This window comes from Arachis ipaensis, chromosome B4, assembly GCF_059453495.1.
Source record: "Arachis ipaensis isolate K30076 ecotype BB chromosome B4, ASM5945349v1, whole genome shotgun sequence".
Classification (NCBI taxonomy): Eukaryota; Viridiplantae; Streptophyta; class Magnoliopsida; order Fabales; family Fabaceae; genus Arachis; species Arachis ipaensis.
In genome coordinates this window covers 72,556,824-72,628,912 of record NC_142439.1, presented here as the reverse complement: position 1 = coordinate 72,628,912, position 72,089 = coordinate 72,556,824, and the positions used below count along the sequence as shown (strand labels likewise).

The following is a 72,089-nucleotide window of genomic DNA, read 5'->3' as shown; positions in this document are numbered from 1 at the left end:
CACAAGAAGAATAGTGAGGAAGCACAAATAATATAAACAAAATACAAACACTTAATTGAGGAGCTTTACAAAATAGTGTGGTTTATCAAAAGGCTATCTGTGCATTCTAAGTGTGCGCGCGATTAGAACACACCATTGGCCGGGAGAAATGACAACCATACAATTAAAACTTTTTAAAGCTCAAAACTTCTCAATCAAGAGGCTTAAGTTGCAATTCAAAAGATAGACCAAAATTGAAATACAAGCAATCTTAAGCAGCATAAGGTAACTTAATTAGATTCCTTGAGGAAATAGGTATTGAAGTTGTGGAAATGAAAGCCAAATGCTATGAAAGTTGCACAACAATAATAACCAATTCAATCAAAGAGAGTTATCAATTGTTCATCCGAAAAAATTGAGAAGCACATACACAAGGTGCTTGAGTTAAACAAAAGATGTTTGATTAACACATTAAGGAATGAGCACTTTGCTATGTGGTTACTCTAAAGCAAACATGATGATGAACAATGGGAAATTCAATCCAATTAAGTTCAATGCATTCATAAACAAGTCACCCTTTATCAACAAAGCAAAGTCATGTAACACATGGGTATTTGAAACTTCAATCTTAACAATCCAAGAAATGCATTGGTAAATTTAAGTTTAACATCATCAAGAATCATCTATGACATTGCACAGTTTATGGAATATGACAAACAAGAAAGAGGTTGAATACATATGATGGCCATTACATATTGATGCCAGGGCATCTTAAGCTATTTTTACTAGCCTTTTTCTTTGTTTTTAATAGGTTTTATGTACTTTCTTGAGTTATAAGTAAGCAATTGGGGTAGAAAATTATGCATGCCTGGATTCATCCAACCATAGTTAATTTGATGTAATTGTATGAGAATTATCCTATAATTACTTGTGTGCTAAGAATGATGAGAATTCTCATGACTTATGCCAAGGCTTTGATGAGTTTGTTTGGTTGATGATAGGAAGAAAGAAGCAGAAAAAGAGCAAGGAAGAAGAGAAGGAGAGGCCATCGTTGGAGCCAACGTTGGACCATCAACGTTGAAGGCAACGTTCTGGAAGAAGAAAACATAGGTGCCAATGTTGGAGGGAACGTTGGTAAACCAACGTTACATCCAACGTCATTGAAAATGTTCAATTCTGGAGCTAAAGGATTTTTGAGCGACGCGTACGCGTCTATGACGCGTACGCGTTAAAGAGGAAAATTTCTATATCCACGCACAAGCGTGAATCATGCGCACGTGTGGGTCACGCGTACGCCTCACCTAACGAACGTTGGAGGCCCAACGTTGCCTCAAATGTTGCCTCCAACGTGCGCGATGAGAAGCCCAGAATTTGAAATTGAGAAACTTGAATGGATGCGCACGCGTTAGTGACGCGCGCGCGTGGATGGGAAAAAGGCAATGCACGTGTAAGCGTGGTGTACGCGCACGCATGAACAAGCAAAATCACAGCCTTCACGCGTACGCGTGTTGCACGCGTACGCGTGGGTAGCAGAATGTTGGTCCTCCAACATTGAGTCAAACGCCAATGACAGCAGGTATATCTGGTTTTTAAGAAAGGCGTTTGAGTCAACGTTGGCCATCAAATGTTGACTCCAACTTGAGCACCAGAACTTTGCAATTCAAATAGATCTCTTCTCAACAGCAAGAGAAACGAATTTGAGCAACTTTAACCTAATTCCATCAAGGCCAAAAGGCCAATTCAGAGATTGAAGATCAATGGAAGAAAGTGTATAAATAGTTTAGAATTTAAGTTAGAAAAGGGGGGACGGGACTTGTACCTCACTATTTACTCTTCAGCTCATTTTAATTTTCGGCACTTCTTTGATTTTAGCAATGTATCTTTCAATTCAATTTTCTATTTTGAGAGCTATGAACAACTAAACCCCTTTCATTGGGTTAGGGAGCTCTATTGTAATTCAATGGATCAATAGTAGTTTTCATCTTCTTCTTCTTTCTTTTCTCTTGATTTTTGTTAGAAAGCTTTCGATCTTAATTCAATTGGCTAGTTGTCTTGACAGAGAAGCTATCCATAATTGGAATTCTTCAGATCCTTGAGAGAGGGATGAAGAATTCATGCTAGAATTGCTTTCTCACATTGGACTAGATTGAGGGTTGGATGGATATTGTGACATTTAATCCTACCAATACTTTGATCTATGAATTTGTGTGGTATAGTTAGTGACCGAACTTCAACTCTTCCCATGAGCAATTAAATCAAGACATTGGGATCAAGTTATCTAAGATTGCCAAGCAATGTCAACGAATGCATTGATTGAGGAAGAGACGAAAATGATTTGATCCGGAGAATTCAATATCTCCTGAAACCCAATGAATCCCCATCTCTGATCTACCCATTTTATTTACTTTTTGCTCTCTAATTTCATGCTTAATCCCCATTCCCATTTAATTTCATGCAATTTAAGCTTCTCTCATTTAATTTCTTGCACTTTAATTTTGGTCATTTAATTTCTTGCAATTTAAGTTTCCCGCTAAATTTTACTTTCTGCAATCCCAATTCACTTCTGATTTTGCTCAACTAGAACAATTCTTGAATTAACATTGATCAACCAAGCAATCCCTATGGGATTCGACCTCACTCTACAGTGAGTTTTTACTTGTCGACAATCTGGTGAACTTGCCAGAGGAAAATTGTTGAGAGACAGTTTTCAAGTGAATCAAGTTTATGGTGCCGTTGCCGGGGAGTGGTTTTGTATTGACACTTAGTGTGCATTGTGCAAAATCATCAAATTCAAGCTTAAATTTAAGCAATAATCAACCTAATAATCTAGAAATCAAACACTTGCAATACCAGATAACTAAACAAAGCATTAAACTTAACCTAATTCATTAAACTGAAATTAAACAAGCTAAAAATCAAACAAGCAAACAAAGAACATAAAAAGAAATAAAACTTGAAAAATGAAAGGTTGAAGAATGTAGGAAGAGAAGATGAAATAGTGGCACTAGTAATAGCCACTGCGATGTCACGACGGTGGTCTTCGCCGGAGATAGCACCGGAGCTCCACAGAAAAGGAAGAAGTTCACCGGCAAAAGAGAAGAAAAGAGTGGAAAAGAAGAAGAAGAAAGAAGAAAGAGGAAGGGGTAGTGGTGGTTGCACGGCAGGCGAGGCATCAGCGACAGTGTCGCCGAAAGAGGGCTGGGCGGGGCTGATGCAGCAGCAGCGAAGAAGAAGAAGAAGATTGAAGTTGGGCTGGCGTGATAGGGTTTTCTTCTTGAATATCGCCCAGTTCGACGTCTGTGCGTAAGCACACAGGTTCATGTGTACGCACAAGAAGCATAAACAAAGGAGACGGGGATGCACAATGGCGTGCGAGCACTCCCAACAGAGGGGCTGCAAGCTGCTGTGCACACGCACGAGGGGGTGCACACGCATAGACAGAGAATTTCTTCATTCTCTCTCTTTTTTTATAACTTGGAAAAGGATCATATGTTCGTGCGCACACTGGTGTGCCTACGCACAAAGCGTAAAAAAGGGCTGAGGTGCACACTCACAGAGGGATGCGAGCACTCCTGGCAGAAGGGCTGCAAATGAGTTGGCATACGCACATATGGGTGCGTACGCACATGGTAGCATGAAAAAGGGTTAATGTGAGTACGCACAAGTGATTGCGCATTGGGCACGCAACTCTCGGGTCGAACATACCAAGAATGGCATTCAGACCAACCGACGTGTACATGTCATGTGCGCGTACGCATGGACAGTGTTGGGGGCAAGGGACGTGCGGGCGTGCTTCACGCGTACGCGTGGGTAGGTCCCTGCGCATTTCGCACATTGATTGCGCATTGGGCGTGCAACTCTCGGGTCGAATGCCCAGACTTGCAAAAATGCAAGGGACGCGTGCGCGTCATGCACGCTTACGCGTGCATCCCCCCCTTTTTTTTTCATATACAACATAGAGAGAGCTATTCTAACACTTTCTTGGCATGTATTTAAGCTAGATAGGCAAGAAAACACTCACAAATTCATGCAATATTCAAAACAAAACATTTTCTCTAACTTCAACAATTCATCCACACCAATAGTAATGAAACCTATATGAGTATCCTAACAATTCAACAAAATCAACAAAGCTAGCATTCCTAAGCATTCAACAACACCAAGAATCACAAAATTCACAAGAATCGAAAGCTAGAAGCAAGACGATATACACAAGGAAGATCTTACCACGGTGGGGTGTCTCCCACCAAGCACTTTTCTTTAACGTCCTTAAGTTGGACGGTCAGTTGCTTAAGCTTTTCCTCCTCTAGGTGCATCCTCAAGTAGGAGCACTTCCACTTCCCTTGTTGACTTGTAGCCATGGTACTTCTTCACTCTATGTCCATTCACCTTGAAAGTTGTGTCACTTTGAAGGTCAAACAACTCCACCACTCTATTGGGCTTTATCTCTTTCACCTTGAAGGGTCCTTCCCATCTAGAACGGAGCTTGCCAGGCAAGAATCTAAGCCTCGAGTTGTAGAAGAGAACTTTGTCACCTTCTTGAAAATCCTTCCTTCGGATATGGTGATCATGAAATGCCTTAGTCTTTTCCTTGTAGATCCGGGCATTCTCATATGCATCCATCCTGAGACACTCAAGTTCCTCTAGCTTCAATTTTCTAGCTACACCCGCCTTGGTGAAATCCATGTTACACTGCTTTACCGTCCAATAGGCTTTATGCTCAATTTCCATCGGAAGGTGGCATGCCTTACCAAAGACGATCCGGAAGGGACTCATCCCCAATGGAGTCTTGTAGACGGTCCTATACGCCCATAGTGCATCTCCCAACCGGAAGCTCCAATCCTTCCTTTGTGGATTCACCACTTTCTCCAAAATTCGCTTAATCTCACGGTTGGACACCTCCGCTTTTCCGTTGGTTTGGGGGTGATAAGCAGTTGCAATCTTATGTAATACCCCATAGCGCTTGAGCAGTGCCTCTACTTTCTTGTTGCAAAATTAGGAACTTTGGTCGCTCACGATTGCTCGTGGCGACCCATAGCGGCATACAATGTTATTTCTAATGAAAGAAATCACGGTATTTGCATCATCAAGGCGGGTAGGTATTGCTTCTACCCACTTTGATACGTAGTCAACCACCAAGAGAATATATAGATACCCACTTGAGTTGGAAAATAGTCCCATAAAGTCTATGCCTCATACATCAAATATCTCATAGAACAACATCGGTTGTTGAGGTATTTCATCCCTTTGGGATGCATTTCCCGACTTCTGACATTGGTTACACGACACACAGAATCGGTTAGCATCCTTGAATAAGGTTGGCCACCAGAATCCACAATCTAAAACCTTTTTAGCCGTCTGTTGTGGGCCAAAGTGGCCGCCACACTCAGATGAATGGCAAGCTTCAAGAATGGGTTGAATTTTGGATTCCAGGACAATATCAAAAAGAATGCATTGGATGGATGCCCGGGCACATCTTCGAATTACTTGGTCTACTCCCCTCTTCCACAAGTGAGGGTCATCCCAAATGTAATATTTGGAATCACTCCTCAACTTATTCCTTTGATGTTTAGAAAAGTTAGGAGGGAAGATTTTAGTAACCAAGTAGTTCGCCATTGGTGCAAACCAAGGAAAGCTATCCGAAACAGCATGCAAACTATCCAAAGGGAATGAATCATCAATCAGAAATGGGTCGTATTTAAGATTTTCAAGGCGGCTTAAATGATCCGCAACCAAATTTTGAGACCCACTTCAATCCCTAATCTCAATGTTGAACTCTTGCAAGAGCAAGATCCAACGTATGAGCCTAGGTTTCGACTCATTCTTTGTCAGCAAATACTTTAAAGCTGCATGATCTGTGTATACCACTATTTTGGACTCTAAAAAATAAGATCTGAATTTATCTAAGGCATGAACAATAGCTAGGAGTTCTTTTTCTGTAGTGGTATAGTTGGATTGTGCTGCATCCAATGTTTTTGAAGAATAAGCAATGACATAAGGGAGTTTACCATCGCGCTGTGCAAGCGCGGCACCTACAGCATGGTTTGACGCATCGCACATTATCTTTAATGGCTGCGTTCAGTTGGGGCCTCGCACAATTGGTGCCGTGGTAAGAACTCTCCTTAATTCCTCAAACGCACTCACACATGCACTGTCATACTTAAAGTCCACCTCTTTTTGGAGTAGGTGCGACAATGGCAAAGCAATCTTGCTGAAATCCTTAATAAAGCGCTTGTAAAATCCTGCATGCCCCAAAAAGGAACGGTCCTCCCTCACAGATGAGGGGTGAGGTAAATTGGTGATAACATCAACCTTGGCTGGGTCTACAGAAATACCTTCATTAGATACTACATGTCCTAACACTATACCTTGTCTTACCATGAAGTGACATTTTTCAAGATTCAAGACAAGGTTAGTGTCAACACATCTAGCTAAGACTTTGGCCATGTTCTCTAAGCATAAATCAAATGAGGTCCCATAAACACTGAAGTCATCCATAAAGACTTCCAGACAATTCTCCATCAGATCAGAAAAGACAATTGTCATACACCACTGAAAAGTAGCAAGTGCATTGCATAGTCCAAATGGCATCCTTTTATAAGCAAAGGTTCCAAAAGGACAAGTGAATGTGGTCTTTTCTTGATCCTCAGGAGCAATGTGAATCTGAAAGTAACCAGTAAAGCCATCAAGAAAGCAGTAATGGGATTTACCTGCCAATCGGTCCAACATCTGGTCAATAAAGGGCAAAGGGTATTGGTCCTTCCTTGTAGCGGCGTTTAACCTTCTATAATCGATGCACACTCACCAAGCGTTTTACACTCCCTTGGTGACCACTTCACCATCATCCTTTTTAACCGCAGTGATGCCCAATTTCTTGGGAACAACCTGGACCGGGCTCACCCACTCACTGTCAGAAATTGGATATATGATACCCGCATCAAGTAGCCTAGTGACCTCCTTCTTTACCACATCGAGGATGGTGGAGTTGAGCCTTCTTTGCAGTTGCCTAACCGGCCGAGCTCCCTCTTAGAGAAAAATATGATGCATGCAATTACGGGGGTCAATCTCCACAATATCGGCCAGGCTCCAACCAATTGCTTTCTTGTGCTTTCTTAGAACATTTAGGAGATTTCCTTCTTCACTCGAAAGCTCACTAGCAATAATGATCGAAAACCTTTGGTTGTCCTCTAAGAAAGCATACTTCAAATGAGATGGAAGAGACTTTAATTCACTCTTTGCCTCAAGTTGAGGTTCCTTTTCATCAAGCTCCTGGAGCTCATTCTCAACAACTTTCTCTTGTTCACCCTCTTGGTCATTCGTCTCTTCAACAATAGGGTAGCACAACTTGTTGTGGTCTTCTCTTTGTACCTCCGCTACTACCTCATCGATTATATCACATTGGAGAATGGAATGCTCTTCGGGAGGGTGTTTCATGGCTTCTTCTAAATTGAACTTGATAGTCTTGTCTCCGACCTTAAAGAAAAATGTGCCGGTGAAGGCATTTAGCTTGAATTTAGAGGTCTTAAGGAAGGGTCTACCAAGTAAAATGGAGGAGGCGCTTCTATTCTCTGTTGGGGGCATTTCAAGAATGTAAAAGTCAAGTCCTTGATTGCCACAAGTACATCTTCTGCTATTCCCATCACAGTAATCACACTCTTATTGGCTAAGGCAAATTTCACTGCCGACTTCTTCAATTGAGCTAAATTCAACCGCACAAAGATGAAAAGCGGCATAATGCTTACGCAAGCCCCTAGGTCATACATACAGTCATGAAAAGTACGTCCACCAATACGACAAGACACTAAACACAGTCCAGGGTCACCATATTTTTCTAGAATAGGCTTCATTAAGGAAGAAATTGAACTACTCAAGGATAATGTCTCCAATTCTCCTATCCTATCATTGTGTGTACACAAGTCCTTCAAAATTTCGCATACTTCGGAATTTGTTGAATAGCATCAAGAAGGGGTATGGTTACCTCGACCTTCTTGAACACTTGAAGCATATTTAAATCAAACTTTGGAGTCTTCTTTGCCTTCTTCACCATGGAAGGGAATGGGATAGGAATGGATTCGTCCACTATAGCTTTCCTCTTGGGTTCCTTAAGACTTGCTTCTTCTTCCTCATGCCTTTTGTCTACCTCCTCTTCTTCATATGGAACCTCAACAACCACTTCTTCCTCATGAATGTCTTCCATGACCCTAGGAGGTATCTCCTCCAATGTAGTCCCCGACCGTAGAGTGATGGCGTTGAGACCACCCTTTGGATTTGGTATGGGTTGGGATGGAAGATTGGAAGAGCTTGAGGGTTGGTCAGTGTTGTTGTTTGAGGAGGACATGGCCAACTTAGAAATCATATCGGTGAGATTGGCCGTTTGAGCATCCATGGCATCAAATTGAGCCTTGTTGCTCTCGTCCCGTTTCTCCATAGCGGCTCTAAGTTCATCAACTTGGTTGGTGGAAGAGGAGGAGGATTGTTGGATTGTTGTCTTTGATGTGGTGCTTGGTACTTGGTGTAGTTGTTTTGGTTTTGATGGGAAGCTTGGTTGTGGTAATTTTGGATAGCTTGGTGGTTGTTGTTGTTATGGTGGTATTGGGATGAAGATTGGTTGTTGTTGTAGTGAGAAGAAGAGTTGTTCCATCTTTGATTTTGATTGCTCCCTTGTGCAATATCCCTCCACCCTTGATTGTGATTATTGCCATGAGAGTAGTTGTTTTGGCCTTGAGAGGGATAGGGTGGACGGTTGTTGTAGTTCACATTGGCCACGGGAAGGGCATACTCCTCTTGAATTTGGTGGCATAATGAGAGAACTTTTGCGTGGTCTAGAAATTTGCGGATAAATCCTCGTTGCAAGTATAGTTTCTAAACCTTCAAAAGTCCTTTCATACAAATGTTTTGGTTGTCACAAGTAACAAACCCCTTTGAAATTGATAACCAAGTATTCAAACCTCGGGTCGTCTTCTCAAGGAATTGCAGGGAGGTATGTTCTTATTATTGGTTATGAGTTGGTAAATTGGGGTTTTGGAAGTAAGGAGGGAATATATTATATGACAAGTAAAATAAAATAATAATAATAATAAAATCTCTTGGCAAGGTATAAGAATTGGAATTTCTATCCTAGTTATCCTTATCAAGTGTGAAGAGAATTGGGTTTTAATCCCACTTGGTCAGCCTTTATTAAACAAAGGAAGGTTAAGTGGACTGATTAGCTTGATTCTCAAGTCCTAGTCAACTCCTGTGGGGAGACTAGTGTTAGAGCAATCCTAGCTAAAGCAAAATCTGCCAATTTCAACCACTTGCTGAGTTTGATAACTCAAGTACTACCAATCACTTGACCAAAGCTAAAAGGAAGAAAATATCTAAATTAAATTAAAAGCATTAATATAAATAAAGCAAAGCAATCTCAAATCTGAAATACCTCAAATAATATTAAATAAAATATACAGATCTTAACATGAAAAGTTAATAAGCCAATTGGGCAACATATCTAATACAAGCATTGAAGCATCTGAAAGTAAAAAGAGGAATATAAAGTAAAAGGAATATTAAACCTGGGATTGAGAGTCACTCCTAAAACTAAGAGAAATCCTAAATCCTAATCCTAAGAGAGAGGAGAGAACCTCTCTCTCTAAAAACTACATCTACTCCTAAAATTATGAATATGAGAGCCTCCCTATGAATGGATGCATTCTTCCACTTTATAGTCTCTAATCTGAGTTTTCTGGGCCGCAAACTGGGTCAAAAACAGTCCAGAATTCGCTGGTTTCGAATTTTGCCACGCTGGATTTCCGTCACTGCGACGCAGCGGCATGGATCATACGGTCGCGTCACCTAAAGTCAGGGAAACAATAACATATTATATATTAAATCAAAGCCCCGGACGTTATCTTTCTAACGCAACTGGAACCGCATCGTTTGGACCTCTGTAGCTAAAGTTATAGCCGATTGAGTATAGAGAGGTCAGGCTGGACAACTTTGCAATTTCTCCAACTTCTTGCATTCCTTCCACTTTTGCATGCTTTCTTTCCATCCTCCAAGCCATTCCTGCCTTATAATATCTGAAAACACTTAACACACATATCAAGGCATCTAATGGTAATAAGAGAGGATTAATAATAAGCAAATATAAGATCAAAGAAGCATGTTTTCAATCAAAGCACATAATTAAGAAGGCAAATGTAAAACCATGCAAATAATATGAATAAGTGGGTAAAGAGTTGATGAAATCCACTCAATTGAGCACAAGATAAACCATAAAATAGTGGTTTATCAACCTCCCCACACTTAAACACTAGCATGTCCTCATGCTAAGCTCAAGAGAAGCTATAAAGATGAAGAGGAATGGTATGAAATGCAACCTATGAATGCAACTACATGCTAAATGCTTTTACTTACTTGGTTAAGAGTAAATAAGTTCTCCAAGACAAATACAAACCAATTTCCACTAATTCAAATCAGACAATAAAAAGCAAGTGAACTTGTAAGAAGACAGCTCATGAAAGCAGGGAACATAGAATTTAAGCGTTGAACCGTCACTGGAAGTGTATATCACTCTAATCTCTCAAGTGTATAGGGTTATTCACTCTACTCTTCTCTAGTCATGCTTTCTAAACCTTGTTGTTCATCTAACCAATCAAAAAAAATTTAATGTACCAATGCAAACATCATGAGGTCTTTTCAAGGTTGTAATGGGGCTGAGGTAAAGGTAAGGATATATGTATGGCCAAGTGAGCTATAATATGAATCTTCAATTAACCTAAGCTCTCACCTAATATACATATACTCTATATACTTTTAAATTCATGCCTAGTTACCCATAATTCCCACTTTTGTATAATTCCCATACTCATGTACCAAATTTTCTTTAATTTTTTTATCACATGTGCATTGGTCTTTTATTAACTTAACATTGGGGTAATTTTGTCCCCTTATTTATTTATTTATATTATATATATATATATATATATATATATGTAGAGAAATAAACATAACTTATCAATGCACATGGATTTTCTATTATTTTTCTATTTTGGTTTTTTTTTTTCATGAGTAGGTTCCCAAATTCCTAATATTCAAATAAATTAGAAACATGTTACATTCCCTTATCAACCCATGTTCCCACAATTTCCCCACACTTATTTGATACACAATCTCTATCTTAAGCTAACCAAAAATTCAATTGGGATAATTAATTTGTTTTTCGCTTAAGGCTAGTGATGTGGTAAAATATAGAACAAATGGGGATTAAAAGGCTCAAAGTGGCTGACAAGGGTGATTTAAAGGGTAGGCTTATTTGGGATAAGTGAGCTAAAATCAAACAATGGCCTCAATCCTATGCAAGCATGTAAATATACTAAATAATGGACATATAGAATGGAACAAAGCTAAGATTGCAATCATAGAGAAGTAAACACACAAGAATAAAAATTTATGGTTAAATAATGTAACCATATAAATAAGCTCAAAATCTCACAGGTTGTGTGTTCTTTAGCTCAAAAACCATGTTCCAAATACAACTTCCAAACAAGTTTAACATAAAAAATTTTTTCAATTTAAATTAGAGAAATATTATAAAAATTTCTTGAAAAAGAAAATATTACTTCAACCAAGTAGTAACTAAATGTAAAATCAAATAAACATGCAATTAAATATGCAAATGTAACAATTAACAAAGAAAATAAAATATTGGTGTTTGAGATAGGAAAGTACTAACCCATGGAGATCGGTATCGACCTCCCCACACTTAAAGATTGCACCGTCCTCGGTGCATACTAAGATGTGCAGGTGGACGGGTTGTTTCAACTGTTGCTTTTCTCTACGGATTGTGCAGGTGGACTTGTCTGTCTCCCCATGTAAACGTCTTCCGGTTCCCTTCCAGGTGGCCATCCTGAAAGAAAAAGGGAAGAAGAGTAACCCAGAATTAGAGATAAGAAAATAAAAGAAGTATGGGTGGGTTAATGCCAAATGATAAGGGTCTCATTTACATGGAAGCTTCAACATGTAAGTGAGAAAACAATAGAAGCCATGGCATACCAATGGTGCAAAATTCGCAACAATGGGGAAAAGAGTGGGGGAGGAGAGATAATATAAATTCATGTCAATGCAAAAGTAATACAAATATAAAAGATTCGCATTGATTTAAATAATATTACTCAATCAGAATTAAACAAGTCACTAAGCATCAAGAAAATACCAGAAAAGATGTAACAGTTGAATAAGAATATTTGAACACCAATAATAAATTTAGAAAAATAAAAATATGCAATGAATGAAAGTATGCAAATAAATTAAATAAATTAGACTGGGAGTGAGAGAAAATAAGAAAGGAAGAAGAAAGAAATAAGAAAAGATAAGAGAATAAGGATTCGGAGAAGAAAAGATAAGAAAATTGGCACTAATCTGGATAGGTTGTGCGACGCTGGTGACGCGATCGCGCGGGTGACGTGGTCGCATGGTGCACAAATAACGTTAGGCGACGCGGACGCGTGGGACACGCGATCGCGTAACTCGATTTGTGCTGGTGGCGTGAGTGCAGCCTCGCGGTCGCACAACTCTCTGTTCAAAACTTAGTATTGCCAAAATCCAGGGTGACGCGATCGCGTGGGGCCTGCGATCGCGTGAGTGGCCATTATGAGGATATGACGCGGTCGCATCGGTCACGTGTCCGCGTGGAAAGGTTTGTGTGTCTAGCGCCAGTCTAGCATCACTCCAGCTCATCTTTCGGCCATGCACCCTTTTTACGCCGATTTCAGGTCACGCGGCTGCGTGGATGACGCGGTCGCGTGGGAGGCCATTATTCCCATATGACGCGGTTGCGTCAGCGACGCGGTCGCGTGTGGTGATTTGTGCCATTGGCACGCCTCCAGCGCTGCTCCTGCGAAACTCTCTGTTCATATTAATATTGTCTCCCATCTTCTTGCGACGCGGACGCGTCGCTGATGCGGTCGCGTCGCGAGCTCGCTTTTTTTTTTTGTAATATGAAAAATGCAGAATGCAGTATTAATATGAATGTGATGCAAAACTCCAAGTTCAATATAACAAAATAAAATAAAATTCAAAAACAAATAAAACTAAATAAAAAATGAAAAAGGACGATCATACCATGGTGGGTTGTCTCCCACCTAGCACTTTTAGTTAAAGTCCTTAAGTTAGACATTTGATGAGCTTCCTGTTATGGTGGCTTATGCTTGAACCCATCCAGGAATCTCCACTAGTGTTTGCGATTCCAGTAACCTCCGGGGTCCCAAACTAGGCATGTAAAACCCTTGAGTAGCTTCAAAAAGATTCTTACGCTCCCGGGGTGTTGGATGTTAGAACAGATTCCAGGATCCCAAACCTTGCTTTTACACCCATTTTTGTCGGGATCTGTATTTTTCCAGCCGGGTGATAAGTAATTTTAATTCTCACTGCAGCTACCAAACAGCTTCCTAGACCCATTCAATTGAGCTCTACACCAACCTTTGCGTTTAAACTTAAAGCTTCCAACCATAATGAACCTTGCAGGATAATTCTTACCACTGACCATCTTCCTCTTACTCTTAATGTTACAAAGAGCTCTAAGTTGACCATCCGTCTCCAGTAGCCCATATTCAAGTGGAATTAGAAAACTAAGGGATATGAATTTTACCCACTTGAATGTTGTGAAGGATGATGGCAACTTAGGGGGAGGTATTTTTAATGAAATTGCAAGCTCCACTCCCTTGTGCTCTTCTCTGATAATTACCACCTCTTTGCAAGCTTCTTCAATTTCAACCTCTTCCTCTTGGTAGCTTTCTTCCAATTCAATCTTCTCTTTATAGCTTTCCAAGGGCATGGGAGGTTGTGCTTCCTCTTCTTGAATCTCCATCTCTTGATCAACCTCTTCCAAGTCTTCAACTGTGATATGCCTTGGAGGTTGTACACCCTTCTCAGCATCAATTTCAAACGTCTTGGAAGGGGGTTCTATGACTGGACTTTCCAATGGAGGTTCTGCATCTCCTAAGTCTTCAACCAACTCTTCTTCTTGAATGATGACAGCTTCTTCTACTTGTTCTAGTATGAATTCATGCTCTGTCCTGTCCACTGGAGCCTCTAGTATCTCCTTCATGGTACGCTCTTCGTTAGACTGTTCACATGGGGCTGTGGCTGATCCTTGTGTATTTGAGTGCCTAGAAACCCATTGAATTGTTGCTTGCTCCAGTTGTTGAATAGTTGTTTGAAATTTATTTACTGTTTCCGTTAGGCGAATCTCTGCTTCTCGGGTTGCTGGACTTGGACATGACACAAAGAAAAGTGGTGGTGATTGGAAGTGATTGGATTGGAATTGGGGTGGTTCTATATATGGTTCATATGGCTCATAAGGTGGTTGGTATGGTGGTTGAGGGTTAGGGTCATATGGAGGTGTGAGTATGGTGGTCCAAAGTTATGTTGGGGAAAGAGTTTATAGGCACATGGTGGTGGTTGTTGATAGTCCATTGGAGGTGGTTGTTGCCATGAGGGTTGATCAAATCCTTGTGGCTCCTCCCATCTTTGATTGTTCCAACCTTGATGCCTGTTCTCATTGTAATTTCTTCTTCCTGCAACATTATTGTAACCAGACTCATAGCCAAAGGGGTGAGAGTTCATAGTAGCAAACAAAAATTAAAAAAAGGAAAATAAATTTAAATTTTGAAATTTGAAATTTGAAATTTTGAAATTTGAAATTTAAAATTTGAAAATTTTTAAATTTAAATTTTGAAAATTTTTAAATTTGAATTTTGAAATTTGATTTTCGAAATAAGATAAGATAAGATAAAAATTTTAAAAATAAAAAATCTGAAATTTTTTTTTCGAAAAAATTAATTAAAAATATTTTTGAATTTAATGAGGAAAGAGAAAAACAATAAAATGACACCAAATTTCAAATTTTTAGATCAAAATGAAGAAAACAACTAAGAACAGCTTGAAGGTCAAGATGAACGTGAAGAACAACTTGAAGATCAAGATGAACACTAAGAACAAATTTTTGAAAAAAAAATTTTTTTAATAACTAAATAAAAATAAATAACCTCTTAATTTATGGAAAAAAATAAAAACAAAAATAAAAATAAATAAACAAGCAAAAATCAAAAAAAATATTTACAATAACCAATAATAAGGCACACGTTTGAAATTCCCCGGCAACGGCGCCATTTTGATGAGAGGAACTTTTGCGTGGTCTAGAAATTTGCGGATAAATCCTCGTTGCAAGTATAGTTTGTAAACCTTCAAAAGTCCTTTCATACAAACGTTTTGGTTGTCACAAGTAACAAACCCCTTTGAAATTGATAACTGAGTATTCAAACCTCGGGTCGTCTTCTCAAGGAATTGCAGGGAGGTATGTTCTTATTATTGGTTATGAGTTTGTAAATTGGGGTTTTGGAAGTAAGGAGGGAATATGTTATATGACAAGTAAAATAAAATAATAATAATAATAAAATCTCTTGGCAAGGTATAAGAATTGGAATTCCTATCCTAGTTATCCTTATCAAGTGTGAAGAGAATTGGGTTTTAATCCCACTTGGTCAGCCTTTATTAAACAAAGGAAGGTTAAGTGGATTGATTAGCTTGATTCTCAAGTCCTAGTCAACTCCTGTGGGGAGACTAGTGTTAGAGCAATCCTAGCTAAAGCAAAATCTGCCAATTTCAACCACTTGCTGAGTTTGATAACTCAAGTACTACCAATCACTTGACCAAAGCTAAAAGGAAGAAAATATCTAAATTAAATTAAAAGCATTAATATAAATAAAACAAAGCAATCTTAAATCTGAAACACCTCAAATATTATTAAATAAAATATGCAGATCTTAACATGAAAAGTTCATAAGCCAATTGGGCAACATATCTAATACAAGCATTGAAGCATCTGAAAGTAAAAAGAGGAATATAAAGTAAAAAGAATATTAAACCTGGGATTGAGAGTCACTCCTAAAACTAAGAGAAATCCTAAATCCTAATCCTAAGAGAGAGGAGAGAACCTCTCTCTCTAAAAACTATATCTACTCCTAAAATTATGAATATGAGAGCCTCCCTATGAATGGATGCATTCCTCCACTTTATAGTCTCTAATCTGAGTTTTCTGGGCCGCAAACTGGGTCAAAAACAGTCCAGAATTCGCTGGTTTCGAATTTTGCCACGCTGGATTTCCGTCACTGCGACGCGGCCCATGGATCACGCGTTCGTGTCACCAATCTTCAAGGGAACTATAACATATTATATATCAAATCGAAGCCCCAGACGTTGGCTTTCCAACGCAACTAAAACCGCGTCGTTTGGACCTCTATAGCTAAAGTTATAGCCGTTTGAGTGCAGAGAGGTCAGGCTGGACAGCTTAGCAATTTCTCCAACTTCTTGCATTCCTTCCACTTTTGCATGCTTTCTTCCCATCCTCCAAGCCATTCCTGCCTTATAATATCTTGAAACACTTAACACACATATCAAGGCATCTAATGGTAATAAGAGAGGATTAATAATAAGCAAATATAAGATCAAAGAAGCATGTTTTCAATCAAAGCACATAATTAGGAAGGCAAATGTAAAACCATGCAAATAGTATGAATAAGTGGGTAAAGAGCTGATGAAATCCACTCAATTGAGCACAAGATAAACCATAAAATAGTGGTTTATCATGGCATTGATCGGTGTAATGTGTGGTTGATGATTTGATTATTGATGGTATAGAATTTCTCTAATGAGATCTCGTTGGAAGTATAGTTTCTAAACCAATCAATAATCTTTTCATACAAAAATTTCTTTGTCACAAGTACGAACCCCTAAAATTAATAACCAAAGTATTTAAACCTCGGGTCGTTCTCCCTAGGAATTGCAATAAAGTACCTTGCTATTGGTTATGAGGTATGTTGGGGGTTTTTAAGATATTAGACATGAAAGGTAAATGGCAATGAAAATAAACTAACAACTATGAAAGTTCTTGGTAAGGTTATGAGAACTAGAAGTTCTATCCTAGTTATCCACCTCAATTGTGATGAGAATTGTCCATTGCTACCACTTAGTTAACCTCTAACCATGGAGGAAAGTCAAGTGGATGAATTAACTTGATTCCACAAGTCCTAGCCAACTCCCAAGGGAAAGACTAGCTTTAGTGGTATCCAAATCAATTAGCAATTTCTAAGTGTCAATCAACAAAGGAATTAGATAACTCAAGCGTCACTAATTATTCCACCTAGGCCAGGAGGAACAAAATCTACAATAAAATCCAACCAAGCATTTCATCAAACACTTGGAAGGCATAAAAGGAAAGCAAAGTAAATTGACAACAACAATGAAATCTAACACAATTATTGCAAGGAATTAATGACAACAAGCAAAAGAAACTGAATTATTGTGAATTACCTCAAATTGAATTGAAAGAAAAGTAGAAGAAGCAAGAGTAGATCTTCAATAAAGCATAGAAACAACATAAAGGAAATTACAACAAAAGAATAGAAGAATGGTGAATGTAACAACAAGGAATTGAAGAGTAGAAGTAGAAGAAGGCATGAATTTATACCTAGATCTAAGAACTAAACCTAATCCTAATCCTAATCCTAGAGAGAAGTGAGAGCTTCTCTCTCTAAAACTAACTCTAAGCTAATCCTAATGTGTAAAAATGAGCCAAAGATGTGTGAATGATGTGAAGTGATGATTTCCCTTCAATCCTTGGTCTTTTTATGTATTTTGGTTCCAAAGTTGGTTGTAAACTGGGCCCACAGCCTCTCAGAATTCACTGGCCACGTTTTCAATTAAAAATCACATGTGGGCACCGACGCGTACGTGTACAGCACGCGTGCACGTCTGGTGCACAAAATTACAATCACACTTTTGTAACTCCGCACAACTAACCAGCAAGTGCACTGGGTCGTCCAAGTAATACCTTAGATGAGTAAGGGTCGATCCCACGGAGATTGTCGGCTTGAAGCAAGCTATGGTTATCTTGTAACTCTTAGTCAGGATATCAGTAATTCTCATATTTAATTGTAAAAAGTAAAAGAACATGAAATAAATACTTGTTATGCCGTAATGAAGAACAGGTTGAGGCTTTGGAGATGCTTTGTCTTCTGAACCTCTGCTTTCCTACTGTCTTCTTCATGCACGCAAGACTCCTTCCATGGCAAGCTTTATGTTGGGCATCACCGTTGTCAATGGCTACATCCCGTCCTCTCAGTGAAAATGTTCCAAATACACTGTCACCGCACGGCTAATCATCTGTCGGTTCTCGATCATGTCGGAATAGGATCCATTGATCCTTTTGCGTTTGTCACTACGCCCAACACTCGCGAGTTTGAAGCTCGTCACAGTCATCCCTTCCCAGATCCTACTCAGAATACCACAGACAAGGTTTAGACGTTCCGAATCTCAGGAATGACCGTCAATGATTCTAGCTTATACCACGAAGACTCTAATTTGAATCATGAGGCTAAGAGATATGCATTCAATCTAAGGTAGAACGGAGGTGGTTGTCAAGCACGCGTTCATAGGTGAGAATGATGATGAGTGTCACGGATCATTACATTCATCAAGTTGAAGTGCGAATGAATATCTTAGAATGGAAGCAAGCATAATAGAATGGAAAACAGTAGTAATTGCATTAATTCATGAAGAACAGCAGAGCTCCTCACCCCCAACAATGGGGTTTAGAGACTCATGCCGTAGAGAACACAACAAGAAACGTGTAAAGTGTCATGAGGTACAATATGAATCACTGAAAGTAGTATTTATAGTAAACTAGTGACCTAGGGTTACAGAAAATGAGTAAGCTAGGGTATTTATTATAAAATTCCACTTCCGGGGCCCACTTGGTGTGTGCTTGGGCTGAGCATTGAAGCTTTCATGTGTAGAGATATTTCCTGGGGTTAAACGCCAGCTTTTATGCCAGTTTGGGCGTTTAACTCTAGCTTTTGTGCCAGTTCTGGAGTTAAACGCCAGAATTCTTGAGCTGACTTGGAACGCCTGTTTGGGCCATTAAATCTCGGGCAAAGTATGGACTATTATATATTGCTGGAAAGCCCAGGATGTCTACTTTTCAATGCAATTGAAAGCGCGCCAATTGGGCTTCTGTAGCTCCAGAAAATCCACTTTGAGTGCAGGGAGGTCAGAATCCAACAGCATCTGCAGTCCTTTTCCAGCCTCTGAATCAGATTTTTGCTCAGGTCCCTCAATTTCAGCCAGAAAATACCTGAAATTACAGAAAAATACACAAACTCATATTAAAGCCCAGAAAAGTGATTTTTATTTAAAAACTAATAAAAATATAATAAAAACTAACTAAAATATACTAAAAACATACTAAAAACAATGCCAAAAAGCGTATAAATTATCCGCTCATCACAACACCAAACTTAAATTGTTGCTTGTCCCCAAGCAACTAAAAATCGAATAGGATAAAAAAAAGAGCATATACAATGAATTCTGAAAACATCTATGAAGATCAGTATTAATTAGATGAGCGGGGCTTTTAGCTTTTTGCCTCTGAACAGATTTGGCATGTCACTTTATCCTTTGAAGTTCAGAATGATTGGCTTCTATAGGAACTCAGAATCTAGATAGTGTTATTGATTCTCCTAGTTAAGTATGTTGATTCTTGAACACAGTTACTTTATGAGTCTTGGCCGTGACCCTAAGCACTTTGTTTTCCAGTATTACCACCGGATACATAAATGCCACAAACACATAACTGGGTGAACCTTTTCAGATTGTGACTCAGCTTTGCTAAAGTCCCCAATTAGAGGTGTTCAGAGCTCTTAAGCACACTCTTTTTTTTGCTTTGGACCACGACTTTAACCGCTCAGTCTCAAGTTTTCACTTGACACCTTCACGCCACAAGCACATAGTTAGGGACAGCTTGGTTTAGCCGCTTAGGCCAGGATTTTATTCCTTTAGGCCCTCCTATCCACTGATGCTCAAAGCCTTGGATCCTTTTTATCACCCTTGCCTTTTGGTTTAAAGGGGTATTGGCTTTTTCTGCTTGCTTTTCTCTCTCTTTTTTTTTGCAAGCTTTCTATTCACTGCTTTTTCTTACTTCAAGAATCAATTTTATGATTTTTCAGATCATCAAATAACATTTCTCCTTTTTCTTTCATTCTTTCAAGAGCCAACAATTTTAACATTCATAAACAATCAAATTCAAAAATATGCACTGTTCAAGCATTCATTCAGAGAACAAGAGTATTGCCACCACATCAAAATAATTAAACTGTTTTAAAATTCGAAATTCATGTACTTCTTTTTCTTTTTCAGTTAAAAACACTTTTTATTTAAGAAAGGTGATGGATTCATAGGACATTCATAGCTTTAAGACATAAACTCTAATTTTATTGATTATGGAATAAAAATAAGACTCAAAGATAAATATAAGAGCAGACCCATAATAATAGAAGACAAAAAATTAAAAGCAGAAAAATAAATGACTCTTAAAATAGACTCTTAATAATAAAGGTTATCACAGATTTAGGACTCAACAACCTTGATTTTGAGAAGTTGATGCTCCCTCTTTTTGTGGGGTGCTTGGTCCTTCAAGGGAGAACTTCTGGCGCTTCAGCTCCTGTAGCTCACGCCCCTGCTTCTCCTGTTCCTTCAGCAGCTTGCAGAGCATGCAGTTTTGATTCTGCTGTTCTTCCTTAAGTTGTTCCATAGCTTCCTGCAGCTTGGTAACAGATGCTTCTAAGCGGGTCCAGTAGTCAATTTCAGGAATTTCTGGGAGGAACTCCTGCGCCCTCTTTTTGATGGAGTTGTCTTGCACTTGTCCTTCCATTGACTTCTTGGTGATTGGGTGTTCAATTGGGATGAATTCATCTACTCCCATCCTCACCCCAGCATCTTTACATAGCAGAGAAATTAAGATTGGGTAGGCCAGTTTGGCTTCAGTGGAATTCTTGTTTGCAATTGTGTAAATCTCACAAGAAATCAGATGATGAATCTCCACTTCTTTTCCAAGCATAATACAATGAATCATCACTGCTCTTTTGACAGTGACCTCAGAGCGGTTGCTAGTAGGCAATATAGAATGCCCAATGAAGTCCAGCCAACCTCTTACAACTGGTTTGAGATCTCCTCTCTTGAGTTGGTTTGGGACACCTTTGGAATTGGTTATTCACTTAGTTCCAGGGAGGCATATGTCCTCTAGAACTTGATCCAACCCCTTATCTACTCTCACCATTCTCCTATTAAAGGATTCAAGATCATCTTGTAGTTGAGGTAGTTTGAAGACCTCTCTTATTTTGTCCAGATGGAAGTAAATAATTCTTCCTCTGACCATGGTTCTGTAGGTATGAAAGGCGGTTCCAATCATTCTCTGCTTATCTGTCAGCCACATATTTGAGTAGAATTCCTGAACCATGTTTCTTCCAACCTTTGTCTCAGGATTGGCTAGAATTTCCCATCCTCTATTTCAAATTTGCTCTTAGATCTCCGGATATTCATCTTCTTTCAGATTGAATTTAACTTCCGGGATCACTGACCTCAGACCCATTATTTTGTAGTAATGGTCTACATGTTCCTTGGTTAGGAACCTCTCTTGATTCCAAAGACTCTTTGGAGTATTCTCTTTCTTGCCTCTTGATTTGGTTTGTTTTCCCTTAGGTGCCATGATCTTGATGAGTCTTAGCTCAGTGATCACAGAAAAGCACACCAAACTTAGAGGTTTGCTTGCCCTCAAGCAAAAGAAAGGAAAGGGAGGAGAGAGAAGAAGAGGTAAATTCGAATAGTGTAGAGGAGGGGATGGCCGAAACTATATTTATAGGAGGAGGGGATGGCTTTCGAAAAATTTGAGAGAGATATGAAAAGATATGGAAAGAATTTGAGAAGATATTTGAGATTTTGAAGAAGATTTGGAAAGGATTTGAAAGAATTTTGAGAAATAATTTAGAAAATTATTGAATGATGAGAATTGAGGGTGAATGATGAAAGTTTGAAACATGTTTATGCAGAAAATTATGAGTCAAAACATGAAAATTTGAAAAAAATTGAAGTTAGAAACAAAATCTCCTCCCCCTGCCTTTCTGGCGTTAAACGCCCAGAATGGTATCCATTCTGGCGTTTAATGCCCAGTTGTTTGCCATTACGGGCATTTAACGCCCAGCCAGGTACCTTGGCTGGCGTTAAATGCCAGAAACTTCTTTATCACTGGGCGTTTTGCTGAACGCCCAGGATATTGCAAATCTGGCGTTAAACACCCAGAATGGTACGCATTCTAGCGTTTAACGCCCAAAATGGTACCTTTACTGGCGTTAAACGCCCAGAATGATACCCATTCTGGCATTTAACGCCCAAAATGCCCCTTACTGGTGTTTTCTTGCCAGCAAGCTCCTTTTCTCTGTTTTTTGTACTGAATCCTTCTGTAACTCTGTGAATTCCTTCAATTTTGATGCTTAGCCTTTGATGAAAATGTATATCAAACCTCTACAAGTATTAATTAAAATAAATAACTTGCTAATGGCTGGGTTGCCTCCCAGCAAGCGCTTCTTTATTGTCTTTAGCTGGACTCTTATTGAGCTTCATTCAAGCCTCAGTTTTGAGCATTCTTGCTCAAAATTGCTTTCAAGATAATGTTTGATTCTCTGTCCATTGACAATGAATATTTTGTCAGAATCAATATCTTGAAGCTCAACATATCCATATGGTGACACTCCTGTAATCACATATGATCCCCTCCACCGGGATTTTAATTTCCCAGGGAATAATCTGAGCCTAGAGTTGAATAGTAGAACTTTTTGTCCTGGCTCAAAGACTCTGGATGACAATTTCTTGTCATGCCACTTTTTTGCTTTTTCCTTATAAATTTTTGCATTTTCAAAAGCATTGAGTCTGAACTCTTCCAACTCATTTAGCTGGAGCAATCTTTTCTCACCAGCTAACTTAGCATCCATGTTTAGGAATCTGGTTGCCCAGTAGGCTTTATGTTCCAGTTCCACGGGTAGATGACAAGCCTTGCCATACACAAGCTGGTATGGAGAGGTTCCTATAGGAGTCTTGAATGCTGTTCTGTATGCCCACAGAGCATCATCCAAGCTCCTTGCCCAATTACAGTCCATTCTAGGATTCTCTTTAGTTCTCTATTAGAGACTTCAGCCTGCCCATTTGTCTGTGGATGATACGGAGTTGCTACTTTGTGGCTAATTCCATATCGAACCATAGCAGAATAAAGCTGTTTATTACAGAAATGGGTTCCCCCATCACTGATTAGTACTCTGGGAACACCAAATCTGCTGAAAATATATTTCTGGAGGAACTTCAGCACAGTCTTGGTATCATTAGTGGGTGTGGCAATTGCTTCCACCCATTTAGATACGTAGTCTACTGCCACCAAAATGTAAGTGTTTGAGTATGATGGTGGGAAAGGACCCATGAAGTCTATACCCCATACATCAAACAACTCAATCTCTAAGATCCCTTGTTGAGGCATGTCATAACCATGAGGCAAGTTACCAGCTCTTTGGCAACTGTCACAGTTACGCACAAACTCTCGGGCATCTCTATAGAGAGTAGGCCAATAGAAGCCACATTGGAGGACTTTAGTGGCTGTTCGCTCACTTCCAAAATGTCCTCCATACTATGATCCATGACAATGCCACAGGATCTTCTATGCCTCCTCTCTAGGGACACATCTGCGGATCATTCCGTCAGCGCATCTCTTAAAGAGATATGGTTCATCCCATAAGTAGTACTTTGCATCAGAAATTAGTTTTTTCTTTTGCATCCTACTGTACTCCTGGGGTATGAACCTCATAGCTTTATAATTTGCAATGTCTGCAAACCATGGTGCCTCCTGAATGGCAAAGAGTTGCTCATCCAGAAAGGTCTCAGAGATCTCAGTGGAAGGGAGGGACGCCCCAGCCACTGGTTCTAACCGGGACAGGTGATCAGCTACTTGGTTCTCTGTCCCTTTTCTGTCTCTTATTTCTATATCAAACTCTTGCAGAAGCAACACCCATCTTATGAGCCTGGGTTTTGAATCCTGCTTTGTGAGTAGATATTTAAGAGCAGCATGGTCAATGGCATAAACCACTGCAAGTAGCTCTTTTTCTGTGGTTGTGTAATTCTTCTGTGCGTAATTTAGAACACGACTGGCATAGTAAATGACGTGCAGAAGCTTGTTATGCCTTTGTCCCAACACTGCACCAATGGCATGGTCACTGGCATCACACATTAATTCGAATGGTAATGTCCAGTCAGGTGCAGAGATGACTGGTGCTGTGACCAGCTTGGCTTTCAGGGTTTCAAACGCCTGCAGACACTCTGTGTCAAACACAAATGGCGTGTCAGCAGCTAGCAGGTTGCTCAGAGGTTTTGCAATTTTTGAAAAGTCCTTTATGAACCTCCTATAGAATCCTGCATGCCCTAGAAAGCTTTTGATTGCCTTTACATTGGCAGGTGGTGGTAATTTTTCAATTACCTCTACCTTGGCTCGATCTACTGGTATGCGAAATTGTTACTCAGATTAGGTTGTAAAATTTGTTGCTCGTTCTCTCCCTGGCAATGGCGCCAACAACTGGTGCACAATACCATGGTCCAAACATAACTTCACAACTTCGCACAACTAACCAGCAAGTGCACTGGGTCGTCCAAGTAATAAAACCTTACGTGAGTAAGGGTCGATCCCACGGAGATTGTTGGTATGAAGCAAGCTATGGTCACCTTGTAAATCTCAGTCAGGCGGATATCAAATGGTTATGGAGTTTTCGAAAATAATAATGAATAAACAGAAAATAAAGATAGAAATACTTATGTAATTCATTGGTGAGAATTTCAGATAAGTGTATAGAGATGCTTTCGTTCCTCTGAACCTCTGCTTTCCTGCTGTCTTCATCCAATCAGTCTTACTCCTTTCCATGGCTGGCTTTATGTAAGGGCATCACCGTTGTCAATGGCTACACCCATCCTCTTGTGAAAAAGGTCCAAATGCTCTGTCATGGCACGGCTAATCATCTGAGGTTCTCGATCATATTGGAATAGGATTCACCCTCCGTTTGCGTCTGTCACTACGCCCAGCACTCGCGAGTTTGAAGTCCGTCATAGTCATTCAATCCCTGAATCCTACTCGGAATACCACAGACAAGGTTTAGACTTTCCGGATTCTCATGAATGCCGCCATCAATCTAGCTTATACCACGAAGATTCTGATTAAGAGATCCAAGAGATACTCATTCAATCTAAGGTAGAACGGAAGTGGTTATCAGGCACGCGTTCATAGGGAATGATGATGATTGTCACGTTCATCACATTCATGTTGGAGTGCGAATGAATATCTTAGAAGCGGAATAAGTTGAATTGAATAGAAAACAGTAGTACTTTGCATTAATTCATGAGGAACAGCAGAGCTCCACACCTTAATCTATGGAGTGTAGAAACTCTACCGCTGAAAATACATAAGTGATGAAGGTTCAAGCATGGCTGAATGGCCAGCCCCCAAAACGTGATCACAGGATCAAAAATACAATCTAGGATGTCTAATACAATAGTAAAAAGTCCTATTTATACTAAATTAGCTACTAGGGTTTACAGAAGTAAGTAATTGATGCATAAATCTACTTTCGGGGCCCACTTGGTGTGTGCTTGGGCTGAGCTTTATTTTTCCACGTGCAGAAGCTTCTTTTGGAGTTGAACGCCAAGTTGTAACGTGTTTTTGGCGTTCAACTCTGGTTCGTGACGTGTTTCTGGCATTTAACTCCAGACTGCAGCGTAGAACTGGCGTTCAACACCCTTTTGCGTCATCTAAACTCGGCCAAAGTATGGACTATTATATGTTGCTGGAAAGCCCTGAATGTCTACTTTCCAACGCAATTAAAAGCGTGCCATTTTGAGTTTTGTAGGTCCAGAAAATCCACTTTGAGTGCAGGGAGGTCAGAATCCAACAGCATCAGCAGTCCTTCTTCAACCTCTGAATCTGATTTTTGCTCAAGTCCCTCAATTTTAGCCAGAAAATACCTGAAATCACAGAAAAGCACACAAACTTATAGTAAAGTCCAGAAATGTGAATTTAACATAAAAACTAATGAAAACATCCCTAAAAGTAACTAGATCCTACTAAAAACAATGCCAAAAAGCGTATAAATTATCCTCTCATCACAACACCAAACTTAAATTGTTGCTTGTCCGCAGGCAACTGAAAATCAAATAGGATAAAAAGAAGAGAATATACTATAAATTTCAAACTATCAATGAAACATAGCTCCAATTAGATGAGCAGGACTTGTAGTTTTTTGCCTCTTGAATAGTTTTGGCATCTCACTTTATCCATTGAGGTTCAGAATGATTGGCATCTATAGGAACTCAAAGTTCAGATAGTGTTATTGATTCTCCTAGTTCAGTATGTTGATTCTTGAACACAGCTACTTTATGAGTCTTAGCCGTGGCCCTAAGCACTTTGTTTTCCAGTATTACCACCGGATACATAAATGCCACAGACACATAATTGGGTGAACCTTTTCAGATTGTGACTTAGCTTTGCTAAAGTCCCCAATTAGAGGTGTCCAGGGTTCTTAAGCACACTCTTCTTTTGCTTTGGACCTTGACTTTAACCACTCAGTCTCAAGTTTTCACTTGACACCTTCACGCCACAAGCACATGGTTAGGGACAGCTTGGTTTAGCCGCTTAGGCCGGGATTTTATTCCTTTAGGCCCTCCTATCCACTGATGCTCTAAGCCTTGGGATCCTTTTTATTTACCCTTGCCTTTTGGTTTTAAGGGTTATTGGCTTTTTGCTCTTGCCTCTTGGTTTTAAGAGCTTTTGGCTTTTTCTGCTTGCTTTCTCTTTTTCCATTTTTTTTCGCCATTTTTTTTTCTGCAAGCTTTGTTCTTTGCTGCTTTTTCTTGCTTCAAGAATCATTTTTATGATTTTTCAGATTATCAAATAACATGTCTCCTTGTCATCATTCTTTCAAGAGCCAACATATTTAACATTCATGAACAACAACTTCAAAAGACATATGCACTGTTCAAGCATTCATTCAGAAAACAAAAAGTATTGTCACCACATCAATATAATTAAACTAAGTTCAAGGATAAATTCGAAACTCATGTACTTCTTGTTCTTTTGAATTAAAAACATTTTTCATTTAAGAGAGGTGATGGATTCATAGGACATTCATAACTTTAAGACATAGTTACTAAATACTAATGATCATGTAATAAAGACATAAACACAGATAAACACTTAGCATAGAGAAAACGAAAAACAGAGAATGTAAGAACAAGGAATGAGTCCACCTTAGTGATGGTGGCGTTTTCTCCTTGAGGAACCAATGATGTCCTTGAGCTCTTCTACGTCTCTTACTTGTCTCTGTTGCTTGATCCCTAGTGATTTTGGTGCTCCTATCCTTAGTTGCTCCCAATAATTGTGCGGGGGAAAATGTATCCCCTGAAGTATCTCAGGGATCTCTTGATTTGCAGTCAAATGTTCTACCACTGAGCTATAGATCCTTTACATGAATCTCTCCATCTCCCATGACTTGGAGGTGGAAGCTTTTGTCTTCCCTTTTCTCTTCTCTTTTTTTTTTTTGTGAGGTTTTTCTGGCCTTAGGTGCCATCAATGGTTATGGAAAAGCAAAATAAGCAATGCTTTTACCACACCAAACTTAGAATGTTGTTCGCCCTCGAGCAGGAGAAGAAAGAATAAATGAAGAAGAAGATTGATAAACCACTATTTTATGGTTTATCTTGTGCTCAATTGAGTGGTTTTTATCTACTCTTTACCCACTTATTCATACTATTTGCATGGTTTTACATTTGCCTTCCTGATTATGTACTTTGATTGAAAATATGCTTCTTTGATCTTATATTTGCTTATTATTAATCCTCTCTTATTACCATTAGATGCCTTGATATGTGTGTTAAGTGTTTTCAGATATTATAAGGCAGAAATGGCTTGGAGGATGGGAAGAAAGCATGCAAAAGTGGAAGGAATGCAAGAAGTTGGAGAAATTGCTAAGCTGTCCAGCCTGACCTCTCTGCACTCAAACGGCTATAACTTTAGCTACAGAGGTCCAAACGACGCGGTTCCAGTTGCGTTGGAAAGCTAACGTCCGGGGCTTCGATTTGATATATAATATGCTATTGTTTCTCTGATGCTAGGCGACGCGACCGCGTGATCCATGCGGCCGCGTCGCAGTGACGGAAATCCAGCGTGGCAAAATTCAAAACCAGCGAATTCTGGACTGTTTTCGACCCAGTTCTCGGCCTAGAAAATACAGATTAGAGGCTGTAAAGTGGGGGAATGTATCCATTCATAAGAAGGCTCTCATAATTCACAATTTTAGGAGTAGATGTAGTTTTTAGAGAGAGAGGTTCTCTCCTCTCTCTTAGGATTAGGATTTAGGATTTCTCTTAGTTTTAGGAGTGACTCTCAATCCCAGGTTCTTTATTTTTATTTCTTTTCTCAATTTAATTTATGAACCCTTTATGTTTAGATTGATCTTCTATTATTAATGCAATTTGAGGTAATTTCAGATTTAATTTTGCTTTGCTTTATTTATAAGTGCTTTCAATTTAACTTTCACATTTTCTTCCTTTTGGCTTTGGTTAAATAATTGGTAACTCTTGAGTTATCAAACTCATTGTTGATTGAGAATTGGAATTCTTTGAGAATTAACTCATCCACTTAACTTACCTTCATAGTTAGAGGTTAATAAAGTGGGAGAAAAATCCAATTCTTATTACAATTGATAAGGATAACTGGGATAGGACCTCCAGTCTTCATACCTTGTCAAGAGTTTATTTTATTATTACTATTTTATTTTATTCTTTTTGTGCAACATACTGCTTCCTTACTTCCAAAACCCCCCAATTTACAATCTTCATAATCAGTAATAAGAACATACCTCCCTGCAATTCCTTGAGAAGACGACCCGAGGTTTGAATACTTCGGTTATCAATTTATTTAGGGGTTTGTTACTTGTGACAACCAAAACATTTGTACGAAGGGATTTCTGTCGGTTTAGAGACTATATCTACAACGCGACTATTTTTATGATATTCTTTACTAGCAAAAATCCTAACGTCAAAATGGCGCCGTTGCTAGGGAATTGCAAACGTGTGTCTTATTATTGGTTATTGTAAATATTTTTTTATTTTTTCTTGTTTATTTATTTTTATTTTTGTTTTTATTTTTGCTTTTTCATAAATTAAGAGGTTATTGGTTTTTCTTTAGTTATTACAAAAATTTTCAAAAATTTGTTCTTAGTGTTCATCTTGATCTTCGAGTTGTTCTTCGCGTTCATCTTGACCTTCAAGCTGTTCTTAGTTGTTTTCTTCGTTTTGATCTAAAAATTTGAAATTTGGTGTCACTTTATTGTTTTTCTCTTTCCTCATTAAATTCAAAAATATTTTTAATTAATTTTTTTCGAAAAAAAAATTTCAGATTTTTATTTTTTTAGATTTTTATCTTATCTTATCTTATTTCAAAAATCAATTTTCAAAATTCAAATTTAAAAGTTTTCAAAATTTAAATTTAAAAATTTTCAAATTTCAAATTTCAAATTTCAAATATTCAAATTTCAAAAATTTAAAATTCAAATTTCAAAATTTCAAAATTCAAATTTCAAAATTTAATTTTCAAATTCAAAATTTAAATAACCTTTTAATTTAAATCTATTTTTATTTTTGTTTTTAATTTTTTATTTGCTACTATGAACTCTCACCCCTTTGGCTATGAGTCTGGTTACAATAATGTTGCAGGAAGAAGAAATTACAATGAGAACAGGCATCAAGGTTGGAACAATCAAAGATGGGAGGAGCCACAAGAATTTGATCAACCCTCATGGCAATAACCACCTCCAATGGACTATCAACAACCACCACCATATGCCTATGAACCCTTTCCTCAACACAACTTTGGACCACCATACTTACAAGCCTCTTTCCGCCATTCACCTCCATATGACCCTAACTCTCAATCACCATACCAACCACCTTATGAGCCATATGAACCATATATAGAACCACCCCAATTCCAATCCAATCACTCCCAACCACCACCACTTTCTTTTGTATCATGTCCAAGTCCGGCAATCCGAGAAGCAGAGGATCGCCTAAGGGAAACAGTAATTAAATTTCAGGCAACCGTTCAACAACTGGGGCAAGTATTAATTCAATGGGCTTCTAGACGCTTAAATACACAAGGATCAGCCACAGCCCCATGTGGACAGTCTAGTGAAGAGCATAGCATGAAGGAGATACCAGAAACCCCAGTGGACAAGACAGAGAATGAATTCGTACTAGAACAAGTAGAAGAAATTGTCATTGTTCAAAAAGAAGAAGAAGTGGTTGAAGACTTAGGAGATGCAGAACCTCCATGGGAAAGTCAAGACATAGAGCCTCCTTCCAAGACGGTTGTAATTGATGCTGAGGAGGGTGTACAAGAGATTGATCAAGTTGAAGACATAGAGCCTCCTTCCAAAGCATATCATAGTTGAAGACTTGGAAGAGGTTGATCAAGAGATGGAGATTCAAGAAGAAGAAGCACAACCTCCCATGCCCTTGGAAAGCAATGAAGAGGAGATTGAATTGAAAGAGAGCTACCAAGAGGAAGAGGTTGAAATTGAAGAAGCTTGCAAAGAGGTGGTAGTTATCAGAAAAGAGCACAAGGGAGTGGAGCTTGCAATTTCATTAAAAATACCTCCTCCTAAGTTGCCATCATCCTTCACAACATTCAAGTGGGCAAAATTCATATCCCATAGCTTTCTAATCCCACTTGAATATGGGCTACTGGAGATGGATGGTCAACTTAGAGCTCTTTGTGGCATTAAGAATAAGAGGAAGATAGCCAGTGATAAGAATTGTCAAGCAAGGTTCATCATGGTTGGAAGCTTTAAGTTCAAACGCAAAGGTTGGTATAAAGCTCAACTGAATGGGTCTAGGAAGCTGTTTGGTCACTGCAGTGAGAATTCAGATCACCTTTCACCCGGCTGGAAAAATACAGATCCTGACAAGGATGGGTGTAAAAGCAAGATTTGGGATCCTGGAATCTGCTCTGACACTTGTTACCCCGGGAGCCTAAGAATCTTTTTGAAGCTGTTCAAGGGTTTTACATGCCTAGTTTGGGACCCCTGAGGTTACTGGAATCACAAACACTGGTGGAGATTCCTGGACGAGTTCAAGCATAAGCCACCATAACAGGAAGCTCATCAAATGTCCAACTTAAGGACTTTAACTAAAAGTGCTAGGTGGGAGACAACCCACCATGGTATGATCGTCCTTTTTCATTTTTATTTAGTTTTATTTGTTTTTGAATTTTATTTTATTTTGTTATATTGAACCTGGAGTTTTGCATCACATTCACATTAACACTGCATTCTGCATCTTTTTAGATTAAAAAAAAAAGAGAGAAGCGAGCACGCGACGCGACCGCATCAGCGACGCGTCCGCGTCGCAAGGAGAGAAGAGAAAATAAAAACGAACAGAGAGTCACGCTGGAGCAAGGCTGGAGGCGTGCCAGTGGCACAATTCGTCCCACGCGACCGCATCGCTGACGCGTCCGCGTCGCAGGGGAATACTGGCCTCCCACGCGATCGCGTGCCCCACGCGGCCGCGTGACCTGGATTTCGACGTCAAAGGGTGCATGGCCAAAAGTTGAGCTGGAGTTGGGCTGGAATCGTGCTGAAAGCCCAAGCCTCACCACACGAACGCGTGCCCCACGCGTCCGCGTCACATCCCCATGATGGCCACTCACGCGATCGTGTCCCCCACGCGATCGCGTCACCCAGGATTTTGGCAATACTAAGTTTTGAACAGAGAGTTGTGCGACTGCGAGGCTGCACTCGCGCCACTAGCACAAATCAAGTCACGCGATCACGTGCCCCACGCGTCCGTGTCACCTAACCTTATTGCGCACCACGCGACTGCATCACCCACGCGACTGCGTCGCCGGCGTCGCACAACCTATCCAGATTAGTGCCAATTTTCTTATCTTTTCTTCTCCGAATCCTTATTCTCTTATCTTTTCTTATTTCTTTCTTCTTCCTTTCTTATTTTCTCTCACTCCCATTCTAGTTTATTTAATTTATTTGCATACTCTCATTCATTGCATATTTTTATTTTTCTAAAATTATTATTGGTGTTCAAATATTCTTATTCAACTGTTACATCTTTTCTGGTATTTTCTTGATGCTTAGTGACTTGTTTTAATTCTGATTGAGTAATATTATTTAAATCAATGCCAATCTTTTATACCTGTATTACTTTTACATTGATATGAATTTATATTATCTCTCCTTACCCACACTCTCTCCCTCATTGTTGCAATATTTTGCACCACTAGTATGCCATGTGCTTCTATTGTTTTCTCACTTGCATGTTGTAGCTACCATGTAATTGAGACCCTCACTTTTGGCATTAACCAACCCATATTTTATTTGTTTTCTATCTTTGCTTTGGGTTACTTTCCTTCCCTTTTTCTTTCAGGATGGCCACCAGGAAGAGAACCGGAAGACGTTCACATGGGAGAGACAAACAAGTTCCTACGCACATTCCTTGATGAGAAAAGCGTCAGTTGAAACAACCCATCCACCTGCAAATCTCAGCATGCACCGAGGATGGTGCAATCTTTAAGTGTGGGAGGTCGATACTGATCTCCATGGGTTAGTTATTTCCTGACTCAACACCAAAATTTTTATTTTATTTGTTTTTTTGATTGCATATTTGTTTGATTTTTTGCATATTTTACCACTTGGTTGAAGTAATATTTTCTTTTTCAAGAAACCTTTTAGAGCATTTCACTAATTTGAATAAAATTTAATATTACACTTGTTTGAAGAAATAGTATACTGGAACATGGTTTAGAGCTCGAACACACAAAACCTGTGAGATTTTGAGCCTATTTGAATTGGTTGCATTTTTCAACCAATATTTTATTTTTGATGTGTGTTTTTCTCTCAAAAAATGTGATCTTTGTCTTGCCTAATTCTATATTTCCATAATTTGATGTATACATGCACTTATATGATTGAGGCCTTTATTTCACTGAGCTTACATACCCATATGGCCTTACCTTTCATTATCCCTTGCAAACCAATTTTGAGCCTATTGTACCCCCTTTGTTCTTTTTATTTAGCAAATCATTAACTCTAAGCGAAAAACAATAATGTCCTTAATTTGAATCCTTGGTTAGCTTAGACTAGTGAGAGTGCTTATGATTTAACTGTGGGAAAATTGGGTTTGGAAATATTTGGTTTGAGAATTGAGTATGTTAGAATTTTCTAAAAATGTGAAAGAAATGTTTAGGACATGTTCATGCATTCAATAAATTAATCATATGCATTGAGAAAAATAAAAGAAAAAGAAAAAAAAATATATATATATATATAAAAAAAAGAGAAGAAAAAAGAAAAAAAGAGAAAGAACAAATAAGTAAAAGGGGACAAAATGCCCCAAAATATGTGGTGAAAGCAATGCATATGAGTTGTACTTGAAATTAGAATGCATGAATATGTGGAAAACATGGTTAATGGATGGTTAGATGTTGTATTATGATTACATGGATTGTTTAAGTTAGGTGGGAAAAGTTCAAGTTAATTAAGGATTCAAATTTTAGTCCACTTGGCCAAATACAATCCTACCTTGACCCTAACCCCATTACAACCCTTAAAAGACCTCTTGATTTGTGTATTTATGCATTAAATTTATGTTGATTGTTAGATGAAGAGCAAGCCTTAGAAAGCAAGGTTAGTAGAGAATCGAGAGAATCGAACCTAAAACACTTGAGTGATTAGAGTGTATACACTACCAGTGAGGGTTCGATGCTCAATCCCTTGTTCCCTGCTTTCATGAGCTATTTTCTTCTTGCAAGTCTATTTGTACCTCATTTTCATGATTTAAATTAGTGAAATCCAGTTCATATTTCCTCTTGAAAGAATTGTTTACTTTTAACTAAGTAGGTGGAAACATTCTGCATGTAGTTACATTTATAGGTTGCATTTCATACATCCTTCATTTTTTATAGCTTCTCTTGAGCTTAGCATGAGGACATGCTATTGTTTAAGTGTGGGGAGGTTGATAAACCACTATTTTATGGTTTATCTTGTGCTCAATTGAGTGGTTTTTATCTACTCTTTACCCACTTATTCATACTATTTGCATGGTTTTACATTTGCCTTCCTGATTATGTACTTTGATTGAAAATATGCTTCTTTGATCTTATATTTGCTTATTATTAATCCTCTCTTATTACCATTAGATGCCTTGATATGTATGTTAAGTGTTTTCAGATATTATAAGGCAGGAATGGTTTGGAGGAAGGGAAGAAAGCATGCAAAAGTGGAAGGAATGCAAGAAGTTGGAGAAATTGCTAAGCTGTCCAGCCTGACCTCTCTGCACTCAAACGGCTATAACTTTAGCTACAGAGGTCCAAACGACGCGGTTCTAGTTGAGTTGGAAAGCTAACGTCCGGGGCTTCGATTTGATATATAATACGCTATAGTTTACCTGACGCTAGGTGACGCGACCGCGTGATTCATGCGGCCGCGTCGCAGTGACGGAAATCCAGCGTGGCAAAATTTGAAACCAGCGAATTCTGGACTGTTTTCGACCCAGTTCTCGGCCTAGAAAATACAGATTAGAGGCTATAAAGTGAGGGAATGCATCCATTCATAAGAAGGCTCTCATAATTCACAATTTTAGGAGTAGATATAGTTTTTAGAGAGAGAGGTTCTCTCCTCTCTCTTAGGATTAGGATTTAGGATTTCTCTTAGTTTTAGGATTGACTCTCAATCCCAAGTTCTTTATTTTTATTTCTTTTCTCAATTTAATTTATGAACCCTTTATGTTTAGATTGATCTTCTATTATTAAGGCAATTTGAGGTAATTTCAGATTTAATTTTGCTTTGCTTTATTTATAAGTGCTTTCAATTTAACTTACTCATTTTCTTCCTTTTGGCTTTGGTTAAATAATTGGTAACTCTTGAGTTATCAAACTCATTGTTAATTGAGATTTGGAATTCTTCGAGAATTAATTCATCCACTTAACTTACCTTCATAGTTAAAGGTTAATAAAGTGGGAGAAAAATCCAATTCTCATTACAATTGATAAGGATAACTGGGATAGGACCTCCAGTCTTCATACCTTGTCAAGAGTTTATTTTATTATTACTATTTTATTTTATTCTTTTTGTGCAACATACTGCTTCCTTACTTCCAAAACCCCCAATTTACAATCTTCATAACCAATAATAAGAACATACCTTCGTGCAATTCCTTGAGAAGACGACCCGAGGTTTGAATACTTCGGTTATCAATTTATTTAGGGGTTTGTTACTTGTGACAACCAAAACATTTGTACGAAGGGATTTCTGTCGGTTTAGAGACTATATCTACAATGCGACTGTTTTTATGATATTCTTTACTGGCAAAAATCCTAACGTCAAAGATGTGGAAGAAACTAGGATTATGAGGAGGGAAGGTGGGGATCCTGTGGAATCCATAGATCCTGAGATGATCCTGTGAGGTTCACAGATCTTGAGGTGTCAAGGATTTACATCCCTGCACCAATTAGGCATGTAAAATGCCTTTGCATGCAATTCTGGCATTTAAACGCCGAACTGATGCTTGTTCTGGGCGTTCAACGCCTAGATGCAGCATATTTCTGGCGTTGAACGCCAGTTTCATGCTTGTTTCTGGCGTTCAGCGCCAGCTCCATGCTCTGTTCTGGCGTTGAACGCTAGCCAGATGCTCCTTACTGGCGTTTGAACGCTAGTAAGATCCTCCTCCAGGGTGTGCTGTTTTTAATGCTGTTTTTGATTTTTCTTCAATTTTTTCAGTTGTTTTTGTGACTCCACATGATCATGAACCTATAAAGACATATAATTAATAAAAATATAATTAAATAAAAATTAGGTTGCCTCCCAACAAGCGCTTCTTTAATGTCAATAGCTTGACAGTGGGCTCTCATGGAGCCTCACAGATGTTCAGAGCATTGTTGAGACTCCCCAACACCAAACTTAGAGTTTGGATATGGGAGTTCAACACCAACTTAGAGTTTGGTTGTGGCCTCCCAACACCAAACTTAGAGTTTGACTGTGGGGGCTCTGGTTGACTTTGTTTTGAGAGAAGCTTACTGTGCCTCTTTTCCATGTTTACAGAAGGATGTCCTTGAGTTTTAAACTCAAGGGAGTCCTCATTCAATTGAAGGACAAGTTTACCTCTGTTAACATCAATCACAGCTCTTGCTGTGGCTAGGAAGGGTCTTCCAAGGATGATGGATTCATCCTCATCCTTCCCAGTATCTAGGATTATAAAATTAGCAGGGATGTAAAGGCCTTCAACCTTTACTAACACGTCCTCTACTTGTCCATAAGCCTCTTTTCTTGAGTTGTCTGCCATCTCTAATGAGATTTTAGCAGCTTGTACCTCAAAGATTCCCAGTTTCTCCATTACAGAGAGTGGCATGAGGTTTATTCCTGACCCAAGGTCACATAGAGCCTTCTCAAAGGTCATGGTGCCTATGGTACAAGGTATTAGGAACTTTCCAGGATCCTGTTTCTTCTGAGGCAATCTCAGTTGATCCAATGCATTTAGTTCATTGGTGAACAGGGGAGGTTCATCTCCCCAAGTCTCTGTACCAAATAGATTGGCATTCAGCTTCATGATTGCACCAAGGAACTTGACAACTTGCTCTTCAGTAACATCTTCATTCTCTTCAGAAGAAGAGTACTCTTCAGAGCTCATGAAGGGCGTAAGGAGGTTCAATGGAATCTCTATGGTCTCTAGATGAGTCTCAGATTCCTTTGGTTCCTCAGAGGGAAACCCCTTTTTTATCACAGGACATCCCAGGAGGTCTTCCTCCTTGGGATTTACGTCCTTCTCTCCTCTTGTGGGTTTGGCCATGATGGTCAATTCAATGGCCTTGCACTCTCCTTCTGGATTTTCTTCTGTATTGCTTGGGAGAGTACTAGGAGGGATTTCAGTGATCCTTTTACTCAGCTGGCCCACTTGTGCTTTCAAATTTCTAATGGAGGACCTTGTTTCATTCATGAAACTCAGAGTGGCCTTAGATAGATCAGAGACTAAATCTGCTAAGCTAGATGGATTCTGCTCAGAATTCTCTGTCTGTTGCTAAGTGGATAATGGAAAAGGTTTGCTATTGCTAAACCTGTTTCTTCCACCATTATTAAAGCCTTGTTGAGGCTTTTGTTGATCCTTCCATGAGAGATTTGGGTGATTTCTCCATGAGGGATTATAAGTGTTTCCATAGGGTTCACCCATGTAATTCACCTCTGCTATTGCAAGGTTCTCAGGATCATAAGCTTCTTCCTCAGAAGATGCCTCTTGAGTACTGTTGGATGTAGCTTGCATTCCATTCAGACTCTGAGATATCATATTGACTTGCTGAGTCAATATTTTATTCTGAGCCAATATAGCATTCAGAGTATCAATTTCAAGAACTCCCTTCTTCTGAGGCGTCCCATTACTCACAGGATTCCTCTCAGAAGTGTACATGAACTGGTTATTAGCAACCATGTCAATGAGTTCTTGAGCTTCTGCAGGCTTTAGGTGAATGGATCCACCTACAGAAGTATCCAATGACATCTTAGCTAATTCAGACAGAGCATTATAGAATATATCCAGGATGGTCCATTCTGAAAGCATGTCAGAAGGACACTTTTTGGTCAATTCCTTGTATCTCTCCCAAGCTTCATAGAGGGATTCACCTTCTTTCTGTCTGAAGGTTTGGACATCCACTCTAAGCTTACTCAGCTTTTGAGGAGGAAAGAACTTGGCTAAGAAGGCCTTGACGAGCTTATCCCAAGAGTTCAGGCTATCCTTAGGTTGATAGTCCAACCATATTCTAGCTCTGTCTCTCACAGCAAAAGGGAAAAGCATGAGCCTGTAGACTTTAGGATCTACTCCATTAGTCTTAACAGTATCACAGATCTGCAAGAATTCAGTTAAGAACTGAAAAGGATCTTCAGATGGAAGTCCATGAAACTTGCAGTTCTGCTCCATCAGAGAAACTAATTGAGGCTTAAGCTCAAAATTGTTTGCTCCAATGGTAGGGATGAAGATGCTTCTTCCATGTAAATTGGAATTAGGTGCAGTAAAGTCACTAAGCATCCTCCTTGCATTATTATTATTTTCGGCTGCCATCTCCTCTTCTTGTTCGAAAATTCCTATAAGGTTGTCTTTGGATTGTTGTATTGTAGCTTCTCTTAGTTTCCTTTTTAGAGTCCTTTCAGGTTCAGGGTCTGCTTCAACAAGAATGTTCTTGTCCTTGCTCCTGCTCATATGAAAAAGAGGGAACAGAAAATAATAATAATAGAGATCCTTTTTACCTAGGTATAGAGGTTTCCTTGTGTGAGTAGAAGAAGAAAAGAATGTAATGTAAAGAAGGGAAGAAGAGAAAATTCGAACACAGATGGAAGAGGGGGTTCGAATTTGGGTGAGATGAAGTGTTAGTAAATAAATAAATAAATGGAAGAAGATGAGAGAGAGAGAAGTTTTCGAAAATAATTTTTGAAAAATTGGTTAGTGATTTTCGAAAATTAAAATTAAAATTTGAAACAATTGGTTAATTAAAAAGAATTTTTGAAAAAGGGGGAAGAGATTTTCGAAAATTAGAGAGAGAGAGTTAGTTAGGTAGTTCTGAAAAAGATAAGAAGCAAACAAAAAGTTAGTTAGTTAGTTGAAACAAATTTTGAAAATCAATTTTGAAAAGATAAGAAGATAAGAAGTTAGAAAAGATATTTTAAAATCAAATTTTTGAAAAAGATAAGATAAGAAGATGTTTTTGAAAAGATATGATTGAAATTAGTTTTGAAAAAGATTTGATTTTTAAAATCACAATTAATGACTTGATTCACAAGAAATTACAAGATATGATTCTAGAACTTAAAGTTTGAATCTTTCTTAACAAGTAAGTAGCAAACTTGAAATTTTTTACTCAAAACATTAATTGTTGATGATATTTTCGAAAATTATGAGATAAAATTGAGAAAAAGATTTTTGAAAAATATTTTTGAGATTTTCGAAAATAAATAAGAAAAATGAAAAAGATATGATTTTTGAAAAAGATTTTGAAAAAGATAAAATTTTTAAATTGAAAATTTGATTTGACTCATAAGAAACAACTAAATTTTAAAAAATTTTGAAAAAATCAACTCAAATTTTCGAAAATTTATGAGTGAAAAAGGGAAAGATATTTTTTTGATTTTTGAATTTTAATGATGAGAGAGAAAAACATGAGAAAGACTCAATGCATGAGAATTTTTAGATCAAAACAATGAATGCATGCAAGAACACTATGAATGTCAAGATGAACACCAAGAACACTTTGAATGTCAAGATGAACATCAAGACTTATTTTTGAAAATTTTTAATGCAAAGAAAACATGCAAGACACCAAACTTAGAAATCTTTCATGTTTAGACTCTATGGATGCAAGAATGCATATGAAAAACAAGAAAAGACATAGAACAAGAAAACATGAAGATCAAACAAGAAGATTCATCAAGAACAACTTGAAGATCATGAAGAACACCATGAATGCATGATTTTTTTCGAAAATTTTATGCAAAATTTAAAACATGCAATTGACACAAGACTCATACCAAAAACACAAAATATTTTTGATTTTATGATTTTCTAATTTTTTTGGATTTTTTGAAAATTATTTGAAAAAGAAAAATAAGGATTCCAAAATTTTTAATATGAATTCCAGGAATCTTGCACTCTTAGTCTAAAGCTCCAATCTGAGGGTAGGACATGGCTTAATAGCCAGTCAAGCTTTAGCATGTAAATCAGGTGGATCAGGAACAGCAGCAGGTGGATTAGCAACAACTAGCTTGCTCTTGATAATGTTGGGTTGGAAGCCCCAGTCCAAATGAATTTAGACATGGCTTTACAGCCAGTCAGGCTTCAACATGCTTCATGAAACACTAGAATTCATTCTTAAAAAAATTTTAGAATAATTTTTGAAAACAGATGAGAAATTTTTGAAAGATTTTTTTTTTTGAAAAATTTTTGAAAACTTTTTGAAAATAAAATAAGAAGAAAATTACCCAATCTGAGAAACACGATGAACCGTCAGTTGTCCAAACTTAAACAATCCCCGGCAACGGCGCCAAAAACTTGGTATGCGAAATTGTTACTCAGATTAGGTTGTAAAATTTGTTGTTCGTTCTCTCCCTAGCAATGGCGCCAACAACTGGTGCACAATACCATGGTCCAAACATAACTTCACAACTTCGCACAACTAACCAGCAAGTGCACTGGGTCGTCCAAGTAATAAAACCTTACGTGAGTAAGGGTCGATCCCACGGAGATTGTTGGTATGAAGCAAGCTATGGTCACCTTGTAAATCTCAGTCAGGCGGATATCAAATGGTTATGGAGTTTTCGAAAATAATAATAAATAAACAGAAAATAAAGATAGAAATACTTATGTAATTCATTGGTGAGAATTTCAGATAAGCGTATAGAGATGCTTTCGTTCCTCTGAACCTCTGCTTTCCTGCTGTCTTCATCCAATCAGTCTTACTCCTTTCCATGGCTGGCTTTATGTAAGGGCATCACCGTTGTCAATGGCTACATCCCATCCTCTTGTGAAAAAGCTCCAAATGCTCTGTCACGGCACGGCTAATCATCTGTGGTTCTCGATCATACTGGAATAGGATTCACCTCCTTTTGCATCTGTCACTACGCCCAGCACTCTTGAGTTTGAAGTCCGTCACAGTCATTCAATCCCTGAATCCTACTCGGAATACCACAGACAAGGTTTAGACTTTCCGGATTCTCATGAATGCCGCCATCAATCTAGCTTATACCACGAAGATTCTGATTAAGAGATCCAAGAGATACTCATTCAATCTAAGGTAGAACGGAAGTGGTTGTCAGGCACGTGTTCATAGGGAATGATGATGATTGTCACGTTCATCACATTCATGTTGGAGTGCGAATGAATATCTTAGAAGCGGAATAAGTTGAATTGAATAGAAAACAGTAGTACTTTGCATTAATTCATGAGGAACAGCAGAGCTCCACACCTTAATCTATGGAGTGTAGAAACTCTACCGTTGAAAATACATAAGTGATGAAGGTTCAGGCATGGCCGAATGGCCAGCCCCCAAAACGTGATCACAGGATCAAAAATACAATCCAGGATGTCTAATACAATAGTAAAAAGTCCTATTTATACTAAACTAGCTACTAGGGTTTACAGAAGTAAGTAATTGATGCATAAATCCACTTCCGGAGCCCACTTGGTGTGTGCTTAGGCTGAGATTTAGCTTTCCACGTGCAGAGGCTTCTTTTGGAGTTGAACGCCAAGTTGTGACGTGTTTTTGGCGTTCAACACTGGTTCGTGACGTTTTTCTGGCATTTAACTCCAGACTGCAGCATAGAACTGGCGTTCAACGCCCTTTTGCGTCATCTAAACTCGGCCAAAGTATGGACTATTATATATTGTTGGAAAGCCCTGGATGTCTACTTTTCAACGCAATTGGAAGTGCGCCATTTTGAGTTCTGTAGCTCCAGAAAATCCACTTTGAGTGCAGGGAGGTCAGAATCCAACAGCATCAGCAGTCCTTCTTCAACCTTTGAATCTGATTTTTGCTCAAGTCCCTCAATTTCAGCCAGAAAATACCTGAAATCACAGAAAAGCACACAAACTCATAGTAAAGTCCAGAAATGTGAATTTAACATAAAAACTAATGAAAACATCCCTAAAAGTAACTAGATCCTACTAAAAACATACTAAAAACAATGCCAAAAAGCGTGTAAATTATCCGCTCATCATCTACCTCTATTCCCTTGCTTGAAATTTTGTGCCCAAGGATAATACCTTCAATCACCATAAAGTGACATTTTTTCCAGTTTAAGACCAGGTTAGTTTCTTGGCACCTTTTCAGGACAAGTGCTAGATGATCAAGACAGGAGCTAAATGAGTCTCCAAATACTGAGAAGTCATCCATGAAGACTTCCAAGAATTTCTCTACCATATCAGAGAAAATAGAGAGCATGCACCTCTGAAAGGTTGCAGGTGCATTGTAGAGACCAAAAGGCATTCTTCTGTAAGCAAATACTCCAGATGGACATGTGAATGCTATTTTCTCTTGGTCTTGAGGATCCACTGCAATTTGGTTGTAGCCTGAATAGCCATCCAAAAAGTAGTAGTATTCATGACCTGCTAGTCTTTCTAGCATTTGGTCTATGAATGGTAAAGAAAAATGATCCTTTCTGGTGGCTGTATTGAGCCTTCTGTAATCAATACACATACGCCACCCTGTGACTGTTCTTGTGGGAACCAGTTCATTCTTTTCATTATGGACCACTATCATGCCTCCCTTCTTGGGGACAACTTGGACAGGGCTCACTCAGGGGCTATCAGAAATAGGATAAATAATCCCAGCCTCGAGTAACTTAGTGACCTCTTTCTGCACCACTTCCTTCATAGCTGGATTTAGCCGCCTCTGTGGTTGAACCACTGGCTTAGCATCATCCTCTAATAGGATCTTGTGCATACATCTCGCTGGGCTAATGCCCTTAAGGTCGCTTATGGACCACCCAAGAGCTGTCTTATGTGTCCTTACACTACAAAAAAAAAGGGTTAAAATGGCATGGAGATTAAGGCGGTTTTAAAGAACCGCCATATTATCGAGTCATTATGGCAATTTTTCTGCTGCCGTAATTGGCTTTATATATTTTGGCGGTTCTGGTGATTATGGCGGTTTTGAACCGCCGTTTTCACATGCATATAAAAAGAAAAAAATTACAATCCCTGACTCATTCAACGCCGTTCTTCCTTCTAGCTAGGGCTTCTATCCTCTCTGAACATACAACACTCTCATTTCCTCAGTGTAAAGAAGCTCTCCGACAACGCCTTCTTCCTTCTAGGGCTTCTCCTCTCTCCGCCGGTTACGATCTCTCCATGTACCTCTCCCTCTCAAGTTAAACTGAAACCGAAACCGAAATGCTGTTTTCGTACATAGAGAAGCCAAAATCGAAACTGATGCTTTTTTATTTTTGCACAAAATTCCGGCGAAAGGCAAGGCTCTGGTGGCTACTGACATCAGTGATGAGCGGATAATTTATACGCTTTTTGACATTGTTTTTAGTATGTTTTTAGTAGGATCTAGTTACTTTTAGGGATGTTTTCATTATTTTTTATGTTAAATTCACATTTCTGGACTTTACTATGAGTTTGTGTGTTTTTCTGTGATTTCAGGTATTTTCTGGCTGAAATTGAGGGACTTGAGCAGAAATCAGATTCAGAGGTTGAAAAAGGACTGCTGATGCTGTTGGATTCTGACCTCCCTGCACGCAAAGTGGATTTTCTGGAGCTATAGAACTCAAAATGGCGCGCTTCTAATTGCGTTAAAAAGTAGACATCCAGGGCTTTCCAACAATGTATAATAGTCCATACTTTGGCCAAGAATTGACGATGTAAACTGGCGTTCAACGCCAGCCTTTTGCCCAAATCTGGCGTCCAGCGCCAGAAAAGGATCCAAAACCAGAGTTGAACGCCCAAACTGGCACAGAAACTGGCGTTCAACTCCACAAATGGCCTCTGCACATGCTACACTTAAGCTCAGCCCAAACACACACCAAGTGGGCCCCGGAAGTGGATTTATGCATCAATTACTTACTCATGTAAACCCTAGTGACTAGTTTATTATAAATAGGACCTTTTACTATTGTATTAGGCATCTTTTGATCATCTTAGGATCTTAGGATCATCTTTGGACGCCTGGTTCTTAGATCAGAGGGGCTGGCCTCTCGGCCATGCCTGGACCTTTCACTTATGTATTTTTAACGGTAGAGTTTCTACACTCCATAGATTAAGGTGTGGAGCTCTGCTGTTCCTCAAAGATTAATGCAAAGTACTACTGTTTTCTATTCAATTCTTCTTATTTCTCTTCTAAGATATCCATTCGCACCCAAGAACGTGATGAAGGTGATGATTATGTGTGACGCTCATCATCCTTCTCCCTTATGAACGCGTGCCTGACAAACACTTCTGTTCTACATGAATTAAGCTAGAATGAATATCTCTTAGATCTCCTAACCAGAATCTTCGTGGCGTAAGCTAGAATGATGGCGGCATTCAAGAGAATCCGGAAGGTCTAAACCTTGTCTGTGGTATTCTGAGTAGGATTCAATGATTGAATGACTGTGACGAGCTCCTAACTCGCGATTGCAGGGCGTTAGTGACAGACGCAAAAGGATAGTAAATCCTATTCCGGCATGATCGAGAACCAACAGATGAATAGCCGTGCCGTGACAGGGTGCGTGAGCATATTATTCACTGAGAGGATAAGATGAAGCCATTGACAAGGGTGATGCCTCTAGACGATTAGCCGTGCCGTGACAGGGCATTGGATCATTTTCCCGTGAGATGACCGAAAGTAGCCATTGACAGTGGTGATGTATCACATAAAGCCAGCCATGGAAAGGAGTAAGACTGATTGGATGAAGATAGCAGGAAAGCAGAGGTTCAGAGGAACGAAAAGCATCTCCATTCGCTTATCTGAAATTCCTACCAATGATTTACATAAGTACCTCTATCCCTATTTTATTATTTAATTTCGAAAACTCCATTATCACTTTATATCTGCCTGACTGAGATTTACAAGGTGACCATAGCTTGCTTCATACCAACAATCTCCGTGGGATTCGACCCTTACTCACATAAGGTATTACTTGGACGACCCAGTGCACTTGCTGGTTAGTTGTATCGAAGTTGTGACAATTATGAATTAAGATCAAAGCACCAAGCTTTGGAGCCATTACCAGGGATTGTTCGAGCCTGGACATCACAATTTCGTGCACCAATCAGCATTTCGATTCCAAAAGGCACCGATTTCTTTGTTTTTGTTTGGGTTAGGATTTGAAAATTGCTTTTGGTGCTGATTTTTGGGGGTTTTTATTTCTCTGCAGCTCTGTTAGGGATTTTTGGGTCTTCCGTTGAAGCATTGGATTGACGTTGGTGCGGGGGTGATTGACGACGATCTCAGGTCTTCTTTCGCTTACTTCTATTAACGTGTGTCTCTCTCTCTGAACTCAGATCTTCTATTGCTTACTTCTATTAAGGTGTTTCTCTGATCTCCGATCTCAGAAAAAACTGCTCCAATCTCAATTTCTCTATTTGCCTCTTTGGTTCTTTTTTGGTTCTTTTAAGCAAAGCTATAAATGAGTAATCTCTTTAGTTATTTAGCTCTGTTGCCGTTACTCTGTTCAATGTTTTTGCATTAGCTCTGTTCAATATTTAATTAAAGCCCTAAAATAGCAGTGAAAAGAAGCACTTAGACACATTAGTGTATGCTGTAGTCCTTGTTTCATTTCAGTCTCAGGTCATCAACATCAAACATGTAGTGTAGCTCATTATTTGATTAACATGTCCTTACACTTAGATTTGATTAACATGTTGTAGTCCTTGTTTCATTTTATTCCTTCTGCTTCTTTTAGGCTGGCTGTCTTGGACTTTCTTTTGTTTATATTTATTTTTGAACAATTTTAGTAGAATGGCTGTTGACTCTTGTTATTGGAATGGCTGTTAACTCTTGTTTTTACTCTAGTTAATATTTTTTAAATATTTGTAATAGTTGCTGGTTGAGTTTTGAAAGCAAAAAAGAGGGAGAGCGCTCTTTTCGCCATTTAGCCACCTTCACCACTCTCTGCAAAAGATTTGTGATTGTTAATCATTACTCATTCTTTTTAATCTTCTCTCTTTCCTTCTTTTTCATCCTTTAATTTCCAAATAACAGTTTATTTCTTTATTTTTTCCCCTCGCTTATTACTTTCTGTTTTTATCATTCTTCTCAACAGTACAATGTTTTAGTTTCATCATTTCACCACCAAAAAATGAAAGAAAGAAAGATAATATGTAATTTTGGAGAACATTTTTCAGAAAAAATAAAAATAATAATAATAATAGAAGAAGTGAGAGTTACTTAGAAGAAAAAGAAAAACAATGGGTTCGATTCGGACGATGGTGATGATAATGTTATACTTTTCATCGGTTTTCATGTAAAATTAGATTTGTTAGAACAAAATTGATTATGGATGGTCGTGGTTTATATGTAAAAGAAGATTTTTTCTTTGAGAAAAAATTCACCACTTTTTTGTTATTTTGATGTGTGTATTGGACACTGGTTGAGCTGTTTCTTTGATTTTGGACTTGCTTCTTAGGCACTTAGAACCATTTTGTTTTGCAGTTTGGGAACTAGTTTATGAGGCAATAACTGAACTATGTTTGCTTTGTTTTGCTTACTTCTATTTAGTTCTCTTTATTTCTCAAGCAAAAGGAAGCAACTTAAGTAGTGTAAAGGTGTTATTCAAATTGTGTGTGTTTTTTCTTCTGAAGTTGATATGTTTTGCTACTCAATTTTGTCATGAGTTATTGAAATATGAGTGATTATGTTGCAGTTTGTGTAGTATGTTGCAGTTTGTGTTATCCAACTATATTTAACTCAATTTTGTAGAATTCTGCACTCAAGGTTCATATCTTCTTCATTATTAGGTAACTTTCTTTTTCCTTTGCTGAATTATTTTGAGTATGCTTCTCTGTCTTGACTCTTGACCTTAAAGGGTAATCAAATATCTTTTCTTTTTGTGCTGTGTTTTACTTCCTGGTGTTGGTGATGGTGGAAATTTAAGAAATTGAGCTCTGATATGAGTCTAGTAATGAAACTTGCAACTAGCTTCCAAACTTTGCTTATTCTATTTTGAGTGTAAACCTGGTATGATATTATTCTAAGACTATTTCTTATTCTGTTTGTTCTATTTTTCATTTTTCTGCAGGAGGACTTTGATGAATTCAGCGATGTTGATGAACTATACAGCTCATTGCCTTTAGATAAGATCTTGTTACAATCCCCCCTGGGCTATCTAAGGTATTTGTTTGCTCACGATTGTTTTGTTGCAAGTATACAAGGGATCATTCAGTAATACATATTGAAGCATATGTAGATTCAATTTACCACATTGGGTCATTGATTAATTTTTCACGTTGGCAAATTTTGCTGGATTCCTTGCTGGGCTATGCAGTTTATGATGGTAATGTATTATAGAAGTCTAACATTTAATTGATGGGTGATGCTGATTTTAATTTCGGAAATGGTTAACTCTTTACAAGATACCCTCTATGAACCTCTTAATTGTGGGTAGCAACTGTGGCTATCACATGTATGTAACACTCTTGTCTTCCTAAACTGCACACTTTTATTCAATCTAATGCGCTCTCAGCTGCAAATCATTCATCTTTGCCAACCAAGTGAGGATGACTCGGAGGCAGTTTTTAAATCCCTTCTTAAAATTGGCATTTTCCATTTGATAGCAATTGATCTAACTGAAAGATGCCTAGTAGATATAATTTACTCCATATGACAATGTAATCATCATTAACTCCATATGATCATAAACCTCCTGCAATTTGAGATGCACAAAATTATAATTTGCAAAGAAACTTAGAAAACAACTATTGTTGCTTCAGAAGTTTTTAACTCTATTAAGAAAGTGTTTTTCCCATGGCTGTACTAAGTATTTCCCTTTCTAGTGTTTACTCAGGCACTGTAGCAGGAGCTCGTGAGGCTTTTTTCAATGATATACCTGCTATCTCTGTTTCATATGACTGGTATGTACGCTTCTGTGGCTAAATTACTTTATTTATCCTGGATATTTATTTCTGGGTGAAGTTTGCAACCATTTTTTTAGCTTATAATTGTAACGAGCTGCAGAATCAATGTCTAAATGTAATATCATTAAGGGTCAAGCATATTATGAGCTATTCCAATAATCTATGTTCTAACTTCTATGTCCTACTGGTGGACGAAATTGTGATCCATTCTCTTTGTATTTGTGTGAAATTTAATAATTGGCTCTATTTGAATTCACAACTCCGTTCAACTAACCAGCAAGTGCACTGGGTCGTCCAAGTAATACCTTACGTGAGTAAGGGTCGAATCCCACGGAGATTGTTGGTATGAAGCAAGCTATGGTCACCTTGCAAATCTCAGTCAGGCGGATTTAAACATGATACTTTATTAGATTAAAAAAAACAATAAAAGGGATAGAGATACTTATGTAGATTCATTGGTAGGGATTTCAGATAAGCGAATGGAGATGCTTTTCGTTCCTCTGAACCTCTGCTTTCCTGCTATCTTCATCCAATCAGTCTTACTCCTTTCCATGGCTGGCTGTATGCAAGGGCATCACCGTTGTCAGTGGCTACATCCCCTCCTCTCAGTGAATCATATGCTCACGCACCCTGTCACGGCACGGCTATTCATTTGTCGGTTCTCGATCATGCTGGAATAGGATTCACCCTCCTTTTGCGTCTGTCACTAACGCCCAACAATCGCGAGTTTGAAGCTCGTCACAGTCATTCAATCATTGAATCCTACTCAGAATACCACAGACAAGGTTTAGACCTTCCGAATTCTCTTGAATGCCGCCATCATTCTAGCGTACGCCACGAAGATTCTGGTTAGGAGATCTCAGAGATATTCATTCTAGCTTAATTCATGTAGAACAGAAGTGTTTGTCAGGCACGCGTTCATAAGGGAGAAGGATGATGAGCGTCACACATAATCATCACCTTCATCACGTTCTTGGGTGCGAATGGATATCTTAGAAGCGAAATAAGAAGAATTGAATAGAAAACAGTAGTACTTTGCATTAATCTTTGAGGAACAGCAGAGCTCCACACCTTAATCTATGGAGTGTAGAAACTCTACCGTTGAAAATACATAAGTGAAGGTCCAGGCATGGCCGAGAGGCCAGCCCCCTAAAACGTGATCAAAGGATCATAAGGTAATCCAAAGATGCCTAATACAATAGTAAGAGGTCCTATTTATAATAAACTAGTCACTAGGGTTTACATGAGTAAGTAATTGATGCATAAATCCACTTCCGGGGCCCACTTGGTGTGTGTTTGGGCTGAGCTTAAGTGTAGCACGTGCAGAGGCCATTTGTGGAGTTGAACGCCAGTTTCTGTGCCAGTTTGGGCGTTCAACTTTGGTTTTGGATCCTTTTCTGGCGCTGGACGCCAGATTTGGGCAGAAGGCTGGCGTTGAACGCCAGTTTACGTCGTCAATTCTTGGCCAAAGTATCGACTATTATATATTGCTGGAAAGCCCTGGATGTCTACTTTCCAACGCAATTGGAAGCGCGCCATTTCGAGTTCTGTAGCTCCAGAAAATCCACTTTGAGTGAAGGGAGGTCAGAATCCAACAGCATCAGCAGTCCTTTTTCAACCTCTGAATCTGATTTCTGCTCAAGTCCCTCAATTTCAGCCAGAAAATACCTGAAATCACAGAAAAACACACAAACTCATAGTAAAGTCCAGAAATGTGAATTTTAACATAAAAACTAATGAAAACATCCCTAAAAGTAACTAGATCCTACTAAAAGCATACTAAAAACAATGTCAAAAAGCGTATAAATTATCCGCTCATCACAACACCAAACTTAAATGGTTGCTTGTCCCCAAGCAACTGAAAATCAAATAGGATAAAAAGAAGAGAATGTACTATAAATTCCAAACTATCAATGAAACAGAGCTTCAATCATATGAGCGGGACTTATAGCTTTTTGCCTCTTGAATAGTTTTGGCATCTCACTTTATCCATTGAAGTTCAGAATGATTGGCATCTATAGGAACTTCAGATTTCGAATAGTGTTATTGACTCTCCTAGTTCAGTATGATGATTCTTGAACACAGCTTCTTTATGAGTCTTGGCCGTGGCCCTAAGCACTTTGTTTTCCAGTATTACCACCGGATACATAAATGCCACAGACACATAATTGGGTGAACCTTTTCAGATTGTGACTCAGCTTTGCCAAAGTCCCCAATTAGAGGTGTCCAGGGTTCTTAAGCACACTCTTTGTTTTTGCTTTGGACCTTGACTTTAACCGCTCAGTCTCAAGTTTTTACTTGACACCTACACGCCACAAGCACATGGTTAGGGACAGCTTGGTTTAGCCGCTTAGACCAGGATTTTATTCCTTTTAGGCCCTCCTAACCACTGATGCTCCAAGCCTTGGGATCCTTTCTATTGGCTTTTTGCTCTTGCCTCTTGGTTTTAAGAGCTTTTGGCTTTTTCTGCTTGCTTTTTCTTTTTCTTTATTTTTTTTTCGTCTATATTTTTTTCTCTATTTTTTTTCTGCAAGCTTTGTTCTTTGCTGCTTTTTCTTGCTTCAAGAATCATTTTTATGATTTTTCAGATTATCAAATAACATGTCTCCTAGTCATCATTCTTTCAAGAGCCAACATATTTAACATTCTTAAACAACAACTTCAAAAGACATATGCACTGTTCAAGCATACACTCAGAAAACAAGAAGCATTGTTACCACATCAATATAATTAAACTAGGTTCAAAGATAAATTCGAAACTCATGTACTTCTTGTTCTTTTGAATTAAAACATTTTTCATTTAAGAGAGGTGATGGATTCATAGGACATTCATATCTTTAAGACAAAGTTACTACTACTAATGATCATGTAGTGAAGACACAAACATAGATAAGCACATAACATAGAAAACGAAAAACAGAAGAAAGAAGAACAAGGAATGAATCCACCTTAGTGATGGTGGCGTTTTTTTCTTGAGGAACCAATGATGTCCTTGAGCTCTTCTATGTCTCTTCCTTGTCTTTGTTGCTCCTCCCTCATTGCTTTCTGATCTTCTCTTGTTTCATGAAGTATGATGGAGTGCTCTTGATATTCCACCCTTAGTTGCTTCCAATAATTGTGTGGAAGAAAATGTATCCCCTGAGGTATCTCAGGGATCTCTTGATTTGCAGTCAAATGTTCTACCAGTGAGCTATAGACCCTTGATGGAAGCTTTTGTCTTCCCTTTCCTCTTTCTAGAGGTTTCTCTGGCCTTAGGTGCCATCAATGGTTATGGAAAAAACAAAAAAAAAAAACTATGCTTTTACCACACCAAACTTAGAATGTTGCTCGCCCTCGAGCAAAAGAAGAAGGAATAGTTGAAGAAGAAGATGTGGAAATAAAAACTAGGATTATGAGGAGGTAGGTGGGGATCCTGTGGGGTCCACAGATCCTGAGGTGATCCGGTGAGGTCCACAGATCTTGAGGTGTCAAGGCATTTACATCCCTGCACCAATTTAGGCATGCAAAATGCCCTTGCACACAACTCTGGGCGTTCAGCGCCAGGTTGGTGTCCATTTTGGGCGTTCAACGCCCATTTGCTGCCATTTCTGGCGTTGAACGCCAGAACCATGCTTGTTCTGGGCGTTCAGCACCAGGATGCTCCCATTCTGGGCGTTCAGCGCCAGAACTATGCTCTGTTCTGGCGTTTGAACGCCAGGCAGATGCTCCTCCAGGGTGTGATTTTTCTTCTGCTGTTTTTGATTCTGTTTTCAATTTTTATATTTATCTTGTGACTCCACATGATCATGAACCTAAGAAAACATGAAAAACAATAAAAATAAGAATTAGATAAACATTGGGTTGCCTCCCAACAAGCGCTTCTTTAATGTCAATAGCTTGACAGTGGGCTCTCATGGAGCCTCACAGATGTGCAGAGCTTTGTTGAGACTCTCCAACACCAAACTTAGAGTTTGGATATGGGAGTTCAACACCAAACTTAGAGTTTGGTTGTGGCCTCCCAACACCAAACTTAGAGTTTGACTGTGGGGGCTCTGGTTGACTCTGCTTTGAGAGAAGCTTTTTCTGTTTCCTCTCCATGGTTGCAGAGGGAGATCCTTGGGTTTTAAACACAAGGGAGTTCTCATTCCATTGAAGGACTATTTCACCTCTGTCAACATCAATCACAGCTCTTGCTGTGGCCAGGAAAGGTCTTCCTAGGATGATGGATTCATCCTTTTCCTTTCCAGTATCCAGGACTATGAAATCAGTAGGTATGTAAAGGCCCTCAACCTTTACTAATACATCTTCTACTTGTCCATAAGCCTGTTTTCTTGAGCTGTCTACCATCTCTAGTGAGATTTTAGCAGCTTGTACCCCATAGATTCCCAGTTTCTCTATTACAGAGAGGGGCATGAGGTTTATCCCTGAACCAAGATCACACAGAGCCTTAAAGATCATGGTGCCTATGGTACAAGGGATTATGAACTTTCCAGGATCCTGTCTCTTCTGAGGCAATGTCAGTTGATCCAGATTACTTAGTTCATTGATGAACAAGGGAGGTTCAACTTCCCAAGTATCAATGCCAAATAATTTGGCATTCAGCTTCATGATTGCACCAAGAAACTTGGCAGTTTGCTCTTCAGTAACATCCTCATTCTCTTCAGAAGAGGAATATTCATCAGAGCTCATGAAGGGCATAAGGAGGTTCAATGGGATCTCTATGGTCTCTAGATGAGCCTCAGAGTCCTTTGGTTCCTCAGAGGGAAGCTCCTTATTGATCACTGGACGTCCCAGGAGGTCCTCCTCCTTGGGATTCACGTCCTCTCCTCTTCTCAGAGGTTTGGCCATGGCGCTTATGTCAATGGCCTTGCACTCTCCTTTTGGGTTCTCTTCTGTATTGCTTGGGAGAGTACTAGGAGGGATTTCAGTGATCCTTTTACTCAGCTGGCCCACTTGTGCTTCCAGATTTTTAATGGAAGACCTTGTTTCATTCATGAAACTTACAGTGGCCTTAGATAGATCAGAGACTAGATTTGCTAAATTAGAAGCATTTTGTTCAGAGTTCTCTGTCTGTTGCTGAGTTGATGATGGAAAAGGCTTGCTATTGCTAAACCTGTTTCTTCCACCATTATTAAAGCCTTGTTGAGGCTTTTGATCCTTCCATGAGAAATTTGGATGATTTCTCCATGTTGAGTTATAGGTGTTTCCATAAGGTTCACCTAAGTAATTTACCTCTGCTATTGCAGGGTTCTCAGGATCATAAGCTTCTTCTTCAGGAGAAGCCTCTTGAGTACTGTTGGATGCAGCTTGCATTCCATGCAGACTCTGAGAAATCATATTGACTTGCTGAGTCAATATTTTGTTCTGAGCCAATATGGCATTTAGAGTATCAACTTCAAGAACTCCCTTCTTCATAGGCGTCCCATTGCTTACAGGATTCCTTTCAGAAGTGTACATGAACTGGTTATTAGCAACCATGTCAATGAGTTCTTGAGCTTCTGCAGGCGTTTTCTTTAGGTGAATGGATCCACCTGCAGAGGTATCCAATGACATCTTAGATAACTCAGACAGACCATCATAGAATATATCCAGGATGGTCCATTCTGAAAGCATGTCAAAAGGACACTTTTTGGTCAACTGTTTGTATCTTTCCCAAGCTTCATAGAGGGATTCACCTTCTTTCTGTCTGAAGGTTTGAACATCAGCTCTAAGCTTGCTCAGCTTTTGAGGAGGAAAGTACTTGGCTAAGAAAGCCGTGACCAGCTTATCCCAAGAGTTCAGGCTGTCTTTAGGTTGAGAATCCAACCATAATCTAACTCTGTCTCTTACAGCAAAAGGGAAAAGCATGAGCCTGTAGACTTCAGGATCTACTCCATTAGTCTTAACAGTATCACATATCTGCAAGAATTCAGTTAAGAACTGAAAAGGATCTTCAGATGGAAGTCCATGAAACTTGCAGTTCTGCTACATCAGAGAAACTAATTGAGGTTTCAGCTCAAAGTTGTTTGCTCCAATGGCAGGAATGGAGATGCTTCTTCCATGTAAATTGGAATTAGGTGCAGTAAAGTCACCAAGCATCCTCCTTGCATTATTATTATTTTCGGCTGCCATCTCCTCTTCTTGTTTGAAAATTCCTAACAGGTGCTTACTGGTTAGTTGTAATTCAGAGTCCTTTCAGGTTCTGGATCTGCTTCAACAAGAATATTCTTGTCCTTGCTCCTGCTCATATGACAAAGAAGAAGGCACAGAAAAATAATAATAATAGAGATCCCTTTTTTTTTTTTTTGAATGAAGGAGAGATGTTAGTAGATGAATAAAAAAAATAGAAGGAGATGGGAGAGGGAGAATTTTCGAAAATATTTTTGAAAAAGAGTTAGTGATTTTTGAAAATGGTTTTTGAAAAATGTTAGTATTTTTTTCGAAAATTTTTTTGAACTCAACAATAAAAAAAAATAATTAGTTAATTAAAAAGAAATTTTTGAAAAAGGGGGAGATATTTTCGAAAATTAGAGAGAGAGAGTTAGTTAGGTAGTTTTAAAAAAGTTAAGAAACAAACAAAAAGTTGGTTAGTTAGTTGAAACAAATTTTGAAAAGATAAGAAGTTAGGAAGTTAGAAGAGATATTTTGAAAAGATATTTTTGAAAAAGAGGGAAGATATTTTCGAAAATTAGAGAGAGAGAGAGTTAGTTAGGTGGTTTTGAAAAAGTTAAGAAACAAACAAAAAGTTAGTTAGTTAGTTGAAACAAATTTTGAAAACCAATTTTGAAAAGATAAGTAGTTAGGAGGTTAGGAAAGATATTTTTAAAAGATATGTTTGAAAAAGATAAGATAAGAAGATATTTTTGAAAAGATATGATAGAAATTAGTTTTGAAAAAGATTTGATTTTTAAAATCTCAATTAATGACTTGATTCATAAGAAATCACAAGATATGATTCTAGAACTTAAAGTTTGAATCTTTCTTAACAAGCAAGTAACAAACTTCAAATTTTTGAATCAAAACATTAATTGTTTATGTTATTTTCGAAAATTATGATATAAAATAAGAAAAATATTTTTGAAAAATATTTTTGGAATTTTCGAAAATAACCATGAATTTTGAAAAAGATTTGATTTTTGAAAAAGATTTTGAAAAAGATAAGATTTTCAAATTGAAAATTTGATTTGACTCATAAGAAACAATTTGATTTTCAAAAATTTTGAAAAAGTCAATCTAAATTTTCGAATTTGATGAGAGAAAAAGGGAAAGATATTTTTTTGATTTTTGAAATTTTTATGAAAAACATGAAAATTATGCAATGCATGAAATTTTTAGATCAAAACAATGAATGCATGCAAGAATGCTATGAATGTCAAGATGAACACCAAGAACACTATGAAGGTCATGATGAACATCAAGAATATATTTTTGAAAAATTTTTAATGCAAAGAAAACATGCAAGACACCAAACTTAGAATTCTTTAATGCTTACGCACTAAGAATTCAAGAATGCATATGATAAACATGAAAAGACACAAAACAAAAAATCATCAAGATCAAACAAGAAGACTTACCAAGAACAACTTGAAGATCATGAAGAACACTATGAATGCATGATATTTTCGAAAAAATGCAAGATGCATATGCAATTGACACCAAACTTATGATATGACTCAAGACTCAAACAAGAAACAAAAATATTTTTGATTTTTATGATTTTCTAATTTTTTTGGATTTTTATTTTATATTTTTCGAAAATTATTTAGAAAGAAAGAAAAATAAGGATTCCAAAATTTTTAATATGAATTCCAGGAATCTTGCCATGTTAGTCTAAAGCTTCAGTCCAGGAATTAGACATGGCTCACTAGCCAGCCAAGCTTTCAATGAAAGCTCCGGTCCAAAACACTAGACATGACCAATGGCCAGCCAAGCTTCAGCATGTGATTCAGACATGACATGCCTGGCATGCCCTACAGTCGTATAAAGTGATGGTTGGAAGCCTCAGTCCAAACGAATTTAGACATGGCTTTACAGCCAGCCAGGCTTCACATGCTTCATGAAACACTAGAATTCATTCTTAAAAATTTTGAAGTCATAGAATAATTTATTTTTGAAAACACATTTTTTTTTTCGAAAACAAAAGGAAAATTTTTGAAAGATTTTTGAAAAATTTTTGAAAAGAAAATAAAAAGAAAATTACCTAATCTGAGCAACAAGATGAACCGTCAGTTGTCCAAACTCAAACAATCCCCGGCAATGGCGCCAAAAACTTGGTGGACGAAATTGTGATCCATTCTCTTTGTATTTGTGTGAAATTTAATAATTGGCTCTATTTGAATTCACAACTCCGTTCAACTAACCAGCAAGTGCACTGGGTCGTCCAAGTAATACCTTAAGTGAGTAAGGGTCGAATCCCACGGAGATTGTTGGTATGAAGCAAGCTATGGTCACCTTGCAAATCTCAGTCAGGCGGATTTAAACATGATACTTTATTAGATTAAAAAAAACAATAAAAGGGATAGAGATACTTATGTAGATTCATTGGCAGGGATTTCAGATAAGCGAATGGAGATGCTTTTCGTTCCTCTGAACTTCTGCTTTCCTGCTATCTTCATCCAATCAGTCTTACTCCTTTCCATGGCTGGCTGTATGCAAGGGCATCACCGTTGTCAGTGGCTACATCCCCTCCTCTCAGTGAATCATATGCTCACGCACCCTGTCACGGCACGGCTATTCATTTGTCGGTTCTCGATCATGCTGGAATAGGATTCACCCTCCTTTTGCGTCTGTCACTAACGCCCAACAATCGCGAGTTTGAAGCTCGTCACAGTCATTCAATCATTGAATCCTACTCAGAATACCACAGACAATGTTTAGACCTTCCGGATTCTCTTGAATGCCGCCATCATTCTAGCGTACGCCACGAGGATTCTGGTTAGGAGATCTCAGAGATATTCATTCTAGCTTAATTCATGTAGAACAGAAGTGTTTGTCAGGCACGCGTTCATAAGGGAGAAGGATGATGAGCGTCACACATAATCATCACCTTCATCACGTTCTTGGGTGCGAATGGATATCTTAGAAGCGAAATAAGAAGAATTGAATAGAAAACAGTAGTACTTTGCATTAATCTTTGAGGAACAGCAGAGCTCCACACCTTAATCTATGGAGTGTAGAAACTCTACCGTTGAAAATACATAAGTGAAGGTCCAGGCATGGCCGAGAGGCCAGCCCCCTAAAACGTGATCAAAGGATCATAAGGTAATCCAAAGATGCCTAATACGATAGTAAGAGGTCCTATTTATAATAAAATAGTCACTAGGGTTTACATGAGTAAGTAATTGATGCATAAATCCACTTCCGGGGCCCATTTGGTGTGTGTTTGGGCTGAACTTAAGTGTAGCACGTGCAGAGGCCATTTGTGGAGTTGAACGCCAGTTTCTGTGCCAGTTTGGGCGTTCAACTCTGGTTTTGGATCCTTTTCTGGCGCTGGACGCCAGATTTGGGCAGAAGGCTGGCGTTGAACGCCAGTTTACGTCGTCAATTCTTGGCCAAAGTATCGACTATTATATATTGCTGGAAAGCCCTGGATGTCTACGTTCCAACGCAATTAGAAGCGCGCCATTTCGAGTTCTGTAGCTCCAGAAAATCCACTTTGAGTGCAGGGAGGTCAGAATCCAACAGCATCAGCAGTCCTTTTTCAACCTCTGAATCTGATTTCTGCTCAAGTCCGTCAATTTCAGCCAGAAAATACCTGAAATCACAGAAAAACACACAAACTCATAGTAAAGTCCAGAAATGTGAATTTTAACATAAAAACTAATGAAAACATCCCTAAAAGTAACTAGATCCTACTAAAAGCATACTAAAAACAATGTCAAAAAGCGTATAAATTATCCGCTCATCACCTACTAAAATGAGCAACAACTTTTCATTTGATCATTTGGAATCTGTGGTACGCGCAGGGTTAAGGGAAAGAGTAATGTACATGACTTCATTCTTGCTGCACAAGCATGCATACCTATCATAAGTGCTGTACTGGTTGAGATAAAGAACCAAAGTAATGTTATGACGATTTTTGCAATATGTGTTTCATATGTGACAAATGGATAACATGTTATACTCTGCTAGTCTTATTTTTCTAGAAAGTTATATTTTTCTACCCAGTTAATATAATAACAAATTCTTTTATTTAATTTTTTTATATATAATTACTTAATTTATATATAAAATATTTATTTATTTATTTAATGCATTTTATTATAATTAATTTATATATAAAAGGTGCCGGTGCATTTGCAGGTAAATGCCATGTATTGTTGGCTATCATCATCAACTTCAATATAGCAGCCACTTGCTTTTCACTTCGGATACAAAGGTCTTAAAAGGTAATCTTTATCTTCAGTTTCTTTAATTTATATTTTATAATATCTACTAATATTATTTGTACCATTTGTGTATTATGTTAAAAAAAAAGTTATGTATTTATTTGTTTAGTTGGTTACTTTCAGATATACGATATTATGAATTATTTTATGTTTGACTAAATATATAAATAAGTCATTTAATAACTTACAATATTATTTTCATGCTTTTATGAAAATAGTCGCTATTTATTTATTGTCCCAAGACTAATTTAATTTATATTAAATCGAGTTTAACTCATGAGTTCATGTCAATTCAAAGAGTTTTTTTTTTTTTTTTTTTTTAATTGAAGCTTTTGTTTTGGACTAAATATGGGTCATATTAGTTATTCAACTAATAACAAATTTATTGATAAGTGTAGCTTGTTTAATTAGTTAATTACTAACAAATTCTTTTATTTAATTTTTTTATATATAATTAATTAATTTATATATAAAATATTTATTTATTTATTTAATGCATTTTATTATAACCTTATGCATTCACATGCATGTCTGCAAGTGTGTCAATTATTTTCTAGACTTCTACTACTATTTATTATTTAATATTTAATTTCTCTCTCTCCTTAATTCTCTTTCTCTTTCTCTTTTTTTATAAATTATAATTTTTTTTGTCTCTTTCTATCTTGTAGAAAAAAATTAATTTGCATATATACCACTACTTGAGAAGGAAAAGTTCATAAAGCCATTGTTACAGCCACAAAATTATCATTTGGAAGAGGTAATTACAATTTTTTTTATAATTTCTTTTAAAATACTATTTAAGTATTTGTTTGATATCTAATTTGTGCATACAAGAATTTCTTTTTATAGTAGTGCATGCTGATATATACTAGTTAGTTGCCTAGTTAATATGAGAGAGAGATTTTTAATGAATAGATTTTTTAAAATTTCTATTTGTAGTTCCTCTTAGTCATGTCAATCGATAAGTCATGGATTGGAAAACCACGAAACACGCATGAGTATAAGGATGGTCTAAACAAGTTTTTGGATTTCGCTTTTGGTCATCAGATTAAATGCCCTTGTCCGGTGTGTGGTTTTGGCAAGTGGCAAACAAGAGAGAAAGTTTTTGAACATTTAATAGTCAAGCCATTTCCAGAAAACTACAAAGTTTGGTATTGGCATGGTGAAGAAGCAGTTGGAGTTGGGTCACAAGCTCATCAAACTAGTCATATTGTACAAGATGATTTGACATCTCAACATCCAATGGTAACAATGCTCAATGACGCGTTTGGAGTTACTGGACCTGACTTGAATGAAGATGGATATGGAGATGAAGACAACATAGAAGATGGAGATGAAGATGAAGACAACATAGAAGATGGAGATGGAGACAATGCAGAAAATGTAGAATTTTACAAGTTGTTGGAAGATGGTAGTGACCAATTGTACGAAGGGTGCACAAAGTATTCAAAACTGTCTTTCTTGATTAGTCTGTATCACATAAAGTGCTTATACAGAATAAGCGACAAAGCCATGACCGAAATTCTCAAGTTAATAAAAGATGCTTTTGGAAATGCGAAGATTTCAAATACATTCTATGAGGCCAAGAAAACCATAAACAAACTAGGGCTTAATTATACCAAGATACCTACTTGCCCTAATGATTGCATGTTATATTGGGGGGAGGATGAAGATTTGCAAGAATGCAAAAGATGCAAGACATCTAAATGGAGCGATGCTAAAAAGAAGAAACCGGCAAAGATCTTGCGATACTTTCCACTAAAACCGAGACTTCAACGATTATTCATGTGTTCTAAGACTGCTCAATCAATGCGATGGCATGCTTCGGCAGAAAAGAAAGATTCGAAGATGAGGCATCCGCGGGTATTTAAGTTTTCATTTAATTATAATTCACATTTTATCTATACTTATTATTTTATTTCCAACTATTATTTTATTTCCAACTATCATTTAGTTATAATTCATATTTATGGTATGAAATTATTTTATCTATACATTATAGTAGTGCCTACTGATATATACTAGTTACTAGGTCTTCAAATTTAACTTGCAGATATGTAACTTCCTGAATTTCTTGATCTATTATGCAGATATGCCAAAGCAAAAGAGGTACAAGAATCTACTTAAAGCAGCAGCAGCTGCAAATTCTTCACAAGACAAGTCAATTACAGCTGCAAACTCCTCCCGAGAAAAGTTGGCAGCTTCAAATGCATCACAAGTCAAGTCCGCAGCAGCTGCAAATTCCTCCCGAGAGACATCGGCAGCTACAAATTCCTCCCGAGACAAGTCGGCAGCAGCTGTAAATTCCTCCCGAGACAAGTCAGCAGCTTCAAGTTCCTCCCGGGATAAGTCAGCAGCTTCAAGTTCCGCCCGAGACAAGTCGACAGCAGCTGCAAGTTCCTCACGAGACAAGTCGGCAGCACCTGCAAGTTCATTCCGAGACAAGTCGGCAGCTTCAAATTCTTCTGAGCATCCATCCGAACCTAAACGTAAACGTGGACGTGAATCTAAACATTATTGGACTATTGATGCCATAGGTATGTATAGATTAACATTAACTAAACTGTATTTTAGGGCTTTATTAAATACTTATTAAATGAATTCATGGATTTTACTATTCATATATATGTGATTGATGATGAGATGTTATAGGCCATGACATAAAACACAATCAAGCTATCTATCTATCTATATATATTAATATATATAATATTATATATCTGTGTGTATTGATTCATGTACCCTATCTTTTGATTTACTTGCTGGAATTCAAAGTGTGTTTCATGGCTTCTCTGCTCCCTTCTGGTGTCTTAATTTGACTATGCTTTTTATATTTCGTAGAAAAGACAATTATAAATTTAATTATTAATTGGGTGGATCGTTCAGTTGACTCTTACTCCTTCAATGAACTTGCTAATTTAATTTGTAATTCTCATCCATTGGGAAATAAATCAAGTGTTGGATTGGATCTACCAAGTTTTCATCAGTAATAATTCTCACTATTATGGATTTACATCCTGCATACAGTTTTTTAATTAAAGAAAAAATATATTTATCTTACATTTAATTGCGATAAAATTTGAACTAAAATCTTATACATATATTGTCCAAATTTCTTGTTGTTGATCACTCTTAGTGGCTTTCGTTTGTGTATATTAATTATAAAAAATACATTAAAAATTAACTACTAAATTAATCTCTAAAGTAACTACCTTATATTTATAAATAAATATATATTATTTAATTATTTTTAATATATATTTTATATTGATATATATATATTGCGGTTAGAAAAGTAAAAAATAAAAGTGACTATGGTAATTGGACAAAGGAGGACCCTTTACCAGAAGTGATGTTATATTCATATTCATATTCAGGGTTAATCTGCTTTATTAAATGAGATGTTATATACTTGTTTCCTATATTAGCATATGTGGAATTTTGCTGATGATAAAAACTAGATACTGAACATTATTATTGTATGTACTCATTTATAGTTGGATTTTGGGATCATACTTTGCTTTGTTACATGCAACTGGTGATAAATTTCATTATAGCAGAGAAATTATTCAGTCTCCATTTATTTATTTATTATCATATTATATATCACTTTTACAGTTTTACAGCTTTTTTTTTTAATCTGAAAAGTTATTATTAAGTCAATTCTATAGTGTCTATTATTTAAAAATTATTTATTTTATTCTTTAGTCGCTCATTTACTTATTTATTTATACTCATTTGTCTATTTTAGATGAATACGGAGCTAGTACACGCCTTCATTTATTAGTGAAGGATGTGCATAATTTGCCAGAAGGTTTGCGCATAGTTGTCACTTTTGATAAACATCATGCAGCAATAGGAGAAGCAGCTGGACTCCTTGCAGGAGTTTGTGGGCAATTGGCCACTGATTCTGTAGCATTTCCAATCAGTTTTGAAAAGTGGTCAGACATTCCAAAAAGCTTTTTTGAAAATCAATGGAATATTTTTTTCCTAGTAAGAAGATTACTCAAACTCTAAAGCTTATTTCTTTGCCATTATTTAGTTATATTTGCTGGTTAATATATATTCTTTGTTATAATTTTGAAGGCTCGATTTTGCTTCAAAGTGAGTGATAACTTGGCTAAACGATTTTTGCTCCAATCACTTGGCAAAAAATGGAGGGAACATAGGATAAAGCTTTGGAATGATTTTTATGATCCGAGGTTGAGTAAAACCGAGATCATAAATAATGCACCAGAAGATATTGCTCCTGATCAATGGGCTTTATTTGTAGAATATCGTTTGAAGCCTGAAACTCAGGTAAGCCTTATATGAAGCAGATATTGCTGCTGCCTGCTCTTGTATTTTATTTTATATAGAGTTGGTAATGAACTAGTGATAGCTTCTCATGCAGTAGTGCTGCACTCTTTTGCCCTCTTGAAACCATTATTATTGTTATATGTTGAATGCATGTTTGGTTCTATTTAATTATGTCCAAATTTAACTTGCAGAAACTTTGTAAGAGGAATCAAGAAATTCGGCAAAAACAAATAATTCCTCATACTTCAGGTGCTAAATCAATTGCAAGAAGAAGGGCTGAATTGGTAATCAATTAATGCATGCATATCTAATCTATCTCAAATATAATGCATGCATTATCTCTTAATTTTTCTGCATATCTAATCTATCTCAGATAATAATTAGATGAATGATATATACATGATTGAAGTTAGTAGGCTTCTATTTTTTAATCGAGTCTTTCTACTTTTCTTAAATTTTAGACGGAAGAGACGGGAAAAGAAGTTAGTAGGGTTCAAATGTGGGACATCACTCACAAGAAAACAGATGGAAGTTATGTTAACGAAAAAGCTAAAGAAATAGCGGTAAGACTAAAGTGTAATAAGTAACTTGTTTGTATTTCTTTTTCTTTCTTTTTTATAATATAATACTATTTTTGATTCTTTCTTTTTTTTTATACATGTAGGAGAAGATTGAAGCACATAGCAGCCAACAACCGATGGAATTAACTCTTAATTATCCTCTTGATGCTCTTGGAGTAGTTTTTGGGAAAGAGCACCCTGGTCGTGTTCGAGGTTTAGGTATGGGAGCTGTTCCAACAATTGCTTTCAAGAACAACATTACAAGGATTAGTCAAATGAATTTAGGTTCTTCAAATGATGTTGGAACATCATCTACTTGTGGTCCAAATGTACAAGAAGAGTTGGATACCGTTAAAGCACAATTGCAAGCGCTAGTCTCCTATATTGCTTCTAAGGAAGGAGGTAAAATTCCAATACAATTGGCTGGAATATTCCCTACTCAACAAGTTTCACAGGTACAAATACAATTATCCTCTTTTTTTTCCTTTTGATGTGAAATAATTGTAAACAGTGGAGAGGATGCTACTAATGCAGGAAACAGTGGATTAATCTCTGCTTGATTAGTAGTGTTGCTGAGTTTGTTATAGCATTCAAGCTCTCGTGTATTTGTTGACAATCCATGTTGAAAGAAGTCATTACTGTAGTCTGATTGAGATAATAATAGACCAGTAGGGTTTGATTGTGATCCATATTCTTCACTTTTCAAGCCAAAAGGTTCTACAGTTTGAAGGATGTTTGACCCGTTAAGATAAGAATTATTGAAGCTGGGGTTTCCTAAGGGGAAATTAGGGTTATTCCCCATGTTAAGAAATGTGTTGCCGTTCATGATTTGTAACAGATTTTGCAACAGTTGTAGTTGGGCTAATTGAGAAGTAGCATCTCCTTGTAGAGCAATATTAGGGTTTCTCCCCCAAGTAGTAGTGTTCATATTCATCATAGAATTCCCTCTTTTTTTTCCTTTTGATGTGAAATAATTGTAAACTGTTCATGAATACTTTTGATCTCCAAAACAAGTTAAGATTCGGTCATGGTCACTGTTGGCTATTTGAATGTACTTTTGAGTGAAATAATTGTAAACTGTTCATGAATACAGATTTTGACTTCCCGTTCTGATTTTGTTGTAAATTATAATTGATTAACAAAAAGTGAAAAAAAAAGATTTATCAATGTTTGTGGTATATAGGCATAAGTAGGAAGCAGCTAATGGTAATAGGTGAGCATGAGCATGTGTTATTGCTGGTTGTTGACTAAGGGTTGTTATTGCTGTTATTGCTTTGTTTGAAAATGATTCTATACATCAGTGAATAGAAAGATCTTAAGGCATCATTCTTTGTCGCTGCTATGGTTAACAAGCACATGGGAAAGCTAATTAACAACTAGCACTAGTAGTATTATTAGTAACATTTTATATGTATTTTTTAGATGAATTCAAATTCATAATTATCCACTTATTATTAATATATGCCTTTTTCTTGTATTTCTTGTGCTCATAATAATTATATTTTTGTTGTAGGGATTGGATCAGGAGAGTGAGATTCCATCACCAAAAGAGTTAGGAAGTAGGTCTTCTGGAGCAAGCAACAAGGAAGCATGACCTTGCTTGATATGTTAAGACAATTATAAGTCAGAATTAGTCAATGCTTGTTAAGGATTATTTTGATACTTTGTTTTTTGGATTATGACATTTCAATTATGACTTGGATTATGACTTTTGGATCATGTATGAATTAAAAATCATCTTATGATGTTTGATTTATGCCTATACCTTTTGGTTATTATGAGATTTTTAAGTGAGTTTCGAAAATATCACTTTAAATTAGTGGTTTCAATCTTATTTTAAAAAGCATAAAATTGTCATCATAATTAGGTACAAACGGCGGTTAGAAACCCCCGTTTTAAATGAAAACGATACCATTATACGCTGGTAGAAACGGCGGTTAAAAACTGCCATTTTAAACGAAAATGATGCCATTATATTTTGGTAAAAACGGCGGTTAGAAACTGCCATTTTAAACACACAAGATGCCATTATAACATGGTAAAAATGGCGGTTATCATGGGAAAAATGGCGGTTTCTAACCGCCATTTTAAACGGAAGAGATGCCACAACATCCTGGTAAAAACGGCGGCTGTTCAAAAACCGCCATTTTATGCGGAAATAATGGCGGTTACAAACCGCCATTTTAACCTTCAAAAATCGCCGTATTATCCACAGGTTATTATGGCGGTTTTCTGAAAACCGCCGTAATAACCAGAATGGCGCCCAGAATAACGGCGTTTCTTGGAGGCGCCAGTTTTGGTCATAATGGCGGTTATAACCGCCGTAATTACCCAAAATAACCGCCGTTTTAACCTTTTTTTTTTTGTAGTGTTAGCACTTAAATTAGTGCTTTCTCTTCCTGTGGATTTAAAGCAGAGCTTATGATCACTGGAAAAGTGTCACCCTCTCCCAAAAATGTATATTTCAGGGATGGTGGTAGTGGTTTGAGCTCAGGTTTAGGAGGTTTCTCCTCTTCCTGAGGGATTTTCAGTGGTACTTTTATTTCCTCTGATTCCTCCAGATCAGGCTGAACATCTTTAAAGATGTCTTCTAGCTCTGATTCAAGACTCTCAGTCATATTGATCTCTTCCACTAAAGAGTCAATAATATCAGTGCTCATGCAGTCATTTGATGTGTCTGGATGCTGCATAGCTTTGACAGCATTTAACTTGAACTCATCCTCATTGACTCTCAGGGTCACTTCCCCTTTTTGTACATCAATAAGAGTTCATCCAGTTGCTAGGAAAGGTCTTCCTAGAATGAGAGTTGCACTCTTGTGCTCCTCCATTTCCAGCACTACAAAGTCAGTGGGAAAGGCAAATGGCCCAACCTTGACAATCATGTCTTCAATGATGCCTGATGGATATTTAATGGAGCCATCAGCAAGTTGAAGACATATCTGGGTTGGTTTGACTTCTTCAGTCAACCCAAGCTTTCTGATAGTGGATGCAGGTATTAGATTGATACTTGCTCCAAGGTTACATAGGGCTGTCTTGGTACAGGCACCCTCTAATGTGCATGGTATCATAAAGCTTCCTGGATCTTGAAGCTTCTCTGGTAAGCTTTTCAGAATGACTGCACTGCATTCTTCAGTGAGAAACACTTTTTCAGTTTCTCTCCAATCCTTCTTATGACTTAAGATCTCTTTCATGAACTTAGCATAAGAGGGTATTTGCTCAAGTGCCTCTGCAAATGGAATCTTTATTTCAAGAGTCCTGAGATAGTCTGCAAAGCGGGCAAATTGTTTATCCTATTCCGCTTGGCGGAGTTTCTGAGGATAAGGCATCTTGGCTTTATATTCTTCAACCTTAGTTGCTACAGGTTTATTCCCTACAGGAGTGGTTGGAGAAGCCTTCTTAGAGGGGTTACTATCAGCATTTACAGGTGTCTGATCCCTCATTGGCGTTTGAACGCCAGGATTGGGTGCTGGATGGGTGTTTAACGCCAGCTTCCCACCCTTTTCTGGCGTTTGAACGCCAAAACTGGACAAGGAATGGGCGTTTAATGCCAACTTTTCCCCCTTTTCTGGCGTTTGAATGCCAGAGTTATTCCTCTCTGGGCTCTTGATGTCCTCAGAGGGATTTTGGGCAGTGGTTTGGTCATCCTCTGTCATTTGCTCTCTTCTTGACTTTTTGCTACTTTGAGCTGAGTTATTCACTGTCTTCCCGCTCCTTAGTTGGATAGCTTGGCATTCTTCTGTTATCTGTTTAGATAGCTGCTGTCTTGTCTGATTCAATTGTGCTTCTATATTCTTGTTAGCATTTTTAGTGTCTTGGAGCATCTCTTTGAATTCTGCTAATTGTTTTGTCATTAGGAGTAGTTGCTGATTAAGTTCCACAATCTGTTCTTTAGGATTGGGATCAGTAGTTACTGCCATAGCCTCTTCTTTTATGGAGGACTCACTGTTTGAGTACAGATGTTGATTTCTAGCAACTGTATCTATGAGTTCTTGAGCCTCTTCAATTGTTTTTCTCATGTGTATAGATCCACCAGCTGAGTGGTCTAGGGACATCTTAGCTTTTTCTGTAAGCCCATAGTAGAAGATGTCTAACTGTACCCACTCTGAAAACATTTCAGAAGGGCATTTTCTCAGCATCCCTATGTACCTCTCCCAGGCATTATAAAGGGATTCATGATCCTCTTGTTTAAAGCCTTGGATGTCCAGCCTAAGCTGTGTCATCCTTCTTGGAGGGTAAAATTGATTCAGGAATTTGTCTGTTAATTGTCTCCATGTTTTTATGCTTGATGTGGGTTGGTTATTTAACCACCTCTTAGCTTGATCTTTTACAGCAAATGAAAACAATAATAATCTGTAGACATCCTGATCCACTTCTTTATCTCGTACTGTGTCAGCAATTTGTAAGAACTGTGCCAGAAACTCAGTAGGTTCTTCGTGTGGAAGACCGGAATACTGGCAATTTTGCTGCACCATGATAATGAGCTGAGGATTTAGCTCAAAGCTGCTTGCTTTGATGGGAGGTACACAGATGCTACTCCCATATGCAGCTGTAATGGGGTTAGCATATGACCCCAGAGTCCTTCTGGACTGTTCACTTCCACTTATGTCCATGATGGAGAAAAGGGAATTGATATGAATTATATATATTTTTTATTAAAAGTGACCGAAAATAATAAAATAAAATAAAAAGGAAAATAAAATTTTGAAAACTAAAAGAAAATAAAATCAAAGTAAATTGAAAACTAAATTAATTAATTAATTAAAAAGTTTTTTTTTTGAAATTAGCAATTAAAAAGATATGATTGAGAATTACTTTGAAAAAGATTTGAAAAGATCAATTTTTGAAATTAGAATATTGACTTAACTAAAAAGAAAGATATAATTTTGAAAATCTTTGACTCAATTAATGCAAAATTTCAAAATTTATGAGTAAAATAAGGAAGGGATATTTTTTTTTATTTTTGAATTTTAATGCGGAAAGAGAAAAATAACAAAATGACACTAAACTTAGAAATTTTAGATCAAAACACAGAGAACAAACAAGAAAACTTTGAATGTCAAGATGAACACTAAGAACACTTTGAAGATCAAGATGAACACCAAGAACAAATTTTTGAAAAAAAAATTTTTAAGTAAATAAAAGCACAAAAACACCAAACTTAAAATTTTTAGAAAATCAAGCACAATATTTTCGAAAAATTAAAGGAAAAACAAAGAAGACACCAAACTTAGAATTTTTAAAGATCAAGAAAGAACTAGTAACATGCAAATTCGAAAAAGATTAAAAGAAAATAACAGCATGCAATTGACACCAAACTTAAAATATAAAACTAAACTTAAATAAAAGACTCTAAACCAACAAAAATAAAATATTCCTAATCTAAGCAACAAGATAAACCGTCAGTTGTCCAAACTCGAACAATCCCCGGCAACGGCGCCAAAAACTTGGTGCACAAAATTACAATCACACTTTTGTAACTCCGCACAACTAACCAGCAAGTGCACCGGGTCGTCCAAGTAATACCTTACGTGAGTAAGGGTCGATCCCACGGAGATTGTCAGCTTGAAGCAAGCTATGGTTATCTTGTAACTCTTAGTCAGGATATCAGTAATTCTCAGATTTAATTGTAAAAAGTAAAAGAACATGAAATAAATACTTGTTATGCAGTAATGAAGAACAGGTTGAGGCTTTGGAGATGCTTTGTCTTCTGAACCTCTGCTTTCCTACTGTCTTCTTCTTCATGCATGCAAGACTCCTTCCATGGCAAGCTTTATGTTGGGCATCACCATTGTCAATGGCTACATCCCGTTCTCTCAGTGAAAATGTTCCAAATGCGCTGTCACCGCACGGCTAATCATCTGTTGGGTCTCGATCATGTCGGAATAGGATCCATTGATCCTTTTGCGTCTGTCACTACGCCCAACACTCGTGAGTTTGAAGCTCGTCACAGTCATCCCTTCCCAGATCCTACTCAGAATACCACAGACAAGGTTTAGACGTTCCGGATCTCAGGAATGACCGTCAATGATTCTAGCTTATACCACGAAGACTCTAATTTGAATCATGAGGCTAAGAGATATGCATTCAATCTAAGGTATAACGGAGGTGGTTGTCAGGCACGCGTTCATAGGTGAGAATGATGATGAGTGTCACAGATCATCACATTCATCAAGTTGAAGTGTGAATGAATATCTTAGAATGGAAGCAAGCATAATAGAATGGAAAACAGTAGTAATTGCATTAATTCATGAAGAACAGTAGAGCTCCTCACCCCCAACAATGGGGTTTAGAGACTCATGCCGTAGAGAACACAACAAGAAACGTGTAAAGTGTCATGAGGTACAATATGAATCACTGAAAGTAGTATTTATAGTAAACTAGTGACCTAGGGTTACAGAAAATGAGTAAGCTAGGGGGTTTATTGTAAAATTCCACTTTTGGGGCCCACTTGGTATGTGCTTGGGCTGAGCATTGAAGCTTTCATGTGTAGAGACATTTCCTAGAGTTAAACGCCAGCTTTTATGCCAGTTTGGGCGTTTAACTCCAGCTTTTGTGCCAGTTCTGGAGTTAAACGCCAGAATTCTTGAGCTGACTTGGAACGCCTGTTTGGGCCATCAAATCTCGGGCAAAGTATGGACTATTATATATTGCTGGAAAGCCCAGGATGTCTACTTTCCAACGCAATTAAGAGCGCGCCAAATGGGTTTCTGTAGCTCCAGAAAATCCACTTTGAGTGCAGGGAGGTCAGAATCCAACAGCATCTGCAGTCCTTTTCCAGCCTCTGAATCAGATTTTTGCTCAAGTCCCTCAATTTCAGCCAGAAAATACCTGAAATCACAGAAAAATACACAAAATCATAGTAAAGCCCAGAAAAGTGATTTTTATTTAAAAACTAATAAAAACATAATAAAAACTAACTAAAATATACTAAAAATATACTAAAAACAATGCCAAAAAGCGTATAAATTATCCGCTCATCAGCGTCCCTTGAGGTTTTCGCGATCCACGCGTGCGCGTACAGTGCGCGTGCATGTGGATGAATATTTTCAAATCTTTGGCTTTTTCATTTGTTCTCCACTTTGCATGCTTTCCTCTTCACTCCCTTGATCCATTCCTAGCCTTTTCAACCTGAAATCACTTAACAAACCTATCAAAGCATCTAGTGGAATCAAATGTGAGTTAAAATTATCAATTAAGAGCCTAAAAAGCATGTTTTCACACTTAAGCACAAATTAGGAGATAATCATGAAACCATGCTATTTCATTGAATAAATATGGGTAAAAGGTGATAAAATCCCTTAAAATCAATACAAGATAAACCCTACAAATGGGGTTTATCAACCTCCCCACACTTAAACCAAGCATGTCCTCATGCTTAAACCAAGAAAGAAACAAAGGGCATCAACATTTATTCAATGTAACCTAACTAGATGCAACCTAAACCATATGCAACTATCTACATGAATGCAATTGCTTGGTCAAAATAAATCAATTCCCAAGAAGCATAGATGCACAAGGGCTAGGGACTAGCAAGTCTAATCCACAATTGAATTGAGTTATTAAATATTTTTATAAACTTGCAAGAAAAGAGATGATTATAGGTGAAAACATGTAATTGAGCATCAAACCCTCACCGGATGTGTTTGCACTCTATTCGCTCAAATGTTTAAGGTTGATTCTCTCAATTCTCCCCTAATCATGCTTTCCAAGATTTGTTTTTCTTCTAACAATCAAAATTTATTTCATGCATGCATACAAGTATCATGAGGTCTTTTCATTGGTTGTAATGGAGCTAGGGTTAACGTGGGATGCATATTTGGTCAAGTGAGCTTGAAATTTGAATATTTGATAAGCTTAAACTTCCCAGCTAACCTATGACATCCTATACAATTCAAAGCTAACCTAACTACCCATTTTCACTTTTCTTCACATACTCATTGGTATGCGAAATTGTTACTCAGGTTGTGAATTATTGTTCGAAATTGATTCCCTGGCAATGGCACAAAAAACGGATGCACAGAACCATGGTCTAAACATATCTTCACAACTTCGCATAACTAACCAGCAAGTGCACTGGGTCATCCAAGTAATACCTTACGTGAGTAAGGGTCGAATCCCACGGAGATTGTTGGTATGAAGCAAGCTTTGGTCACCTTGTAAATCTCAGTCAGGCGGATATAAAATAGTTATGTAGTTTTCGAAATTTAGTAATAAAAGATGGATAGAAATACTTATCTAAATCACTGGTGAGAATTTCAGATAAGCGTATGGAGATGCATTCGTTCCTCTGAACCTCCGCTTTCCTGCTGTCTTCATCCAATCAATCTTACTCCTTTCTATGGCTGGCTTTATGTAAGGATGTCACTGGTGCCAATGGCTACTTTCAATCCTCTCGGGAAAATGGTCCAAATGCTCTGTCACAGCACGGCTAATCGTTTGGAGGCATCACCCTTGTCGTTGGTTGCATCCTATTCCTCTCTGTGAAAATGGTCCGATGCGCTGTCACTGCATGGCTAATCATCTTGGAGGTTCTCGATCATACTGGAATAGGATTTACTATCCTTTTGCGTCTGTCACTACGCCCAGCACTCGCGAGTTTAGAGTTCGTCACAGTCATTCAATCCCAGAGTCCTACTCGGAATACCACAGACAAGGTTTAGACTTTCCAGACTCTCATGAATGCCGCCATCAATCTAGCTTATACCACAAAGATTCTGATTAAGAGATCTAAGAGATACTAATTCAGTCGAAGGTAGAACGGAAGTGGTTGTCAGGCACGCGTTCATAGGGAATGATGATGATTGTCACGTTCATCACATTCAGGTTGAAGTGCGAATGAATATCTTAGAAGCGAAATAAGATGAATTGAATAGAAAACAGTAGTACTTTGCATTAATCTTTGAGGAACAGCAGAGCTCCACACCTTAATCTATAGAGTGCAGAAACTCTACTGTTGAAAATACATAAGTAATGAAGGTCCAGGCATGGCCGAATGGCCAGCCCCCAAACGTGATCAATAGATCAAAAGATAATCCAAAGATGATTCCAAAGATCTCTAATACAATAGTAAAAGGTCCTATTTATAATAAACTAGCTACTAGGGTTTACAGAAGTAAGTAATTGACGCATAAATCCACTTCTGTGGCCCACTTGGTGTGTGCTTGGGCTGAGCTTGAAGTCTACACGTGGAGAGGTCATTCTTGGAGTTGAACGCCAGCTTTTGTGCCAGTTTGGGCGTTGAACTCCACTTTGCAACTTGTTTCTGGCGCTGGACGCCAGAATTGGGCAGAGAGCTGGCGTTGAACGCCAGTTTGCGTCATCTAAACTAGGGCAAAGCATAGACTATTATATATTTCTG

At 37.8% G+C, this 72,089-nt stretch overlaps 2 protein-coding genes and 2 non-coding genes across 4 annotated transcripts; all 4 read left to right on the top strand.

Annotated features, from left to right (window-relative positions):
* The first annotated feature begins 37,539 nt into the window (after window positions 1-37,539).
* Window positions 37,540-37,647, top strand: LOC148567904 (small nucleolar RNA R71). Its single transcript, XR_015883026.1, has one exon. It is a non-coding gene; the product is annotated as a small nucleolar RNA R71 (small nucleolar RNA).
* Window positions 37,648-53,112: 15,465 nt separating this feature from the next.
* Window positions 53,113-53,220, top strand: LOC148567903 (small nucleolar RNA R71). Its single transcript, XR_015881580.1, has one exon. It is a non-coding gene; the product is annotated as a small nucleolar RNA R71 (small nucleolar RNA).
* Window positions 53,221-58,817: 5,597 nt separating this feature from the next.
* LOC148567902 (uncharacterized) lies at window positions 58,818-59,832 on the top strand. The gene is made up of 2 exons (XM_088484635.1): window positions 58,818-59,735; window positions 59,827-59,832. The coding sequence occupies exons 1-2, from the start codon at window positions 58,824-58,826 to the stop codon at window positions 59,830-59,832; spliced, it is 918 nt and encodes a 305-aa protein (XP_088340761.1). The 5' UTR covers window positions 58,818-58,823.
* Window positions 59,833-59,964: 132 nt separating this feature from the next.
* On the top strand, window positions 59,965-64,325 carry LOC110271512 (uncharacterized). The gene is made up of 7 exons (XM_088485594.1): window positions 59,965-60,409; window positions 61,624-61,865; window positions 61,959-62,171; window positions 62,363-62,455; window positions 62,633-62,734; window positions 62,836-63,186; window positions 64,245-64,325. The coding sequence occupies exons 1-7, from the start codon at window positions 59,965-59,967 to the stop codon at window positions 64,323-64,325; spliced, it is 1,527 nt and encodes a 508-aa protein (XP_088341720.1).
* Window positions 64,326-72,089: the final 7,764 nt, after the last annotated feature.

Bases quoted from the DNA above. Each gene is read 5' to 3' on its own strand.
- LOC148567902 (XM_088484635.1), top strand. From the start codon at position 58,824: ATGTCAATCGATAAGTCATGGATTGGAAAACCACGAAACACGCATGAG.
- LOC110271512 (XM_088485594.1), top strand. From the start codon at position 59,965: ATGCCAAAGCAAAAGAGGTACAAGAATCTACTTAAAGCAGCAGCAGCT. The intron at 60,410-61,623 runs GTATGTATAGAT...TGTCTATTTTAG, and splicing joins TTGGACTATTGATGCCATAG to ATGAATACGGAGCTAGTACA. The intron at 62,735-62,835 runs GTAAGACTAAAG...TTATACATGTAG, and splicing joins AAAAAGCTAAAGAAATAGCG to GAGAAGATTGAAGCACATAG.